We start from the raw sequence: 72,089 nt of genomic DNA, 5'->3' as shown, positions 1-72,089 counted from the left end.
AACAAGAAGTTCCTTCCTGTGACTAAGGAACACTTTTCCTGCTTTGATGTAAATTCAGTTCCTTGTATTGTGAGGTTTTGCTGCAAAAAAAAAACAACTAATACCAATTCCTTTCGTACAAATTTTTCATGCCCTTTGAAACCATAAAAAGATGACTCCTATCTTCACAATCTCCAGACCAGATGAAACCTAGTTCACTCTGTTCTCATTCTCTTTAATCTTTCTTCCTCTGATCCTGTTTAAGAACCAAAACAGGAACAGCTCCAGAATCTTTCTCTATACCTCATTCTTAGGGCTACTTGGAGATGGATACAAACTGAATTGTCCACCCACAAAGTCATTATATCATGCCCACAAATGCACATAGATAATTGCCTGGCTAAACAAAAAGCAGGTAAACAAAGAAATCCTGGAGAGACGTAGGCTGTGCGTGTATATGTGTGTGAGTGTTTATCATTAAGGGTTAGAATTGAAGAGACATGCAAATTTTGTAGCATTAACTCTGAGGTAGTCAATTTCAACAATGAATGAGAAAAAATTAAAAGGCAGCTAATTTAGAGATTTAAAATTTATGTCAAGAAATAAGGTTTTCAAATTCCTAGAGAAAGGCAAATCACTATTAGTCAAAATTCCTACCAGACAGAAAGTTCAATAGTATAATGCAGACGTGGTAGAGTAGAAAAGAGGAAATTAAAGTTCATATTTTGTTGGATGTTGGTTAAGTCTCTTAAATTCTATTATCCTATAGTATAGTAAACACTTCTTGGGATTGTGCCCCAGCTTACAATTTTCCTTTCTCTGAGGATGGCCCTCATACGCAGAGGTGATAGGCCACCAGTGGTCATGTTAATACTATGAGATCCTGATCCCGTGGCCACAGTTATTGATCCAGGGGTGGGCATAGGATCCAAACCAAATAAGTAAAATTCTTTCTTTCAGGAATTTAAAATCTGGAACAGAAAAGCACAGTGCACTGTAAGCAGTTTCATTCTGTCTAGCCCACCTGAAATGAATTCTTTAAGTTTTTCACTTGACATTAATTTCCTTCAGTGCAGGTTCTTTGTCATTTAGCCCTCTATAGAATAACAGACGGGCTTCCCAGGTGGCTCAGAGGTAAAGAACCTGCCTGTCAGTTCAGGAGATGCAAAGAGATGCAGGTTTGATCCCTGGGCTCAAGAAGATCCCTTGGAGGAGGGCACAGCAACCCACTCCAGTATTGTTGTCTGGAGAATCCTGTGGATAGAGGAGTCTGGTGGGTTCCAGTCCACAAGGCCACAGAGAGTCAGACATGAATGAGTGACTAAGCACAAACAGGCGATGTGAAGACGCAGGGAGAAGGTGGTCATGTGCAAGTCATGGAGAGAGGCCCAGAACTGATCCTTCCTTCATGAATCTTAGAAGGAACAAACCATGCCATTACTTTGATCTTGGACTTATCTCCTACAGAGTTCAAAATGATGAGTGTACTGTAACTATTAAAACATAGATATATGTCAACAAACAAAGATGAAAAGCCAATATGCAAAAACAAAATGCACTGACTAGTTATGCAGTGGGTTATGGGTGAGTCCTTTCTTTTGTCAAAGCCCACAATAGCTGCATCTATCTAAGTAAAAAATTTGCTACAGTGATGGCAAATTTTGCTGAAATACTGGTTCTAACAGGCCATGAGTAGTACTAGAATGGACTTCCCAGGTGATTCAGTAGTAAAGAATCTGCCTGCCAGTTCAGGAGACGCAAGAGATGCAGGTTTCATCCCTGAGTTGGGAAGATCCCCTGAAGGAGGAAATGGCAACCCCCTCCAGTATTCTTGCCTGGGAAATCCCATGGTCAAAGGAAGCTGGTGAGCTACAGTCCATGGGGTCACGAAAGAATCGGACACAACTGAGCAACTACGCATACTCATAGCTCACACATGGTACTAGAACATTTCTCTAAAATGGAAGGGGGAAATATATGTCATAGGTTTATTGCTGCAGCATCCTAAAAAAATTGTGGTGGCAGTAGAATCTGTACTATAATTAAATGTGTCCTAATTCTCAGTGTCTCTCTCTCCACATTTCACACAATCTCAACAGCTTTGCATGCTGTGCCTGGCATCCTTGTTGTCGTAACTGCTATAGTCAATTGTGAGTGGTGATCTAGTGAATGACTAAAAAATGGTCAATTAACTTGGTGTGGTCTTTTTCTCCTGAAGAATGAATTTTTCATGACTGGAAACAGTGGAAAATGCATGCTATTAAATGAAGAAACAGACAAAGGATTAATCTCAAAAATATACAAGCAACTCCTGCAGCTCAATTCCAGAAAAATAAATGACCCAATCAAAAAATGGGCAAGAGAACTAAACAGACATTTCTCCAAAGAAGACATACAGATGGCTAACAAACACATGAAAAGATGCTCAACATCACTCATCATCAGAGAAATGCAAATCAAAACCACAATGAGGTACCATTACACACCAGTCAGGATGGCTGCTATCCAAAAGTCTACAAGCAATAAATGCTGGAGAGGGTGTGGAGAAAAGGGAACCCTCTTACACTGTTGGTGGGAATGCAAACTAGTACAGCCACTATGGAAAACAGTGTGGAGATTCCTTAAAAAACTGGAAATAGAACTGCCATATGACCCAGCAATCCCACTTCTGGGCATACACACTGAGGAAACCAGATCTGAAAGAGACACATGCACTCCAATGTTCATCGCAGCACTGTTTATAATAGCCAAGACATGGAAGCAACCTAGATGCCCATCAGCAGACGAATGGATAAGGAAGCTGTGGTACATATACACCATGGAATATTACTCAGCCATTAAAAAGAATTCATTTGAATCAGTCCTAATGAGATGGATGAAACTGGAGCCCCTTATACAGAGTGAAGTAAGCCAGAAAGATAAAGAACATTACAGCATACTAACACATATATATGGAATTTAGAAAGATGGTAACGATAACCCTATATGCAAAACAGAAAAAGAGACACAGAAATACAGAACAGACTTTTGAACTCTGTGGGAGAAGGTGAGGGTGGGATGTTTCAAAAGAACAGCATGTATACTATCTATGGTGAAACAGATCACCAGCCCAGGTGGGATGCATGAGACAAGTGCTCGGGCCTGGTACACTGGGAAGACCCAGAGGAATCGGGTGGAGAGGGAGGTGGGAGGGGGGATCAGGATGGGGAATAAGTGTAAATCTATGGCTGATTCATATCAGTGTATGACAAAACCCACTGAAATGTTGTGAAGTAATTAGCCTCCAACTAATAAAAAAATTAAAAAAAATAAAATAAAATAAAATAAAAATTAAAAAAAAAAAAAGAAAATGCATGCTATTGAACCACAGCTCCACAGGTGGGCCTCTATCTCTGCTTAGCAACAATGTCATCATCTATCCCCACAGATTTCTGACTGGCTGTCAGCTTTTTCAGACCCCATCACCTGGGCCTGCCAGCTTCTGCTCCTATCCACTCAGCCATTGCAAACCAAATCTGACCTCAAGGAGGGGAATATAAACAAGACTGGAACATTTTGACAAGGTATCATACACAAGATTGTGAGTGCACTGTACATATTCTATTGCTTCTGTCTCTTGGAGAACCATGACTAATACATCTATGCACGGACCTAGTGAAGAATCCCCCTACCCCCTTGCTTCTGTGCACCTTGCCTCATTTCCATAAAGTTCACTCTTTCCACATGACAAAATTAATGTTATTTTCAAGGTCCCTCCTCTGGTATACAGCTTGTCTATTTGCACCTCTATTTCTGTGATTACTATGCTCTGTTTAACATCAGAATTAACTGAGGACCTAGCGTCTTACTCGGTGTTAGCATTACATGTTCAATGATTGGCATATAGTAGATGCTCAACAATTAGTTACTGAATTAATAACTGGCCATAAATATAGTGTTCTTTTGCAAAGGTCATGAAATCTTTCTTTGATCAGAAACCTAAAAATGGTTTCTTTTATTCAGCAAAGACTGTACATAGTATATGACATTGATTTCAAAATATTTTGCTTCCCTATGTCGGCTCTTGATGAGATAGTTCAATGCAATCCATCATTTTAATATTTGACAATTCTCAAAGTAAATTAATTAGTTAGTCCCAAGTCTTCATGGTAAACAGGGCAACATGCAGAAATTACAGATACTCTTTCTAATTTGAAAAATAATGCTTTCAGATGTGGTTTTTGTGCTCTTCAAAGGACCAAGATAAAATATTAAGCATCATTTAACTTGTCTCATACCAAAAGGTGCTTTGGGATGAAAGAAAGAGAGAGTGGGAAGGAAGTCAGTTAACATTCTTTCCCTGAGATCCTAACACAACAATCTAGACTTCCAATACAGTCTCTGTGGATGTGATACCAACCCCCATCTTAGAAATGCAAAAAAAGAAAGCATAGGTATATGAGGTGTATTTTTCACTGTCACTTGACTAAGTAGAACAGTGAGTGTGTGTACAAGTGTGTTAAGTTGCTTCACTTGTGTCTTACTGTTTGCGACCCCATGCACTATAGTCTGCCAGGCTCCTCTGTCCATGTGATTCTCCAGGCAGGAATATTGGAGTGGGTTGCCGTGCCCTCCTCTAGGGGATCTTCCCAGCCCAGGAATCAAACCTGCATCTCCTGCATTGGCAGGTAGATTCTTTACCTCTGAGCCACCAGGGGAACCCCAAGTGGAACAGAGAAGACTCAAATCAAATCTGACAGCCACTAAGACTTACAGTAAAGTGATTGCATCACCTGCCTTAGAACTCTTAATCCATTCCCCGTATCAAGCAAAACAATGAAAATATATTTTTTTTCTTTTTTTTTTTTTTTATTAGTTGGAGGCCAATCACTTCACAACATTTCAGTGGGTTTTGTCATACATTGATATGAATCAGCCATAGAGTTACACGTATTCCCCATCCCGATCCCCGCTCCCACCTCCCTCTCCACCCGATTCCTCTGGGTCTTCCCAGTGCACCAGGCCCGAGCACTTGTCTCATGCATCCCACCTGGGCTGGTGATCTGTTTCACCATAGATAGTATACATGCTATTCTTTTGAAATATCCCACCCTCACCTTCTCCCACAGAGTTCAAAAGTCTGTTCTGTATTTCTGTGTCTCTTTTTCTGTTTTGCATATAGGGTTATCATTATCATCTTTCTAAATTCCATATATATGTGTTAGTATGCTGTAATGTTCTTTATCTTTCTGGCTTACTTCACTCTGTATAAGGGGCTCCAGTTTCATCCATCTCATTAGGACTGGTTCAAATGAATTCTTTTTAACGGCTGAGTAATATTCCATGGTGTATATGTACCACAGCTTCCTTATCCATTCGTCTGCTGATGGGCATCTAGGTTGCTTCCATGTCCTGGCTATTATAAACAGTGCTGCGATGAACATTGGAGTGCATGTGTCTCTTTCAGATCTGGTTTCCTCAGTGTGTATGCCCAGGAGTGGGATTGCTGGGTCATATGGCAGTTCTATTTCCAGTTTTTTAAGAAATCTCCACACTGTTTTCCATAGTAGCTGTACTAGCTTGCATTCCCACCAACAGTGTAAGAGGGTTCCCTTTTCTCCACACCCTCTCCAGCATTTATTGCTTGTAGACTTTTGGATAGCAGCCATCCTGACTGGTGTGTAATGGTACCTCATTGTGGTTTTGATTTGCATTTCTCTGATGATGAGTGATGTTGAGCATCTTTTCATGTGTTTGTTAGCCATCTGTATGTCTTCTTTGGAGAAATGTCTGTTTAGTTCTCTTGCCCATTTTTTGATTGGGTCATTTATTTTTCTGGAATTGAGCTGCAGGAGTTGCTTGTATATTTTTGAGATTAATCCTTTGTCAGTTGCTTCATTTGCTATTATTTTCTCCCAATCTGAGGGCTGTCTTTTCACCTTACTTATAGTTTCCTTTGTAGTGCAAAAGCTTTTCAGTTTCATTAGGTCCCATTTGTTTATTTTTGCTTTTATTTCCAATATTCTGGGAGGTGGGTCATAGAGGATCTTGCTGTGATTTATGTCGGAGAGTGTTTTGCCTATGTTCTCCTCTAGGAGTTTTATAGTTTCTGGTCTTACATTTAGATCTTTAATCCATTTTGAGTTTATTTTTAATCCATTCCCCGTATCAAGCAAAACAATGAAAATATATTGTGAGATAAAAATTTTGCAACAGAAAAATTGATATCAGATCTTCTTTCAATTTGTACCATATATTCAATAAATAGGTACTGAGGGGTCTCCATGTATAAGCGATTATGCTGGGAGCCAGGGGTACAGCAGGTTCAGAGGTATCACAGTCCCTGCATTCAAGGAGTATACATTTCAGGGGGGAGAGTTTAAAAAATAATTATAAAGCAACTTTATTATCAGTTTCAGCCAGTGTTACCAGGATGTTCTGGGTCACAGAAAAGTTGACCTGACCTCTGCTGGATATCTGAGATTGTTTCCCTGAGGATGTGACTTTCAGAGGTAAACTTGGGCTCCCCTGGTAGCTCAGATGGTAAAAAAAAAAAAATCCACCTGCAATGCAGGAGGCCCCAGTTCAATTCCTGGGTTGGGAAGACTCCCTGAAGAAGGGTTAGGCTACCCACTCCAGTATTCTCTAGCTTCCCCGGTGGCTCAGAATCTTCCTGCAATGCAGGAGACCTGGGTTGGGAAGATCCCCTGGAGGAGGGCATGGCAACCCACTCTAGTATTCTTGCCTGGAGAATCCTCAAGGACAGAGGAGCCTGGTGGGCTACAGTCCGTGGAGTCGCAAAGAGTCAGACATTACTGAGCAACTAAGCACAGTCCAGCATAACACATGGAGAGTAACAAGACATTGAACAGGCAAAGGATGGATAGAGAGTTAGAGACAGTTGAAATAGCATGTGAGGATTCTCTGAAGCAGGAAAGAGCATAGAATTTTAAAGGAACTGAAAGAAGATAGAAAGGCTGACAAAGTAGGCATAGAATGAAGATTTGCATTCTCAGACTCTGCATTGCTAAGCTCCAAGTCAACACCGGGTCCAGCCAACAAGGTGAAGAATATGCCCACACTCAGTTGCAAAGAAAACAGAGACAGCTGGTGAGATAAGCAACAAAGTGAGTACATCCCAAAGTTAATTTACCCTGGAAAATAATCCAAGATACAAAGAATTCCAGGTCCTTCATCTTTTGAGTCATCAAAACAATCCTGTGTTCCTAGTAAACATTAAATCCCTGCCCTTACATTTTAGATGAAACTACCCAATGTCCTTCTCATCATATCTATATTTTAATCTATTCTAGGTAGCCATCACCTAAACTAAACTCTTCTAGGTCACCCTGTTTAGCTTGAAGCTGAATAAACCATTCTTTAGAAGATTTCTAATCAGTCATAAATGGTGCATTCAATTTCTCAGGGCCACATTTAGTGTAGAAAAGATATAATTCACTGAAGAGCTATATTGTTCTCAGAGTCTCAGTTACCTGAACAATAGGGATGCCAACTCAGTACTTACTGGCTTATGACAATCACAATATAAGCTGAAGCTGTTCTAACCCTCAGGGAAGCCATCAAGAAAGAAAGCATTCAGATAAATTAAATTTGTAAGTCAAGGCCCAACAGTAAAACAAGTTGTGTAGCTTTTCAGGTTAACCAATTCCCAATTTTCATTGTTAAAAAGTAGTGTAAAATAATTACAAATGAAAAACATGACATGAGTAATAATTTTTCTTAAAATCCAAGAGGAAAATTAAGTCAAATATTATTTGAAGTGCACAATTAGCAAAGTTTTGGAATGGCCCCAAGTGACAATTTCAATCTTAGCTCTTCAAATAAAAGCTGATGTGTTTTTAGACAATAAAACTGACTAAGATGTAAGTGGCTCACAGTTAAAGTAATTGCATTTCTGGTGGTGGTAAGTGAATTACAGAAGTGACAAATGCTGTACTTAAATAATTTGAAGCCAACAACATCTCCCGTCTGCGCAGAGCAGATTCAAAAGAGCAGAAGTCAGGAAAACATCTGCCTCATTTATTCTGTTCTTGCCTACATGGCTGAGGACCAGTTCCTAGTTTGAGCTGGAGTTATTCAAGCGCACAATACAGGCAGCAATGCTGTCCAACCAGCATCCTGAAAACAGCAGATATGTCAAGACTCTGATTTCTAGCAGCAGTCAGCTTACTTTTCTTAAAAGTGAAAAAATGATGAAAGTATCTCTAAATGTACAAATGTACATTTAACCTTGACAAAAACCTTTTTTTCCAGTTTCAGTGAGAAAGGACTGCTGTTCAAGGAAGGTGAAGAATACCACTTGGCCTGGAATGCCTGTCATTGCCAACTCTTAGAGTCTGCATCCTTTCTATCCTTCAGTTCAGTTCAGTTCAGTTGCTCAGTTGTGTCCGACTCTTTTTGTGACCCCATGGACCGCAGCACGCCAGGCCTCCCTGTCCATCACCAACTCCTGGAGTTTACCCAAATTCATGTCCATTGAGTCGGTGATGCCATCCAACCATCTCATCCTCTGTCATCCCCTTCTCCTCCTGCCCCCAATCTTTCCCAGCATCAAAGTCTTTTCAAATGAGTCAGCTCTTCGCATCAGGTGGCCAAAGTATTGGAGTTTCAGCTTCAACATCAGTCCTTCCAATGAACACCCAGGACTGATCTCCTTTAAAGTGGACTGTACTTTACAGTGTACTTTACAATGGACTGGTTGGATCTCCTTGCAGTCCAAGGGACTCTCAAGAGTCTTCTCCAACACCACAGTCCAAAAGCATCAATTCTTCAGTGCTCAGCTTTCTTTATAGTCCAACTCTCACATCCATGCGTGACTACTGGAAAATTCTATCCTTCAAGGCACACTCAAATTCTACCTTTTCTTTCAAGTCCTGTCACACCCATCCTCTGGTTTCTATAACTCTGGTTTATATTCTATTGAGTATCATCCTGCATTCTATTTGGTGCTAGTGGTAAAGAACCCACCTGCCCATGCAGGAGACTTAGATGCAGGTTCTATCCCTGGTTTGGGAAGATGGCCTGGAGGAGGCCACAGCAACCCACTCCAGTATTCTTGCCTGGAAAATCCCATGGACAGAGGAGCCACACAGAGACAGACATGACTGAAGAGACTTAGCATGCACTGCACTCTATTAGCTATGCAAACATTCATCTGTCTTCCTAAATAATTTGTTAAAGTTATATATGAGGTCCTGGAAGACAGGTAACACCATCACAATACCACTTTTGATTTCTAAAGTAGTTTTTGGCATATAGTAGTATAATAGAGGCTTGTTGAATTAGATATGCACATGTGCTAAGTCACTTCAGTCATGTCCAACTCTTTGCAATCCTATGAACCATAGTCCACCAGGCCCCTGTGTCCATGGGATTCCCCAGGCATGAATACTGGAGTGGATTGCTATGCCTACCTCCAAGGGATCTTCCTCCACATCTCCTGCACTGACAGGTGGATTCTTTACCACTAGAGCCACCTGGAAAGTCCACTGAATTATATACCAGAAGTTAAAATCTTCTTTAAGCCAATGCCTTGAGATTGTTTAGGTAATACCTTGAAACCTGACTGCATGAACATGTGTAGTGAATAAACTTTTCCTGAACAATTCAACTGACCTTCTTAGTCAGATATCAATCAGCCATGGTCTAAGTATGCAGCAGTGCAAACAAGGAGTCTATATCCCCGAGTCTGTCAATCATGTTCTTCTAGAAGATCCCTAGTTGCTATGTTTGACAAATTCATGGTTGGATAGGTTTGGGGATGGTTCTGCTGTCCATCTGGTAAACAGAGTTTCTGTGTTAAAAGGAGACAATGTTTAATATCTGGAGACTTTCTGGAAGATAGAGGGAGGATTAAATAAAAATTGCAAAAGAAAAATTCTGGTATTTATCTCTTTTTCAATTCACAAATATCTTTGAAAATATCACCCTAAATAGTACTAGCCATCTCTTCACAATAAATTAAGAATATATATTTGCTTAATATATATTTTTTATGATCATAGTCATTGTACTAGTTCCATTAAGATATGCAACCTGATTATTGATTAAATGCTTGCTTATGCATTCAACTGAGCTAATAATTTATGTGGCTTCATCATCCACTCTGCAGCTGGATCTCTGAAATATGAAGTTGGATCAGCATGATATATCTTTTTTGTTAATAAAATATCCAGAAAATGTAGCGAAGTGTATATCCTGACTATTAAACTTGTAGAGTCAATCAGCATAAAAGTGTGCTTATGTAAGCACAGGACAGAATAAATGACATGTGCCACATGAGCCATGCATTTTGCATCATTATTCTCAAATTACATCCTGTTTGTCACTAAGTCTATCTGGCAGCCTGTTTTAAATGAATTAAAAACAGGAAAAGATACCAGTCCATGTGACTTTCATGCATCTTGCAGAAGAGGAAGTTTTTTTTTCAATCTCATTTCTTCCTTCTTGAGATTTTACTTAGAAAAATATAGACACTTAGTGAGATTACCAAAGTTGTATCTAAATATGCACACAATTTAGCTGGAACTAGGCATCAGGTTTTTTTAATTGATTTCATAACATTATCTTTTGTTCCCTGCTTCTTTTTTCATCAACACAGATATTTGTAACTAATATCTCCTTCTTTGCATAAGTAACAATAGAAGGAACTAAAACTACCTTAAACATTTCACTTAACTAACATGTTATTGTTAGTAACAGTTTTATAACAGTGGAAACAGTGTCAGACTTTATTTTGGGGGGGCTCCAAAATCACTGCAGATGGTGATTGCAGCCATGAAATTAAAAGACACTTACTCCTTGGAAGAAAAGTTATGACCAACCTAGACAGCATATTAAAAAGCAGAGACATTGCTTTGCCAACAAAGGTCCATCTAGTCAAGGCTATGGTTTTTCCAGTAGTCATGTATGGACGTGAGAGTTGGACTGTGAAGAAAGCTGAGCGCCGAAGAATTGATGCTTTTGAAATGTGGTGTTGGAGAAGACTCTTGAGAGTCCCTTGGACTGCGAGGAGATCCAACCAGTCCATCCTAAAGGAGATCAGTCCTGGGTGTTCATTGGAAAGATTGATGCTGAAGCTGAAACTCCAATACTTTGGCCACCTAATGGGAAGAGTTGACTCGTTGGAAAAGACCTTGATGCTGGGAGGGATTGGGGGCAGGAGGTGAAGGGGATGACAGAGGATGAGATGGCTGGATGGCATCATCGACTCGATGGACGTAAGTTTGGGTAGACTCTGAGAGTTCGTGATGGCATGCTGCGATTCATGGGGTCGTAAAGGGTCGGACACGACTGAGCAACTGAACTGAACTGAACATGTTATTGTAGACTAATAATTTATTTCATAATATCAATGTTTGAAAGTACCTCTCACATTTAACTATGTTCTTATAATGTTATTTATTTTTCATAACAACTTTCTCATAACACCATTTTTAAATTTTCTTTTTGATCAAGAGATGTAGTAGGAGCTTTTCACCCCTCCACCCACATAAAGAATTTTTTGATGGTTACTCTGTCAGTCAACCAGAAGGCTTTATTCTAAAAAGCTATTCTTAAATATATAATAGATTGTTCTCCTTGAGATTAAGTGATACAGTGGGACCACAGTAACTTAACATACATATTGATCTTATTTACTCATGGGATAAACTTGGGAACAATGAAACAATTCTTTTCCTTTTTCATCAAAGATATAACTTTCTCTTTAACCTCTACCTTGTACATCACTCAGATGAACACACAGTTGGATGGAAAATCATATGTTACCCCAGCCTGAGGAAATTTAGGAGTACAAATGAATTCCAGATATCTAGCACTTTCTCCAGCATGGACCATCATATTATATAACATTCTTATCCCAGGATTCATATACTCCTTTTATTTACTTATATATTTTATAGCTTCATTGAGATATATTTGGCATATTACAGTGTGTAAGTTTAAGATGTAAGACATCTTGATTTGATACACTAATATATTACCATATAGTAATATGTTGTAAATGATTACAACCATAGCATTAACTAATACCTCCATCCTATTATACAATTAGCATTTCTTTTTTTGTGGGGGAAAACATTTAAGATTTACAGTCTTAGCAACTTTCAAGCATATAATACATTAATATTAGCTATAATCTTCATGATGTACATTAGACCCTCAACTTGTCAATCTTACAACTAGAAATTTTCATTCCCCAAGCCCTGGTAACCACCACTCTACTCTCCATTTATATGAATTCAGCATTTTTTGGATTCCACTTTTAAGTTATATCATGCAGCACTTGTTTTTCTCTGCCTGATTTATTTCATTTAGCATAATGCCTTCAAATATTACCCAAGTTGTCACAAATGGCAGTATATGCACTGCCTACACCACCTTCTTTAACCATTCATTCACTTATGGACAAGGTTATTTCCACATCTTGGCTATTGTGAATAGTAAACATTTGTGGCACAGATGTCCTTTTGAGATCCTGTTTTTACTTCCTGTGGATATATAACCAAAAATGGGATTGCTGGATCAAACGTTATTTTATTTTTAATTTTTTGAGGAAAGTCCATACTATATTCCATAGTGACTGCACCAATTTACACTTTCCACATTCTCCTCAACACTTGCTATTCTTGTCTTTTTTGATGATAGCCTTCTAACAGGAGTGAGATGATTATTTCATTGTGATTTTCATTTTCATTTTCATTTTCCTGATGATTAGTGATGTTGAGTATCTTTTCATGTGCCTGTTGGTCATGGATATATATTCTTTGGAAAAGTGTTTATTCCATTCCTCTGCCATTTTTTAAATCGGTTTTTTGTTTTTTGTTTTTTTCTATTGAGTTATATGAGTTTCATATAGATTTTTTTTGTATTTTAATGAGTTATCAGCTATATAATTTGCAAATGTTTTTCTCCTATTTTGTAGGTTACTTTTTCATTTTGTTGTTTCTTTTACTGTGCAAAAGCTTGCTAGTTTGATGTGGTGGTTTAATCACTAAATAGTGTCCCACTCTTTGTGACCCCATGGACTGTAGCTGGCCAGGCTCCACTGTCCACAGGGTTTCCTAGGCAAGAACACTAGGGTGGGTTGCCATTTCCTTCTCCAGGGGTCTCCCTAACCCAGGGATCAAACCCACATCTCCTGCTTGGCAGGCAGATTCTCTACCACTGATCCACCTGGAAAGCCCTAGTGATGTAGTCCCATGTATTTATTTTTGCTCTTGTTATCTGTACTTTTGGTATCATATACAGAAAACCATTTTCAAGATCAAAGTCAAGAAACTCTTCCTTTATAATTTCTTCTAGAAATTTTATTTTCAAGTCTTTAATCCATTTTGAGTTAATTTCTCTCAGTGGTGCAAGCTAGAGTCCAATTTCATTATCCTGCATTTGGTTATCCAGTTTTTCCAACACCCCTTATTGAATAAGAATATCATTTTGGATTGAATATTCCTGAGCTCCATGTCCCGTGTTAGTTGACTGTATATACAGTGGCTTAATTTTGGGTTCTTTGTTCTTTTCCATTGGTCTATGTGCCTGTTTTTATGCCACTATCATTCCTTTTTGATTACTATAGCTTTGTAGTATAGTTTGAAATCAGGAAGTATTTTGTCTCTAGTTTGTTCTTTCTCCAGTTTGCTTTTGCTATTCATGGGTTTTTGTGATCTCATACAAATTTTAGGATTTTTTTCTATTCATATGAAAAATGCTCTTGAGATATTAATGGAGATTTTATTGAATCGATAGATGACTTTAGGTAGTACTGACATTTTAATGATATTATTCTTTTGATCCATGAATACGATATTTATCCACTTGTTTGTCTTATTAAATTGTATCAAAGTCTTTGAGTTTTTAGTGTACAGATCTTTCACCTTCTCAATTAAATTTATTTACAAGTATTTTACTTTTTTGATGCTATTGTGAATTAGATTGTTTCATTCGTTTCTTTTTCAAATGTTTTGTTATTAATGTATATGAATATAACTAATTTTGTGTATGTTGCTTTTGTATCCTGCAACTATACTGAACATAATTATTAATGCTTTTTGGTTGAGTTTTAGAATTTTATATATATGAGAAGCTTCAATACTTTGGCCACCTGATGCGAAGAGCTGACTCATTGGAAAAGACCCTGATGCTGGAAAAGATTGGAGGCAGGAGGAGAAGGGGATGACAGAGGATGAGACGGTTGGATGACAATACCAACTCAGTGAAGATGGGTTTGGGTAAACTACGGGAGTTGGTGATGGACAGGGAGGCCTGGCTTGCTGCAGTCAACCAGGTCGCAAAGAGTCGGACACAACTGAGTGATTGAAGTGACTGACTGAAGATCCGCCTGAAATGCAGGTGACCCTGGTTCTATTTCTGGATCGGGAAGATTGCTGTAGAAGGATAGGCTACCCACTCCAGTATTCTTGGACTTCCCTTGTGGTTCAGCTGGTAAAGAATCCACCTGCAATTCAGGAGACCTGGGTTCGATCCCTGGATTGGGAAGATCCAGTGGAGAAGGAAGGGAAATACTACACACCAAGTATTCTGGCTTGGAGAATTCCATGGACTGTACAGTCCATGGGGTCACAAAGAGTTGGACACAACTGAGCAACTTTCACTTTCAATTTTCACTTTCATATATAAGATAATAAAATCTACAAAGAAAAACAATTTAACTTTTTCCTTTCCTGTTTTTGATGCCTTTTATTTCTAATAATTGCCTAATTGTTCTGGCTAGTATTTCCAGTATTATTTTAAACAGGAGTGGTGAGAGTGGACAGTCTTGTCTTGTTCCTGATCTTAGAGGAAAAGATTTCAACTTTTAACCACTGAGTACAATTTTGGCTGTGGGTTTGTCATATATGGCCTTTATCACACTGAGGTATGTTCCTTCTATACCTAATTTGTTGAGCATTTTTATCATGAAAGGATGTTGCAATTTGTCAAATATTTTTTCTGTAGCTATTGAGACAATCATATGATTTCTATCTTTCATTCTACTAAAGTGGTGCCACATTTATTGATTTGCATATATTGAAGCATCTTTGCTTCATGGATAAGTCTCACTTAATCATGATTTACACTCTTTTTAATGTGCTGCTGAATTCACTTTGCTAACATTTTGTCAAGAATTTTTGCATATACATTCATTAGAAATACTGATCTGTAGTTCTTTTTTTTTTTGGTTTTAGTATTCATATTAGGGTTTGGTATCAGGCTGATGCTCACTTTATGAAATAAGTTTGAGAGTGATCTCTTCTCTTTTGGGGGAAGAATTGTGGAGGATTGGTGTTAGTTATTCTATAACTTTTGGTACTACTCACCAGTGAAACCATCTGGTCCTGGGCTTTTCCATGTTGGGAAGTTTTTGATTACTGATTCAATCACCTCACATTGCTCTGTTCAGATTTTCTACTTCTGCATCATAGAAAAAACTCGTACTGAGTCATATGTTTCTAAGAATTTATCTATTTCTTCATTGGTGTATAATTCTTCATATTGATCTCTTAGAATCCTTTGTAATTCTGTGTATCAGTTGTAATGTCTCCTCTTTTATTTCTGATTTAATTTACTTGAGTTTCTTTTCTTTCTTTTTTTTTTTTTTTTTGGAGTTAATCTAGCTAAAAGTTTGTCAATTTTGTTTATTCTTTCAAAAAATCAGCTCTTAGTTTTGTTGATCTTTTCTATTACTTTTGTGCTCTCTCATTTATTTATGTTCTGATCTTATTTCTTTCCTTCTGTTAACTTTGGATTTAGTTTTTTTTTGTTGTTGTATTTTAGTTTCCTTGAGGTGTAAAGTTGGTTGTTAATTTGAGATCTTTCTTAACATAGGCATTTATTGTTATAAAAATCCCCTCTTAGAATTGCTTATGCAGCATTCCATAGGTTTTTATATGTTGTGCTTTTATTTTAATTTGTTTTAAGATATTTCTTCATTTCCTGTTTGATTTTGTCTTTGGCCCTTTGGTTGTTCAGCTGCGTGTTGTTTAATTTCCACATATTTGTGTATTTTCCAGCTTTCCACCTATTGTTGATTTCTAGTTTAATACCATTGTGGTTAGAAAACATATTTGGTGTGATTTCAATCTTCTTAAACTTGCTAAGTCTTGTTTTATGACTTTTCATTGATCTCTCTGCTGGAGAATGTTCCATGGGCACTAAAAAGAATGTACATTTTGCTGCTGTTGAACACAATGTTCTTTACATATCTGTTCCATTTAGTCTTAAGTATGGTTCATATCCAATGTTTCTTTGTTGACTTTCTTTCTGGATGATCTATTCATTGTTAAAAGTGGGGTGTACTATTACTGTGTTTCTGTCTTTTTCCCCCTTCAGATCTGTTACTATTTCATTTTCTTTAGTATTTAGGTGTTCCAATGTTGGGCATATGCATATTTGCAATTGTTATTTACTACTGATGGATTAAACTAGGTTTTTTCCTCCAAATTGATAATAATTAATGTGTATAGATGTGGTATTCTTCCCTAGCTAAAAAGAATGCTGAATAAAGAGAGGGAATATTCTACTAATCACTTGTTGTCATGAGATGTAGTTGTAAGGAATTAATACATTCCTGCATATAGGAATCTGTACCTATAATGGCAATGTTGCTGTAACATCGTGGGGCAGAACCACAATGAATTCCATTTTGAATTTTTGTGTGTTAGCACTTCATCTATGTTCTGTTATAGTTCAATTTTTTCTCTGGTTATTTTTTTCTTTTTCTCTCCATTGTATTGGATACATGCATTTCTATTGGTATCTGAATAGCACCAGTCTTCTGAAACAGTCTTATATAAAGATTAATTTTAAAATATGTGTACATTTGTTGTTCTAAATTATACTTGGATTTTTCTTTGCCTGGAAAGTTGGCACTCCTTACCTTGCATGTTCAAGAGTCAATCATACCAGTAGTGCTACTGATGAAGGTGATTTCACTTGCCAGGGGTTGGGGAAAGTCAGTAAAAACTGGTACATATGGCATGCTCTTGCATTAACCCAGGCCTGAAGTGGCTTGGCAATCTTTTAAAATATACAAACAAACAAACAAACAAACAAAACAGAACCTTGAATGTAAGGTAGAATTATTTTAATTAGAAATAAAACCTTGTACATTTTTTTCTACCCAGACTGCTTCTTAAAGCTCTGTAGAATGTTACCATGTGAAGTTTACTTAGACTAGCAAATAGTTGGGCCTGGTTCCTGATCTTACATCTATGCCAAGAGAAATCAGGATGCACACTTAACCTAGCATTTTCTATATTGCTCCACATCCCCTATTATCTGGACCCCTGGTTTTGTCATGGGGAACAAAGAAACAAGAGAACAAGGATAAAAGAACAAGAAAATGGCAGTTCCTGGGAGGAATGGCCCTCTAACAGCATTTAGGGAAGGGAACGAAGACTTAAGTCTGCACAGACAAGTTTTATTCATTTTTCAACCATTCCACCTAATGCTCTGTTTATGGGTTGAGAAGTGTCACCTTTGCAAATAGGCCACATTTGAAAAGCTCATCTGGGAATCTGTAGAGTCTTTTCAGAGTCCTCAAATGAACATCTTGACAGGCCATGAGGAGGCAACAGGACAAAGAGTCACACCTCAGCAGCAAACTTAGTCCAGCATGACTAAAAGTCCCTCAGACACAGTCAAATAGCAGAGGCACAGCACTCCAATCAGCAAGACGATCAGCCATCCTGTAGCTGCCTCCTCACACTATGTCCAAAAATGTTCCTAACAGATGGCTGGTTACCATATAGAGATGGGCACACCTGCCTCCCCGAGCTGCACATAGGAACATGTGCTACTGAATATGCAGAACATTTCTAAGCCAGTCAGCTCCAGGGCCCAGCAGTTGCTTGTTGCATGCAAATTTGAAAGGGCGATTCCAAGAAAGAAACCCTTCATTTCATTAGTGCTGATGAAGATTCTCCCTGATGTTTCTGTTTATTAATTTTGTATCCCATGCCCTCACTGAGGTGGAGACTTTGGCACCACTAGTAGAGATAGATCCACTTAGAACACTATTTGAAGACCAAATGCCTCCCTGAGAACTGCTTTGCCCTGACCCTGAGAAGGTGAAATGGATGACTCATTTTTTAATTTAAGAAGATTTTATACACTTTTACCAAGTTCTTTCATGGGTGGCAGTTGGTCTTTGCTTTAATGGTAGATAAGTGGCAAGTCTTTGTGTGGTGAATATCAGCATTTATATTTTGGAATCTTGATACTGAAAAATAGCTTTATCAAACTTCTCTGTCCTGCTACTCAGGGCAGTAGGGGGGCATGGAAAATTGGGAGGCAATGTGAGGGGGGCATGGAAAATTGGGAAAATTATCCCAGTAGTCCCCAGTCTTAGCCAACAAATGCCTTCACTTTGAAGGTTAGTATTTTAAATCTCAGCCTCCAAAGAGATGAAGATTCATGTTGATTTTTCATAACAAAAAACCAGCTATAAAACCTAATTTGATAAAACATACAGCATTCTGCACCTAAGAAAACAAAAGACTTAGCATGGTGCTTCTTCCTTCTCCAATTAAGGGCAAAGGGAAGACCAATTTAGATGCTGTAAAAGGAATTGATACAAGTGAATGAGCAAGAAAAAACATACCACACAGTCTAAACACACACAATTTGCCAAAATCCAGCCCAAGATAACTACAGAAATCTCTTTTCTTCTCTGTATCACTGACTAAGGATAACAGATTAAAGCCAGGCCTCTCATACTTGTATGCCTAGACATGACCTTCAAAGATATACATGGAGCAACCTCTTAGAATATTAAATTAACTTTAAAATTTGAAATGGAAAACATTTCTATATTAACACAAAAATAGGAATATTTTGAGATAGATTTTTTAAATCATACATACACACACACACATATATATATATTTTTGAAATAATGAAAAGTCTTCAAAATGCTTGGGGCTTACACATGCTGCATCAGGCCATATGTAAGTCCAACCAAGGTATACATTCTACTTCCTTTGCGTGGAAAATTTTTCAGATGACTGCAATGAATATAATTCCCCAATCCCTGGGGATTCTCTTATAACTTTAAGCCATAAAAAGTTTTTTTATGATCCAACCTTTATCAGACTACCTTTGGGGAAAAAAGCCTCCAAAATAGGATTCAAACTGGAGAACTTGGAGGGTGAAAACAAAATCCTCCTCAAGCAGGTAGGAGAGTTATTTGCTCACTATTCTAATTTTACAGATGAGAAAACAGAGGCTTAGAGATATAAGATGACTTGCCCAGCTACTAAGCAAAAGAATTGTGACTCAAACCTACATTGTTTCAGGGAAAGTTGTGCCCCTAGCATTCTGCTCCATGGGGAATGTGCTGCTTTGTATCAAGGCCACAGCTATTGAGGAATCCTTTCAAAAACTCTATTTTAATCCTTTCAAATGAAATGATACATCATGATAATGCTTCTGACAACAGACTGAACTGAAGGACACAGAGATTGTCTCTGAGAGAAGTATCTCCTCAAATTTTTATCTTATCCTTGGAGAATCAGTACAAAGATAAAATGGCAAAGAAAATTCATTTGCTTAGTAGCTACAGTTTTATCTTAGTTTCACTCAAAGCTTTTGCCTTTTGTTTCTCATTTTAAAAAATAAACTGTTGACTAAAAAGATACACAACTTGAGAGCTGCAAGTTGTTTTACTAGGGGCAAAATAAGGACTGCAGCCTGGTAGGCAGCATCGCAGATAGTTCTGAGAGACTGCTCCAAAGTGGCAGTGAAGTGAAAGTCGCTCAGTCATGTCCGACTCTTTGCGACCCCATGGGCTATACAGTCCATGGGACTCTCTAGGCCAGAATACTGGAGTGGGTAACCTTTCCCTTCTCCAGGGGATCTTCCCAACCCAGGGATCAAACCCATCTCTCCTGCATTGCAGGCAGATTCTTTACCAGATGAGCCACAAGTGAAGCCCAAGAATACTGGAGTTGGTAGCCTACCCCTTCTCCAGCAGATCTTCCCCACTCAGGAATCAAACTGGGGTCTCCTGCATTGCAGGCAGATTCTATACCAACTGAGCTATCAGGGAAGCCCAAGCAGCAGTGGGGGAAAGCCAATATATAAGGTTTTATGTATATAAGGGGGAGTTCAATATCATTAAGCACTCATTTTACAAAAGATTTTTTGTTAGTCATGAGGATCTGATGTCACCATGAAGGGATTTAGTGCTTCTCTAGATATGAGGAGATGCAAGGATTGAGAACATAAAATCTGTTCCTAAAAACATCCAACTTTAAAGACCTGTCCCACCAGATTCCCTGGAGCAGAGTGCCTCACTCCACCCTGCACTCCCTCAGGGATTGTTGAAGGTCAACAGCTATAGCAGCACAGGGTTCAATCTCTGTAGAGACAGATGGCAAATGCCTTTGTTGTTCAGTCCTTGGCAATGCCCTTGGTAAGTGCCAATTTGCCGTTTTCAAAACAAATCTTCAAAATAACCACAATTGATACTATGACTGCTGCTGCTGCTGCTAAGTCGCTTCAGTCGTGTCCGACTCTGTGCAACCTCATGGACTGCAGCCCACCAGGCTCCCCAGTCCCTGGAATTCTCCAGGCAAGAAAACTGGAGTGGGTTGCCATTTCCTTCTCCAATGCACGAAAGTTAAAATGAAAGTGAAGTCGCTCAGTCACGTCCGATTCTTAGCGACCCCATGAACTACAGCCTACCAGGCTCCTCCGTCCATGAGATTTTCCAGGCAAGAGTACTGGAGTGGGTTGCCATTGCCTTCTCCAGATACTATAACTAGATAATAGTACTTGCCTTTATGTTCTAAATATATGCCACATTTTGTTCTGAGTGCTAACTAAGCCTAGGAAATTCAGGAAAGACTTCCTGGGGGAAGTAATATTAGATTTTTGTGTTAAAGTAAACAAAAAGATTTGACATAGAAAATTGGAAAACACTCTAGACCTATGAAATAGCATATGTGAAGGCCTGGTATACTGGGAGAAGTTCAGTGTTGGAAAGGATAGAAATGTAGGCATAGGCTGGAGTCAGTTTGTAGAATGTCCTGCTCACTGCATAATGACTTTGGGTTTTATCCTGAAGAAAACAGGGAATGATGAGCCTTTTCATGCAGGGTGGTGTCATCTTCAGTTTTGCTATTTCAGAAAAGCATTCCATGAGTGAAATGAAAAATGAAATGGAAGGCTATGAGAACATGGAGACAGAGTAGCAACAGGAGGCAGAGAACCAAACTGAAAGTCACTATAAGTAAAACACTCATAATAATATGGTAATGGTTAGACCAATACTTACTTGAATTCGAGCTATATGCCACTTGCTGTGCTAGGGAAACAGCAATAAGCAAAGCAGGCCTATTGAGTGAAATCTCCAGAACTGAGTTCTTGATAACTAAGATTCTTTTTAAAGTTTCCTGAGTAATTTTTGATCCGCAGCTAAGTTTAAGAAATACTGAATGAGAGCTCTGTCTGCTAAATTTCATCTGTGAGTAGCAGATACTAATTCATGCAATGAATATTTATTGAGTACCTATTATGTACCATTTAGCAGAAATGGATTACAGGAAAAAATTGTTCAAGGAATGTGATAGGGTGTGGGAGGTACTCTAGATGTAGTGACTGGTTACTTCTGAAAGGAGGTACCATTTGATCTAAAAAGAGAGCTGATTATTAGAGAAATGCTAATCAAAACTACAAGGAGATATCACCTCACACTGGTCAGAATGGCCCTCATAAAAAAATCTACAAACAATAAATGCTGGAGAGGGTATGGAGAAAAGGGAACACTCTTACACTATCGGGGGGAATATAAATTGATACAGTCACTATTGAGACCAGTATCAAGGTTCCTTAAAAAACTAGGAATAACACTAACATATCACCCAACAGTCCCACCAGTGGACATATACTCTGAGAAAACCATAATTGAAAAAGACATGTGTGCCCCAGTATTCATTGCAGCACTCTTTACATTAGCCAGGACATGGAAGCAATCTAGATGTCCATTGACAGATGAATGGGTAAAGAAGCTGTGGTACATATATAATGGAATACTACTCAGCAATAAAAAGGAATGCATTTGAGTCAGTTCTAATGAGGTGTATGAACCTAGAGCCTATTATACAGAGTGAAGTAAGCCAAAAAGAGAAAAATATATATTAACACATATATATGGAATCTAGAAAGATGGTACTGATGAACCTATTTGCAGGGCAGCATTGGAGACACAGAGAACAGACTTGTGGACATAGTGGAAGTAGAGGGTGGGATGAATTGAGAGAGTAACATGGAAACATATACACTATGATATATATAATAGATAATCAGTGGGAATTTGTTGTTATGACTCAGCGAGCTCAAACCTGGCACTCTGTGACAACCTAGAGGGGTGGGATGGGGTGGGAGGTGGAAGGGAGATTCAAGAGGAAGAGGACATATGTATACCTATAGCTGATTCACAATGATGTATGGCAGAAACCAACACAATATTGTAAAGCAACTATCCTCCAATTAAAAATAAATACTTTGGCCACCTGATGCAAAGAGCAAAGTCATTGGAAAAGACTCTGATGCTGGGAAAGATGGAGGGCAAGGAGAAGGGAGTGACAGAGGATGAAATGGTTGGATGACATCATTGACTCAATGGACATGAGTTTGAGCAGACTCTGGGAGATAGTGAAAGACACCTGGCATACTGCAGTCCATAGGGTTGTAAAGAGTCTGAATCGACTGAGTGACTGAACAACAATAACTAAAATAAATAAGTTTAAAAAATAAAAAAAAAATTTTTTTAAGAACTGAAGGGGAGGAAGGCATGGTCAGAAAGTTGTCACATTTTTTAGCTCTGTGTAAGCACAACTCCAATACTTTGGCCACCTCATGCAAAGAGTTGACTCATTGGAAAAGACCCTGATGCTGGGAGGGATTGGGGGCAGGAGGAGAAGGGGACGACAGAGGATGAGATGGCTGGATGGCATCACCGACTCGATGGGCATGAGTTTGGGTAAACTCCAGGAATTGGTGGTGGACAGGGAGGCCTGGCGTGCTGCGATTCATGGGGTTGCAGAGAGTCGGACACAACTGAGCGGCTGAACTGAACTAAACTGAAGCACATCTTCATAAAATATTATGCTTTACATGCATGCTTGTTTATTTGCAAGTGGATGCTTCTCCTAAAATCAGACTTAATCTGTGACTATACATGTGGGCATACAGGAGCATGTACACAATTGCACAACCATGCAAGTACATGTATGCACACACACAATCATCTCATACATAAATTTAAGGTAGCTAGAAACATTTCTTATGGAAGTATCATTTTGGAAAAAATTTTATAATTAAAGCTAAATTTTCTAAAGTAGATTGTTTCTACAAGTAGTCTAGAAAGCTAATGCCATTTTTAATTTAGCTTTTGTAGAATAGACTACTAGTTATAAACTTCAAGAAACATATAGTCATGTTATAAAGTTTTAGGGTATTATAAAAGAGCCAGATAATTATAACTGTTACTAGTAGTGAAAAACTTAGAACTATTTGCCCTAATAAAAGATGTAATAATTTCTCCACTTAAATCATACCCGAGTTATGTTAGAAGGTAAAAGTAAGTGAAATTCTATGATTAATGCTGAACCTTCAAAATGAAAACACGTGGGTTACGTTCTTACAAACTTTTATGAAATGTGCTGGTAGGCCATTTTAAAGTACATATATTTGTAGTAAAAGGAGCTGCCACTTTTAAATAAGTAATAGGGCAAAGAATTCCACAAAAATACAGAAAGGCAGATACAGAAAATCATAACTCAGAAGAAACTCAGCCAGAAATCTCTATGGGAACCAGAGCAAGAATAGAAAAACCTAAACTGAGGTTGATAACTTACTAGAGGCTCTAAGTAGATAACTCTGAGAGTTAAAAATTCCAAGGGGCTCCATAATAAGACCCCCACATTTTTGTATGTTTTACATCTAGGAACTCTATCAGGTCCTCACAGTGAATATCAGAGAAAAATCTTCTTTTGCTTCCTGCAGGGACAGGGGGAAAGGAATCATTTTAAAAATGCACCAGAACATTCTGTTCTGTTTTTCTTAACAAAGTTTGTCTTTTTGAGAAACCATTTTAGTAGAACTTAACCTGCTAGGATTTTTCAGAGACTAATCTTCCTAAGAGAAGGGAAACACCCAAAAAGCAGCACTTCTGAAGTCCATCATCCAAACATGAAGGTCCACCAAAAGACTAAGACATAGTCATAGAAATATAGAATGCTTCCCTTCCTCTACGCCTCACCACCACATTACTAAAGGCCTGTTTACATAAGTACAGTTTACCTTGGACATTATGTCTGGCTATCAAGAAAAACCATAAGACATACTAAAAACCAGAAAGAAAAGAGCCAGAGAAAGTATCAGAACCAGAATCAGATATGACAGATAAATAGGAAATATCAGACTAGGAATTTAAAACAATTATGATTGATATGTTAAGTAATATTTAAAGTAAACAGCATACAAAAACATGAGCAATGTAAGCCGGGATACGGAAATTCTAAGAAAAAACAAAAAGAAATGCTAGGGACCAAAAAACACTAACAGAAATTTTAAAAGCCTTAGATAAGATTATTAGAAGACTGAATACAGCTGAGGAAAGAATCTTTGAGCTTGGGGATATAAAAATCTCCAAAACTAAAGAGCAAACAAAACAAAGGGGAAAAAAACAGCAAAATATCCAAGTACTGTGGGGAAAACTATAACAGAGGTAATATATGCATAATAGAAAGGCCATAAGGAGAAGAAAGGAAGGAAGAAAGAAGGAAATTTGAAACAATAATGACTGAGAATTTCCTCCAAGTTAATGTCAAATACCAAACAACAGATCCTGCAAGCTCAGAGATCACCAAGCAATATGATAAATAACAAAAAAACAAAAAACAAAAACAAAAACCTAAATCTAGGCATATCCAAACTTCAGAAAATCAAAGATAAAGCCTTTGTAAGTATCTAAAGGAAAAAGAAACATTACTTATGGAAGAGTAATGATAATACTTACACATGACTTCTCCTCAGAAACAATGCAAGCAAGAAGAGTATGAAACAAATTCTGAGATTTAAAACAAACCTACAATTCGATATCTTGTGAAACTGTCCTTCAAAAGTGAAGGAGAAATAAAGACTTTCTCAGAAAAATGAAAATTGAGGAATTTGTTGCCAGTAGACTGGCCTTGCAAGAAATGTTGAAAGTAGTTCTTCAGAGAGCAGAGTTATTTAAGAAAGAGAGTTGGATTTACATAAGGAAAGGAAGAGAAGGAGACAATGAATAAGCGAAGGCAAAATCACAACTTTTCTTTTTGTTAACTGATCTCAAATAACAGTTTGTTCAAATGATAGAAGCAATGTATTTGAATTTATTTAATATGTGCCCTTATAAATAAGTGAAATGAATGACAACAATGACTCAAGGTAAGGTTAAAGGAGGGAGGAATTAGAATTATTTTGTTACTGTAAGTGACTCACACTACTCACGGAGGCCTGGTGTGCTGCAGTCCATGGGGTCACAAAGAGTAAGACACGACTGAGCGACTGAACTGAACTGAGTCATAAAAGGGTATAGCATTACTTAAAAGTGGACTAGGATTAGTTGTAAATGTATATTTCAAACTCCAAGGCAACTATTAAATTTTTTAAACACGTATAATTGATATTCTAAGAAAGGAGAGAAAATAGAATTATATTAAATGCTTGATTAAAACCACAAAGAGCAGAGAAAGTATGGAAGACAAAAATAGGAGTAATAATAAGGACAACAAACATAAACCAGTAACAAATATGGTACATATTAATCCAACTATATTAGTAATGACTCTAAGCATCAGTGTTTTATATACACAAATTTAAAAAGATTTTCAAAACCAGTCAGAATAGACCAAAAAAAAAAAAAAAAGACTCAGCTAAATATTCTCTACATGAAACCCATTTTAAATATAAAGATACATATGGATTAAATGTAAAGGGGTGATGAAAGATATACCATTTTAACACTAATGAAAAGAAAATAAGAACATCTATATTAATTTCAGGAAGAGCAAACTTCAGAGCAAGGAAAGTATCAGGAACAAAGAAAAGTTTTGCATAATGATAAACTGGTCAGTTCTCCAAGAAGATATAACAATCCTTAAAGGGTTTGTAGGTAATAACAGAGCACCATAATACATCAGGCATAAACAGACAGAGCTATGAGAAATGGATGAATCCACTATTATAGTTGGAGACAGTTTTGCTTCCTGTAAAATAAGAAGAATACTAGTGCCTAGTCAATAGGGTGAGTATAAGGATTCAATGAATTAACACATATAAATCCCTTAGAGAATGTCTGATACACTTTGAGAATATGAAAAAGTAATAGCTATTATTATTACTATTATCATTAGGCTACCTAGAATCATTATTATTTTCTATGTTTGACACACAGTTCATTATACCAATTTGTCACTTTTCCGTCTCTTCTGGAAACATCACCAGTCCAGGTTTGATACATGAGACAGGGATGGGATGGGGAGAGAGATGGGAGGGGGTTTCAGGATGGGGAACACATGTACACCCATGGCTGATTCATGTCAATGTATGGCAAAAACCACTACAATATTGTAAAGTAATTAGGCTCCAATTAAAATGAAGTAATTAATTTAGAAAAAAAAAAAAAACAGGAGAATAGATGAGTATGCTTAACCACTCAGTCACGTCCGACTCCTTGTGACCCCATGAACAGTAACCCACCAGGCTGCTTTGTTCATGGGATTCTCCAGGCAAGAAAACTGGAGTGGGTTGGCATTTCCTCCTCCAATAGAGGTGTATAGAGAAGATGTATTTTTTGAAAATAGATCACAGAGTGAGACCGTTTATTCTTCTACATTATTCTTCTATTCTGAACATGACCCCTGCTAAACTGAAGGGAGAAAGAAATTTGCTGACAGAACAGATCAATAAAAGTTATTCGTTCTCAATTTCATCCCCTAATGTTTGAATTCACCCCTTAGGCTGGGCTTATGACAGGATTTAGAAGGTAGAAGAGATGGGATCATTTCCTAGTCCCTGAATCACATTGTCCTTTGTCCAGCCTAGATAAAAATACTGTGGAATAGAAGGGGAAGTCACACATGAATTGATAGTGGAATTGGAAACAGAGTGAAGATATATTTATTCTGCTCCACTGGAGAAGCATATGGCAAACCACTTCAGTATTCTTGCCTTGAGAACTCCATGAACACCATGAAAAGGCAAAAAATTAGGACACTGAAAGATGAACTCCCCAGGTTGGTAGGTGCCCAATATGCCATGGGAGATCAGTGGAGAAATAACTCTGGAAAGAATGAGGAGACACAGCCAAAGTCTAAACAATACCCAGTTGTGGATGTGACTGGTGATGGAAGTAAAGTCTGATGCTGTAAACAGCAATATTGCATAGGAACCTGGATTGTTAGGTTCATGAATCAAGGCAAATTGAAAGTGGTCAAACAGGAGATGGCAAGAGTGAACATTGACATTTTAAGAATCAGCAAACTAAAATGGACTAGAATAGGTGAATTTAACTCAGATGACCATTATCTACTACTGTGGGCAAGAATTGCTTAGAAGAAATGGAGTAGTCATCATAACAAACAAGAGTCTGAAATGCAGTACTTGGATGCAATCTCGAAAGTGACAGAATGATCTCTGTTCATTTCCAAGACAAACCTTTCAATATCACAATAATCCAATTCTATGCCCCGACGAGTAATGCTGAAGAAGCTGAAGTTGAACGATTTTGTGAAGACCTACAATACATTCTAGAACGAACACCCAAGAAAGATGTCCTTTTCACTATAGGGAACTGGAATGCAAAAGTAGGAAGTCAGGAGATACCTGGAGTAACAGGCAAATTTGGCCTTGGAGTACAAAACGCAGCAGGTCAAAGGCTAACAGAGCTTTGCCAAGAGAATGCAAACACTCTTTTCCAACAACACAAGAGAAGACTATACACATGAACCTTAGCAGATGGTCAATACTAAAATAAGATTGATTATATTCTTTGCAGCCAAAGATAGAGAAGTTCTATACAGTCAGCAAAAACAAGACTGGGAGCTAACTGTGGCTCAGATCATGAACTCCTTATTGTGAAACTCAGACTTAAGTTGAAGAAAGTAGGGAAATCCACTAGGCCATTCAAGTATGACTTAAACCAAATCCCTTACAATTATACAGCAGAAATGACAAATAGATTTAAGATATTAGATCTGATACACAGAGTGCCTAAAGAATTATGGACGGAGGTTCATGACATGGTACAGGAGACGGGGATCAAGACCATTCCCAAGAAAAAGAAATGCAAAAAAGGCAAAATGGTTGTCTGAGGAGGCCTTACAAATAGCTGTGAAAAGAAGGAAGCAAAAAACAAAGGAGAAAAGGAAAGATACACCCATTTGAATGCAGAGTTCCAAAGAATAGCAAGGAGAGATAAGAAAGCCTTCCTCAGTGATCAATGCAAAGAAATAGAGGAAAACAAAAGAATGGGAAAGACTAGAGATCTCTTCAAGAAAATTAGAGGTACCAAGCAAATATTTCATGCAAAGATGGGCACAATAAAGGACATAAGTGGTATGGACTTACAGAAGCAGAAGATATTAAGAACAGGTGGAAAGAATACACAGAACTATACAAAAAAGATCTTCATGACCCAGATAATCATGACGGTGTTATCACTCACCTAGAACCAGATATCCTGGAATGTGAAGTCAAGTGGGCCTTAGGAAGCATCACTATGAGCAAAGCTAGTAGATGTGATAGAATTCCAGTTGAGCTATTTCAAATCCTAAACAATGATGCTGTGAAAGTGCTGCACTCAATAATGCCAGCAAATTTGGAAAACTCAGCAGAGGCCACAGGACTGGAAAAGGTCAGTTTTCATTCCAATCCCAAAGAAAGGCAATGCCAAACAATGTTCAAACTACTACACAATTGCACTCATCTCACAAGCTAGCAAAGTAATGCTCAAAATTCTCCAAGCCAGGCTTCAACAGTACGTGAACTGTGAATTTTCACATGTTCAAGCTGGATTTAGAAAAGGCAGAGGAACTGGAGATCAAATTGCCAACATCCATTGGATCATCAAAAAAGCAAGAGAGTTCCAGAGAAATGTCTACTTCTGCTTTATTGACTATGCTGAAGCCTTTGACTGTGTGGATCACAAAAAAACTGTGGAAAATTCTTAAAGAGATGGGAAAACCAAACGATCTCACCTGCCTCCTGAGAAATCTGTATGCAAATCTGTACACGGAACAATAAACTGCTTCCAAATTAGGAAAGGAGTACGTCAAGGCTGTATACTGTCACCCTGCATATTTAACTTCTATGCAGATTATATCATGCGAAATGCTGGGCTGGGTGAAGCACAAGCTGGAATCAAGACTGCTGGGAGAAATATCAGTGACCTCAGATGTGCAGATGACACCACCCTTATGGCAGAAAATTAAGAAGAACTAAAGAGCCTCTTGATGAAAGTAAAAGAGGAGAGTGAAAAACGTTGGCTTAAAGCTCAACATTCAGAAAACGAAGATCATGGCCCCCGTCCCATCAGTTCAGTTCAGTTCAGCCACTCAGATGTGTTCGACAATTTGTGACCCCATGGACTGCAGCATGCCACACCTCCCTGTCCATCACAACTCCATGGCATGTCCATTGAGTCAGTGATGCCATTCAACAGTCTCATCCTCTGTCGTTGCCTTCTCCTCCTGCCTTCAATCTTTCTCAGATTCAGGGTCTTTCCCAGTGAGTCAGTTCTTTGCATTAGGTGGCCAAAGTATTGGAGTTTCAGCTTCAGTATCAGTCTTTCCAGTGAATATTCAGGACTGATTTCCTTTAAGATTGACTGTTTGGATCTCCTTGCTGTCCAAGGGACTCTCAAGAGTCTTATCCAACACCTCAGTTCAAAAGCATCAATTCTTTGGCACTCAACTTTCTTTATAGTCCAATTCTCACATCCGTACATGACTACAGGAAAAACCATAGCTTTGACTAGAAGGAACTTTGTTGGCAAAGGAATGTCTCTACTTCTTAATATGCTGTCTAGGTTGGTCATAACTTTTCTTCCAAGGAGCAAGCATCTTGTAATTTCATGGCTGCAGTCACCATCTGCAGTGATTTTGGAGCCCCGAAAAATAAAGTCTCACTGTTCCCATTTTTTCCCCCATCTATTTACCATGAAGTGATGGGACCAGTTGCCATGATCTTCGTTTTCTGAATGTTGAGTTTTAAGCCAACTTTTTCACTCTCCTCTTTCACTTTCATCAAGAGGCTCTCTAGTTCTTCTTTGCTTTCTGCCATAAGGGTGGTGTCATTTGCATATATGAGGTTATTGATATTTTTCCCGGAAATCTTGATTCCAGCTTGTGCTTCATCCAGCCCAGCGTTTCTCATGATGTACTCTGCATATAAGTTAAATAAGCAGGGTGACAATATACAGCTTTGGCATACTCTTTTCCAGGTTTGGAATCAGTCTGTTGTTCCATGTCCAGTTCTAACTGTTGCTTCCTGACCTGCATACAGGTTTCTCAAGAGGCAGGTCAGGTGGTCCCGTATTCCCATCTCGTGAAGAATCTTCCACAGTTTGTTGTGATCCACACAGTCAAAGGCTTCAGCATAGTCAATAAAGCGGAAGTAGATGTTTTTCTGGAACTCTCTTACTTTTTCAGTGATCCAACGAATGTTGGCAATTTGATCTCTGGCTCCTCTGCCTTTTCTAAATCCAGCTTGAACATATGGAAGTTCACAGTTCATATACTGTTGAAGCCTGGCTTGGAGAATTTTGAGCATTACTTTGTTAGCTTGTGAGATAGTTTGAGCATTCTTTGGCATTGCCTTTCTTTGGGATTGGAATGAAAACTGACCTTTTCCAGTCCTGTGGCCTCTGCTGAGTTTTCCAAATTTGCTGGCATAGTGAGTGCAGCACTTTCACAGCAGCATTGTTTAGGATTTGAAATAGCTCAACTGGAATTCCATCACTTCCACTAGCTTTGCTCATAGTGATGCTTCCTAAGGCCCGCTTGACTTCGCATTCAGTATCTGGCTCTAGGTGAGTGATCACACCATCATGATTATCTGGGTCATGAAGATCTTTTTTTGTTTAGTTCTTCTGTGTATTCTTTCCACCTGTTCTTAATATCTTCTGCTTCTGTAAGTCCATACCACTTATGTCCTTTATTGTGCCCATCTTTGCATGAAATATTTGCTTGGTACCTCTAATTTTCTTGAAGAGATCTCTAGTCTTTCCCATTCTTTTGTTTTCCTCTATTTCTTTGCATTGATCACTGAGGAAGGCTTTCTTATCTCTCCTTGCTATTCTTTGGAACTCTGCATTCAAATGGGTGTATTTTTCCTTTTCTCCTTTGCCTTTCACTTTTCTTCTTTTTACAGCTATTTTTAAGACCTCCTCAGACAACCATTTTGCCTTTTTGCATTTCTTTTTCTTGGGGATTGTCTTGATCACCACCTCCTGTACAATGTCATGAACCTCTGTCCATAGTTCTTCAGGCACTCTGTTTATCAGATCTAATTCCTTGAATCTATGTCTTACTTCCATTGTATAATTATAAGTCCGGTCCCATCACTTCATGGCAAATAGATGGGGAAACAATGAAAGAAGTGACAGACTTTATTTTCTTGTGCTCCAAAATCACTGCAGATGATGACTGCAGCCTTGAAATTAAAAGATACTTGTTCCTTGGAAGAAAAGCTATGACCAATCTAGATAGCATGTTAAAAAGCAGAGACATTGCTTTTCCAACAAAGGTCCATCTAATCAAAGCTATGGTTTTTCCCATAGTCATAAAGGATATGAGAGTTCAACTATAAAGCATGCTGAGCACCAAAGAATTGATGCTTTTGAACCGTGGTGTTGGAGAAGACTCTTGAGAGTCCCTTGGACAGCAAGGAGATTCAACCAGTCTATCCTAACAGAAATCAGTCCTGAATATTCATTGGAAGGACTGATGCTGAAACTGAAACTCCAGTACTTCGGCCATGTGATTCGAAGAACTGACTCACTAGGAAAGTCCCTGATGCTGGGAAAGATTGATGGTGGGAGGAGAAAGCAACGGTAGAGATGACATCACCAACTCGATGGACATGAGTTTGAGTAAGCTCCAGAGTTGGTGATGGACAGGGAAGCCTGGCATGCTGCAGGTCCATTAGATACCAAAGAGTCAGACACGACTGAGTAACTGAACTGAACTGCACAGAAACATACATTTAGAGCAACAAAATGAAAGGGAAGAGTTGGGAAAAAATCACATATTTACAGTAAGGCAAGTAGGCAGTATCCTTTTGTTGTTCTTGAAAAAAAATATTTGTTACATAACATCTTCTGAAGAATTAGTTTGAAAGAAGCCTGTTTTGCTGTGGTTGTTGTTGTCCTTGTTGATTAGTATGTATGCATATAAATGGTAGTGCTCTTGTTATTAGAAGCATGGGGGGAGCTAAACTTCTTTGAGTAACTACTATGGGAAAGTTGTCTAACTTTAGAAATCCCCTTAGAAAACCAACAATGTAAGTTTTGTCCATTCGAAATGTTAAGTGCAGAGAGGTTTAAGTGAATTCACGTAGCAAGTCAGTTATGTATCTGGATTCAAATCCACACCTGTCTAGTGGTAAATTCTTTCAGATGCTCTCATACTACCCTCATTGTTTTTTTAGAAAAAAAATCACACTCAAAGGGGAATTTAGAGTTCCCCTAGAAAGCCAGTATATTATATAAAATGACTTTTTCGTATGTTTCCAGCCTTAGAATAGAAGTTTTGGTTCCTGGTGCCTGGAAATTTTCATGCTAACCCAAGGTCACCTCCATCCAGAATTCTTCAGGTATGTGAAGTTCCTTCTCTGGCATACAGACTTAGAGCAAAAAGAACTTGACATTGAAAACAGATAGTCCTGAGTTCTGATATTAGTTTCAGAATTTGTCTATAACAATGGGCAAGTATTTTAGGTTCTCCTGAGCCTCAATGCCCTCCTTTAATTTTCTTTTCTACTTCCTTTCTTCCTAAACTCATTTGGAGTAGATTAGAGGTATCTCTCAACTTACCTTTGGTCAATCCCTTGGGTGTATTAAATACTGCCACCGTAATTATGTGTAACAATCATTATCTAAACTTGGTGCCTTAAGGTTATTCCCACAAATCTCCGGGTTGGCTGGGTGTCTCTACTTCAACACTAGAGCTGTTGAAGGTGTTCTGACCCACGTGTTTCCTTCCAGTGCCTACGTTAAAGGGTCAACAGCTATCCTGGGACATTCTCATGGTCATTGCAGACAGAGAGGAAGGCAAGCACAAGCATGTGAGTCCTCTTAAATTATAGGGTCAGAGCAGGCATATTGCTACTTATGTATGTCCCATTCTCTTGGTTAAAACAAGTTACAAGGCCAAACCTGGCCAAGTCAAAAATCAAGGTGTGGCAATGTACCTTTTATGTTCATCAGTGACATTGCAAATGTATGGATGCAGGGGAAGGTGAAGATTTAAGTTGACAAGTCAGTCTGTCACCATCTTTGAAACTATTTGAAATATTCTTCATCCTTCTCAGCATTACTATTCTACTTCATTAGGAAAAAAACTTTCAGTTTCCTGACTTTCTACCTACAAGCTGTTAGTATCCACATTTACCAACCATTTATTTTCTCTTTTCTTCCAGTCTCAGATTAAGATACATCATTCAACCTGTGTTTTGAATTCCATTCCCTTCTCACTCCTCTGGAAACCATTGATTATCTCTTCCTCTCCCACATACTCAACTTAGACTTTTTCTGTTCTCCTTTTAAAATGCCAGTTTTCCACTAAAAAAAAAAAAAAAGCTAAAAACAAATTTTAAAATTCTTTTGACCTAACAGCTTCCATCTAGCAACTCCCTTACCTTTTCTCATTCCTTTCTCAAATAAGCTTTCAGTAAGTATTATTCCATTTTTCTCAGTTCACGTACTCCTCATCATATTGAAATCTAGCTTCTGCTCCCATCACTTTACTTGTAATGTTCCTTTAAATGTCACTATAGATCATTTCCTTCCCTAAATGTTCTTCCTTTGGCTTACATAAAAAAATATTTATTACTCTCTTCCTCTACTCCTCTTATATCACCGCATGCTCTTTCTCAGTCTCTTTCACTGATCCTTTCCTTTGCCTTGTTTTTTAAAATATTTCCTAGATGTTGGACCACAATCTTCATTTCATTCTTCTTCATGAATTGCTTATTTCCCAAGTTTTAACTATATCTTAATTTAAGATCTCTCTTCTAGACTCCGGGTATCTCCAAATGGCTATCACATAGGCAACTGAAACTGAATCTGTTCAATTCTGAATTCACTGCTTCCTAGGTAACACACACTGACTCTTTTTTTTTTTTTCATTTATTTTTATTAGTTGAAAGCTAATTACTTTACAATATTGTAGTGGTTTTTGCCATAGATTGACCCAGAGGGATGGGATGGGAAGGGAGGTGGGAGGGGGGATCGGGATGGGGAACACATGTAAATCCATGGCTGATTCATGTCAATGTATGGCAAAAACCACACTGACTCTTAAAATTCACATAGGGTTAAGGTCGCCAGCTCTTCTCACTCAGTCTTCCAAACCAAACCTTTCACCCACCCTTGTTTCCTCCTTTTCAATCTCTACACGCAACCAGTCACCAAGTTAGATCAAATTGGAATCAGTTGTTTACTACCATTGCCATAATTTAGAAGATTGTAATTTTGTGTGGATTTTTGTTGCTGCTGTTGCTGTTCTTTGTTGACTTGTTGTTTTCGTCAGGGACTATTTCAGTAGCTTCCTAACTGGTCTCTCTCCATCTTGCCTCGAGGGGTAGAATTTTTACCATGAAGCGCCAACCACAATACACGATATGCATTAGGTAATTAGTCTGAGTTAGATCTGTTCCTCTTCCTTATTCTCAAGGCAAATCCATAGGCCTAAACTTAGCCCAAAATGGAATTCACCCTATGACTTAATAACTTGTTGATTCTTCTTTAGAGAAAAGGCTTTTTTTTTTTTTTTAAGTAAACATTAGGCTTGTTTCTGGCATCTCTGATCTCCCATTTACTTTTTAGACTTTGTCTCCTTTATTTGGATCTCAATGTACTTACATTTTTCCACTTCTCTTTTTCTATCTAGTCCTTTCCTCAGGATAATATGTAATTAACACTACCAGGATGATAAAGCTTAAAGAGAATAGACCTTACATGTTTTCACCACACACAAAAAACGGTAAGTATGTGATATGATGGATGTGTTAACTAATCTTATTTTGGTAATTATTCTGCAATACAAACATATATCAAATAATCACCCTGTACACCTTAAACTTACACAAGTTTACATCAGTTATATCTCAGTGAAGCTGGAAAAAATCAGTGCTATGCTTAGCAGAGGAATGAGCTGTTTGTTTTAGTTGTCAGGGAATATCCTCAAGAAAAAGAAATACATTGAAATACCAAATTATAACTTTTTAGAAAACATAAAGCAGCACTTAATTTAGAAGGATTAGTATTTTAAAAGGCTCCAAAATCTTATACTAAAGGAGAAATTCTCTAATAACAGAACTTTAGGACTCAGTAATTGGCTAAGGGAGGTATTTTTGGATGGTGTTGGGGAGGTGCCCTGAAAGCATAGTATCTTCATGGCCTACTCCCATCCTCTTGCTGGCTCTGTACCTTATTAAAGGTTATTGCTATAAACAGTGATTGCTTAATACTTTTCTTTTCTGTTTGGAGATGCAAGGTAGATCGCAATGGTAGCTCAAGCACCTTCTGCCATCAGGTTCAGAGAAAGTCCAGTTTTCCCCAGAGGCTACTAAATTGTCATTTTAATTGGTCAATTGATATTCATATCACTATTGGTGGATTACAACAAACTATCTTGTTGGCTAAATAGTTCTCAAAATAAATTGGAACATGAAGGTGAACTTGATTGTAAACCTAGACTATATTTGAATTAATTTGTAAAATAATAGGATAATGTTTAGTAAAGCAGCATCAATTCTGAATATATAATCATGAAACTCAATGACCTTGAACAGAGAGGATGTTGGGAAAATTAGGTTACATGGAGAAAAAATAATGACTAGTGATGAAATTCATAAGAGATATGTTGCTAATTTGGGTTACTGATTTAAACTTGAAATAGCAGTGAATAACATTATCATCTTCATTTTGTTTCCTTAGATGAAAGAATAATTGGGAAACCAAACTGATTTATAAAACATACTGAAATTATGACTAACAGGCTGCTTGTATTGTTTCTTAAAAATCAAAAGAAAAGATCTCTTCTATCATGATATACTTAAAAATCAATTTGTGCCATCATTCTGTTTTTTTTTTTTTTTCTCCCCATCAAGTTTTCATGAAAGCCTCTTTTCCTTGTTTGATCTTCAGTCCCTTCTTGTTGGCAGGGGTAGAAAAGAAGATCTTTGACTAAGAAAGAAATCTATGTGAAAAAGATTCTGGATATAGTCCTGGAGCAAATGCATCCATAGGTTCTTCCCTTTGTTTCAAATGACTGGAATAATAATTTCAGATTTACTATGTCTGAACTGTCATTAACTGAAGATAAACCATCAAAGTGAAGAGTTGTGAGGAATAATATTCAAATCTTGATGTCTTTGACTATATAGACTTGATGCTGGTATAGTTTTAGGACGGTAAATGTCTCATTATTTTTATATTTTAGCCATTTAGTCAATAACAATACCTGTATGTTTAATTTAATGTACAAAAAAAGCATTTGTGAGAATAGATGTGTATGGAAGTTTTTCTATACTGCCATACATTCTTCTCTAGTCTCTGAAGAGATTCCAAAAAGAAACACAGAAGGATTACAGAAGACAGCTTCCTTCTTCCTAGGACAACCAACTCAGGCCTGAATAAGAGGTCGCCAGCACTTTGACATTCAGTAACTGACCTTTTTCAATCTTGCAAATCATAATTCTGTACTGACAGGAAGCGCTGGGACTGAAACTAAGGCCCTTTAGTGAAGATGGACCAGCAATTATGTGAGGTGCTGCATGTTCTATTTTTGTTTGCTAAATAATGGAATACTCTGGGGTGCTCCCATAATTATATCACAGTCCTTCATTCAGTATACTCCACTAGCTACCAAGCTTCAACATTCTGAGTTGTTTCTTGCCAGGTAAATGAAAATAATGGAAGAAAATAATTACCCTAAATTGTATGAAACCCTTAGGAAAGATTAGTTTTATTAACCTGATGTTTGAGTCCTCATGGGTACTGTTTTTGAAAGATGTCCTGTAATTTGGTTTTATGAAAGTGCCTTCTTTTTGTTGTTTATTAATTAGCAGCAGGGTAACCAATGTTGTATAGCAAAGGGACACTGAATAAAGAGATTTGGGAAAAAGAGTACTTTTATGATTAGGCTTTTATTCTTCCTAATCATCTCTTCTATTAGCAAAACTCCCAAGGATAGCAATGGCACAGTGAAAGCTGAAAGAAAGTGGCAGTGAAAGTTAAAATCAGCTAAAATAGTAGTTTGCTGCATTTAAGATGCAACAGAGGCAGTAGTGCATTGAGGTTAGTGTGAAGGTGAAAAAGGAAAAAACATAGAATACACCTGAAAAATAGATTTCTGTGTGGATACTACCCTGGAATGGGAACAATTACTACCTTGCAAAGAGAATTTTACCTTATCACTCTGTTCACCTTAGGGGACAATGAAGGCAGGATAACGGTCCATGGGGCCTCAGGAAAGCATTTACAGTCATGAGATTGCATTTACTTTTATATAAGGTAGACTTTACCCTGGATTCAGTTATCCTTTACTACAGCTGGGGAAATCTGAAATGTTTCCCTTGTCGTTGTTCTCTTCTTGAACACTATCACAGTCTTCTGTTGGATTTGTACTCCTGTCTGCCTCTCAAGAATAGCTTTACAGTTGCTTTCAGAAGTGGCATGGCATATATTTTATAGCGGACAGACCTCAGTTTGGACGCTAAAGCAATTGTTTTTATGTGCTAATTGTATCCAACAGTAAACCATGTTGGAGAAACACCACCCTTAAAAAGCTGAACTGATGTTGAACCTAAGGGGGGTATGAATGTTGATTCTGATAAAAAGAGTGCTATTATAAATCAAGTGATCAACTATATACCTTGTTGTACAAGCTGGGACACTTTAGGAAATGAGAAGGAGCTACTAATAATTACACCAGGTATGTAGCCATAAATTGGGACTAATCACAAGATGCAGTTGTCTTATTTATAAACCAAAGTAAAAGACAGAAAACCGATTATAACTAATATATATTAGTTCCAGAATAATGAACCAGAATCCAGGAAAACATGTAAATCCATGGCTGATTCATGTCACTGTATGGCAAAAAGTAATTAGCTTCCAACTAATAAAAATAAATGAAAAAAAAAGAAAGAAAAAAAATAATCGGTTGATGTGAGAGAATGAATAATTTTTAAATATTTATTTTTCAACTTATATGAAAATAATGCATATTAATATATAAACTTTTTAAATATAGAAAATATAAAGAAGAGAAAAATACCTGATTACCAAAATAATGTACTAGACACAATTTTTGTGTATTTTTCTTGTGAATATATATATTATTATGTAGTACAAGTTAATAATTAATTAATTAAAAGACAATTAATGTAATTATCTTTTCATTTTGTATTACTTAATCAGCATTTTCCCACTCCATTAAATATTTTCCTCCAACATGACTTTTATTGAGCTGATATTAATTCATTTATTCAATTAATATTTATTATGGAGTCCTCATAATACATTCTATGAAGGAACTATATTTTATTTAATAATACATTATTGTTAGGCATTTCAATTATGGCATTGTTTAGCTGTTATCCATAAAGCTCACACAAATAACTTTACACAAAAATCTTTGGTTTTCTCTCTGGTAGTTTCCTCAGGACATGTTATAGAATTGGAAATCCTGAATCTGATCATATGTGTATTTTTAAGGCTTTAAGTATGCTTTGTCAAGCTAAATTCCAGAAAGACTATATCATTTTTTGTGCATGCAATCCATGAGATGGCTATCTTATTCAACATGTGCCAGCAATATAAATCATCCTTTATAAAATCTTTATCAATTTGAAAGGCAAAAAGATATGTCGTGGTCACTGGTATTGATATGTCTCTTCCATTTGCACTAGTAGAATATTGTTTAAATATTGTTTAAATATTGTCTATTAAAAGTGAATTTTAGTATCTAGTTGAATTCCCAAACCCTTGTTACTTTGCTTTAAAAATTATATATAAGTCTTGGCCATTTATTCTGTCAAATGAAATTTAAAAATATCTGCTTCTTTAAACTTACAAACTAATTTGAAAGGGATTAAGAAGACTTACAATAGTGAGTCTTGCCATCCAGGACCATGTACACATCTCTAATTTTTCACAGTGTCTTTTATTTTCCCTAGACAATGTTTGCAGTTCACCTCACATATATCCTGCACATTCTTGTCTTGTTTATTTGTAGATATTGTATAGTTTTGTTATGGTTGTGAATCAAATACATTTTTTCATTAATTTTCAAACTCACTTGTACTGGCAAGAATATTTATAGAGAGAGACAGAGAAAGCAGACAGACAGAGAAAGAGAGAGCATGCCATGTTTTCTTATTGTCTGTAAGAGTTTCCAAATTATTTTCTAAAACCTTATTAGAATCCTGTAGTAGATAATTTTCAGTAGCATGATAATTTTCCAAGTCTTTATTATTAAGTTTCCTGTCTTCTGTTCTTTAATGGCTTTACATGGGCCTCCTATTTTTTCACTTCATTCATCTCCAAATAAGAAGTGATTCCCTGTAGAATTAGTGTTTCCCAAAACACAGATCAGAAGCTACTTCCTCTTTGTGCATGTCTGTGCTAAGTCACTTCAGTCATGTGCAACTCTGCAACGCTATGGACCGTAGCCCACCAGGCTCCTCTGTCCATGTGATTCTCCAGGCAAGAACACTGGAGTGGGTTGCCATGCCCTTCTCCAGGGGATCTTCTGGCCCCAGGGATTGAACCCACAACTCCTACATTTCCTGCATTGGCAGACAGGTTCTTTACCACTAGTGCTGCCTGGCAAACAATTTGAGTTGCTCTGTTTCAAGGAAGAAGCATGTACAGGTCACTAGTTGGGTTTCTTCATTCAGATTCACTGACCTTGTAATAATTAAGAATTGCACTTTTTAAGAATTGTTTATTTTTACTTTTCCTTTTTTTTTAATGCCTTAGTATTTTAGTAAGAATTTGGCAGAGGTCTTTCAGTGTCCTATCTTTTTGCCTTTTCATATTGTTCATGGGGTTCTCAAGGCAAGAATACTGAAGTGGTTTGCCATTCCCTTCTCCAGTGGACTACATTCTGTCAGACCTCTCCACCATGACCCGTCTGTCTTGGGTGGCCCCACACGGCATGACTTAGTTTCATTGAGTTAGATAAGCTGGGATCCATGTCATCAGATTGGCTAGTTGTCTGTGGTTGTATTTTCAGTCTGTCTGCCCTCTGATGCCCTCTCTCAGCACCTACCATCTTACTTGGGTTTCTCTTTCCTTGGACGTGGGGTATCTCTTCATGGCTGCTCCGGCAAAGCACAGCCGCTGCTCCTTAACTTGGACATGGGATAGCTTAACATTCAGAAAACTAAGATCATGGCATCCAGTCCCATCATTTCATGGCAAATAGATGGAGAAACAGTGGAAACAGTGGCTGACTTTATTTTTTGGGACTCCAAAATCACTGCAGATGGTGATTGCAGCCATGAAATTAAAAGACGCTTACTCCTTGGAAGGAAAGTTATGACCAATCTAGACAGCATATTAAAAAGCAGAGACATACTTTGTCAACAAAGCTCCATCTAGTCAAGGCTATGGTTTTTCCAGTAGTCATGTATGGATGTGAGAGTTGGACTATAAAGAAAGCTAAGCACCAAAGAATTGATGCTTTTGAACTGTGGTGTTGGAGAAGACTCTTGAGAGTCCCTTGGACTGCAAGGAGATCCAACCAGCCCATCTTAAAGGAAATCGGTCCTGGGTGTTCATTGGAAGGACTGATGTTGAACCTGAAACTCCAATATTTTGTCCACCTGATGCAAAAAGCTGACTCATTGGAAAAGACCCTGATGTTGGGAGAGATTGAAGGCAGGAGAAGGGGACGACAGAGGATGAGATGGTTGGATGGCATCACCGACTCAATGGACAAGAATTTGGGTAAACTCCAGGATTTGGTGATGGATAGGGAGGCCTGGTATGCTGTGGTTCATGGGGTCGCAAAGAGTTGGACACGACTGAGCGACTGAACTGAACTAAACTGCACTGGCAGAGATACTTTCAAGAGTTTTATAATAATATAACATTTTGAACAAAAAGTGAGAACTGGAACTGTTAAATGGTTCGCTCCAAATTCTCCCGTGCTTTATACATTAAAATGTGGGACTTCACTTTCCCCTTCTCCAAAGAATTCTGAGAACAAAGAGTGGATACTTTAAAATGTGTGCTGTTGATAAATTTGTAAAAAGGATTAAGAAATACAAAAGAAGTGTCAAATGAGATCATCCCATTATGATTTGCTTCCTATAAGTATATGAAATCAACTCAGTGGCTTTTTCCATTTGCAAATTCATTGGGTTACTTGCAGTGACATTCTGCTTCTCACATTCCATTGTAGCAAGAACAAAGGACAAAATGATGACGGCTGTCACAGCAGTCTCAGCTGGCATACTCATAGTTTATAATTTTTGATTATTTCAATTCAATTCAATTTTGCCCATCTTCTTGCTAGGTAAGTAGAGGGCCTCCTAAACAAACATACTAATTTGAGTTATATCTGCTTTCGTTGAAGAATACATTTAAGGAACCAGCATTTCAGAGTTCAGAGGATTTGGTAGAAAAAATTCAATATGTAACACTAAAAATATAGATATTACAGGTGTGTGGTGGATTGAAAATAGCACTGGGCTTTAGTCCTAGATCTACTCTACTCAGGCTTCCCAGGTGGCTTGTGTGCTTAGTCGCTCAGTAGTGTCCAACTCTTTGTGACCCCATGGAGTGTATCCCACCAGGCTCCTCTGTCCATGGAGATTTTCCAGGCAAGAATACTAGAGTGGGTTGCCATGCCCTCCTCCAGGAGATCTTCCCAACCCAGGGATCAAAACCAGGTGTCCCACATTGCAGGTGGACTCATTACCGTCTGATCCACTAGGGACTTAGTGGCTTAGTGATAAAGAATTTGACTGTCACTGTAGGAGATAGGAGTTCAGTCCTTGGGTAGGGAAGATCCCCTGGAGGATAAAAAGGCAACCCACTCCAGTATTCTTGCCTGGGAAATCCCATGGCAGAGAAGCCTGATGGGCTATAGTCCATAGGGCCACAAAGAATTGGACACAACTGAGCAAACACAAAAACACTCCTCTACTTGAAGTCTTGGCCTTGGGTGAATTGTCTACTCCCTCTGAACTTCAGTTTACTCATCTACAAAGGAAGGTTTGGAGTAGGCAGTCACTAAAAGAAGTGCCTTTGCAATGCTGGCAGCAGATGTTTTTGTGAAAATACTTTATTTTAGTGTGCAAAGATACAGGTAGTTTAGAAACAATTGGATTTTATCCCTGGCTAATTGTACAGTTACATATGATAGAATCTTCAGGAGACTAAGTGACTTTTTCATTTCCATTTTTTCATATTCTTAGGGGAGATTTGGCCCATAGCCCACCAAGACATTAAGAAAATGACCCTATTCATTTTGTCTATGCTACAAACTTTTAAATAATGATTACTTTCCACTGTTTCATTATGTTGCTAGATGATATACATTCAATTGCATATTATTACATGGACATATCTTTCTGTCCATGTAATAATTTTCTCTATAGCTTTCCTGAAACATATTATGTGTACTTATGGAATAATAAAATTTTCATGTATTACTTTTCTCACATAAGTTTTGTAAAGATGCTTCTTTCAATGCAAATTCTTCCACAAAGGTTTTTTAATGAGCTAAATGCAATTCTTATTTTTAAATCTACAAAAGCCATTATATGGAATATATCTAGTTCATCCTCATTACCCAGGGTTTCAAAAGAAAGAGCACCATAATGGGGTAACTCCTGTGGTGTGAGGCACTGGGCAGTGAGAAACAAAAGATAAATTTCTTCCTAATAGACAGAAAATGGAATGCTTTCTATTCTGTGTGACTTTAGAGAGTGTGCTGCATTTTGAAGGTTAAGAGCAAAATCAGTTTCGCAATCCAGTGATAGTTCAATTCATATTTCTGGGCCCTAATTTGATTCATTTCCAAGTTATTCCAATAAGGCAGTTATAAGATAAAATGTGTTCCATCACTCATAGCCCCTCTATGTTAATAACTCAGATTTTTTATCATTTGAGCTAATTTTGTCCTTTAGCAACTGATTTCCAGTAGCCATATACCTATTAGACATCCCTAAAGCATGCCATTTATTCATATTTGTATATCATGTTGTAGTTTTTGTTCAATCACTTAGTCATGTCTGACTTTTTCTACCCCATGGACTGCAGCACTCCAGACTTCCCTGTCCTACACTATCTCCCGGAGCTTGCTCAAACTCATGTCCATTGAATTGGTGATGCCATCTAATCATCCTGTCCCCTGTTGCCCCCTTCTCCTTCTGCCTTCAATCTTTCCCAACATCAGTGTTTTTTTTTTCCAATGAGTCAGCTCTTTGCATCAGGTGGCCAAAGTATTGGAGCTTCAGCTCCAACATCAGCCCTTCCAGTGAATAATAAGGGTTGATTTTCTTTAGGATTGACTGGTTTGATCTGCTTGCAGTCCAAGGAACTCTCAAAGAGTCTTCTCCAACACCACAGCTCGAAAGCATCAATTCTTTGGCACTCAGCCTTCTTTATGGTCCAACTCTCACATCTGTACATGCCTATTGGAAAAACCATAGCTTTGACTCTACAGATCTTTGTCAACAAAGTGATGTCTCCACTTTTTTAATACACTGTCCAGGTTTGTCACACCTTTCCTTCCAAGGAGGAAGTGTCTTTGAATATCATGGCTGCAGTTACCATGCTTAGTGATTTGGGAGCCCAGGAAAATAAAATCTGCCACTGCTTCCACTTTTTCCCTTCTATTCTCCATGAAGTGATGAAACTGGATGCCATGATCTTAGTCTTTTGAATGTTGAGTTTTAAGCCAGCTTTTTCACTCTCCTCTTTCACCTTCATCAAGAGGCTCTTTAGTTCCTCCTCACTTTCTGCCATTAGAGTGGTGTGTGTGTGTGTGTGTGTGTGTGTGTGCACGTGCGTGGTAAGTTGTTTTAGTCGTATCTGACTCCATGTGATGCTATGGACTGCAACCTGCCAGGCTCCTCTGTCCATGGGATTCTCCAGGCAAGAATGATTGAACTCATGTCTCTTAAGTCTAACCTGCATTGTCAGGCAGGTTCTTTACCACTAGCACCACCTGGGAAGTCCCATTAGAGTGGTACCATCTGCCTATCTGAGGTTTTTGATATTTCTCCCTGCAATATTTATTCCAGCTTGTGAGTCTCCCAGCCCGGCATTTTGCATGATATATTCTGCATATAGGTTAAATATGCAGGGTGACAATTTACAGCCTTGATGTACTCCTTTCCCAATTTTGAACCAGTCCATTGTCCCATGTCCGGTTCTAACTGTTGCTTCTTGACCTGCATACAGGTTTCTCAGGAGACAGATGAGGTGGTCTGGTATTCCCATCTCTTTAAGAATTTTCCACAATTTGTTGTGATCCACACAGTCAAAGGCTTTAGCATAGTCGATGAAGCAGAAGTAGATATTTTTCTGGAATTCCTTTGCTTTCTCTACGATCCAACAAATGTTGGTAATTTGATCTCTGGTTCCTCTGCCTTTTCTAAACCCAGCTTGGTCTATGGCCATATACTCTGAATGTGCCTGATCTCATCTAAACACAGCTTGTACATCTGGAATTTCTCAATTCATGTACTGTTGAAGCCTAGTTTATAGGATTTGAGCATTACTTTGCTAGCATGTGAGATGAGCACAATTGTACAGTAGTTGGAGCTTTCTTTGGTATAGCATTTCTTTGGGATTGGAATGAAACTGAAGTATCAGCTGTGGGTTCACACAAATTTAGGCAGGAGTCACAGATCCTCAACTGGTTAGTTGCCTAATTTGGGGATGGGTCATTTGACCTCTGTAAAGCTTCATTTTTTCTCTTCCCAACATGAAGAAAGTATGCATTATTATCTACTGACTTGGACAATATGCAATGATAGAAATGCTGTGCAGAAACAAGGAACACTTTTAAATATATTTAAATTTCATTATATAACAGTGCATATATCTATGAGATATATTATTTGTTCCATTCATAGTTAATACTTGGTATACACATTGATTTTTTGTTCCTTTGCCATCACTTTATGGTCACTTGAGTTCCACAGACCACTTGTTGTCGTAACAAGGACTTCTAATTGGCTTCTAATATCCATTCTCACTTTCTTATCAAATAACTTTTAATCGGCCCACATAACTGCCTGAACAATGATTATATTCCATGGTGTCTCATGCAACTATGAGTGGCCATGCCATAAAGTTATGACTAATGGAATGTAAGCATAAGTAAGATAGGCAACATATGGGAATGCTGATAAAGAGAAAGCCTGCCCTCTTCTTTCTTTATCATCCCTTTTCTGCTGGGTGGAATGCAGAAATTACATCTGAATCTGGATCAGCCATTTGGGTCATAAATTGGAAAACTATGTTGAGAAAGTAGAGCAGTCATCTTGTGATCTTGGACCACTGATTGTTAAGGACCACCCATACTAGGCTGATCCACCAAGCTGGACCTTTATGTGAAAGACATCAGTTTTTAATCCATTGCTACATTTTTCTTTTATAACAGCTGAATTATATTCTAATACAGTTGGAAACCACTGAAATAATGTATGTGAAAGAGCTGATCAATGTTAGTGATGCCTTATAATTCCGTAGGTCACTTCCTCCCTTTCTTGAGCTAACTCCCCTTGAGTTTGTCCTATAACTCTATAATATTGTTGGCTTATGGACTTGTGGGCCTCTGCAAAATTGGAAAAATCTCCCTTCCCCTCAGCAACACATCCCCTGCTATATTAGTTATCTTGACCTTCATGAACAGTTATGCACAGCAGTTCTCTAAGATATCCTCTGAATTCTCCAAAGCTATAATATGCAGTACTTTTTATAAGAGGCACTTTTGATTATTAGCTTCACTGAAAGTAATAGGCAAGCAGATTTGTGGTGCTGTTTCCATGTGTATTCAAGATTGCATTGCCACTTTATAATGCTCCTCGTTACTCACAAGCTGATTAGATAGTTGAAATCAAATGGAAAAATGACACGATTTATTACCTTTACAGAGTGTATTATAAAAATATAAACAATAAAAAGTGTTCAGAATTAATAGAATATAAAGCACTATTTTTTCTCCTAGTGAAATTATAGGTGGAATTGGATCATATCTGGGTAGTAATGAAACATCCTGTTAACTTTCAATTACAGTCTGAACAGCAGCACTCGCTCACGCTCACATGCTCTCTCTTCCTCTCTGATAGATATTGTAATTAGGAGTTTAGACCAGAAGATAATCCAACCGACTGAATACCAAATGCATTGCATGATAATAATTGAATTCTCATATTTTAATACACACATATGATTTAGAAACTCAAAATCATACTGAATCCAGAGAGTTTAATTACTGTAGAAATACACATATTGGTTGGGCTGTAAACAATGAAATATCACCACATCCCCTTACTTTTTTATGTGATATATTGTTCCCTCAACTTTACAATGTTATTTTTGAGATATTTGATGCTGTTAACTGTTGCAATGAGATATTAAGAAGTTTTATTCTTTATTAGGATTGAGGGTATGTGCTTACAACCAAATACTTAAAAAACTCTGTGTTTAATATTCTGCTCCTAACTGCAACAGTGCATCACTATGGCACCTCCATTAGCTTGTTCAATATTCCAGAGACTGCTGTGCTTGGCAATTGGAGAGCATCAGAAGATAAGCTCTATAAAAGCCATCTATTCCTTCAAATATAGAGCACATCTGTTGACATCTTAAATGATAATTAATAAATAAGGGACTCAGGCCTCATTCAAAATTGATACAAGGTGAATAGTTTCTTTTTCCTTTCTCCAAATACAGAACTCAAATAGAAACTAAGGCAGAGTTCTCCCTTTGGTAAACTAATTGTGCTTTAAGTTTGAAGAGAGAGAAAAACAATTCTCAAAGCATAGGTTTACTTTCAGAGAAAGAGAGAGGAACAAGCTTTTAAAAGAGAAAAGTATTTGGCTATCACTGTTTTTAAAAATGCATGAATGAATTTGTAGGTCATGCCAAGAGAAACGTGGATACTTGGAGGGCCACATGGACCCTAGTGCTAATTAGGATACTGTCTGTGAGCCATTTCTTACAGGTTTCAGGGCCTGTACCAACTAATCTTATCAAAGAATTTTAAAATAAGGTCATTATCATGCACATTCTGAAAAAATACATTTATCCTTGAATATCAGCTTGGCTATGGATTATTAAAAAAAAAAAACAACTTTTAAAGGCAGCACTGATAATAACCAGAAAGACTTCTCCACTTAACCTATGTGGTAGAAAATTATTTCATGACAATATATTTTAGTGACATCAGCATATTCCTCTCTTTAGATTTCTGAGGTGGAGAGAATTGCTGTTCTGAAAAGTAGTAATATTGATATGCACTATTACTGGAACAAAGAGCGTGATTAATCTATAGTCTGCAACAGTTCCTCACTAAGCTATATTTAGTATAAAGAGGAAAAAGTCTAAGCCTTCCATCCTCATGCAGTTGTAGGTGCTCGACTGTTATGTTTGGAACTGAACCTATAGGCATACTGATGCATTTGTGATAAAGAAAAGGTAATTATATATTTTATTAAATTATACAATAGTTTGTTCTGATATCTCATTCTGACTCATGCTGTAGTCTTTTTTTTTTTTTCTTTTTTGTATGGAATATTGTAGGGAGGCCTGATTTGTCAGGGATATAGATTTCTGTCTAGTTAAAGGACAGGTGCCGAACGATTGATTTGATTGCTGAGCTGTTAGGTCATTAAGTTGCCTGAAATAACCTTGTTGCAAATGTTCATTGGTGATCCAATCTGAGACTGTGCACTCAGGGTTTGCTTATTAGTATCTGTGAAAAAATACTAAGTTGAATTTGCCTTTGTAATTGCAAAAGAAAAAAAATGTAGTCAGATATATGTATGCCACCAGAGTAGAAGATGGAGAAGGAAATGGAAACCCACTACAGTATTCTTGCCTGCAGAACAGAGGAGCCTGTTGGGCTACAGTCCACGGGGTCCAAAGAGTCAGACACAACTGAAGCGATTTAGCTGCAGCAGAGTAGAAGATTTGTGTATGAAACTACTTGTGACTTGAGGATATACATACATCCTTTCCTTTTCAAGCCTTTTCCTAAGGCCTGATATTCTACTGTTAGGAATTTCTTAATTTTTTTACATTCAAACTGTGGTAACCTTGGAGAGTGAGATGACAAAGTTCTGGAATATGAAGGATCGGACTGCATGAACTGCAGCAGTACTAAGCTTGTGAGCAAAATGAGAACACTGAGCACCTGTATTGAGAGAATGGGCAGAGAGGTCAGCGCCAAGTTTTTCCTTCTTTAAAAATTTGCTAGCAGACTTTTCCAATTCTATTTTGTAGAATCCAAAGAAACTTAAATCTTATAAAAGGAGGAACACTGGACTTAGAGTCCAGGGTACTAGACCAAGCTATGTTCTTTCATTGCATGCCCTAGGATAAGCCTATGGAGAAGAAAATGGCAACCCACTCCAGTATTCTTGCCTAGGAAATCCCATAGACAAAGTCTAAGCCTGGTGGGCTATAGTCCATGAGGTCACAAAGAGTTGAACACAACTTAGCAACTGAGCAGGACAAGCCTCAGATATGCAGATGACACCACCTTTATGGCAGAAAGCAAAGAGGAACTAAAGACCCTCTTGATGAAAGTGAAAGAGGAGAGTGAAAAAGTTGGCTTAAAATTCAACATTCAGAAAACTAAGATCATGGCATCCAGTCCTGTCACTTCATGGCAAATAGAATGGGGAAAACTGGAAACAGTGAGAGACTTTATTTTCTTGGGCTCCAAAATCACTGCAGCCATGGTGACTGCAGCCATGAAATTAAAAGACACTTGCTCCTTGGAAGAAAAGCTATGACAAACCTAGACAACATATTAAAAAGCAGAGACATTACTTTGTCAACAAAGGTCCATATAGTCAAAGCTATGGTTTTTCCAATAGTCATGTATGCATGGGAGAGTTGGACCATAAAATAAGCTGAGCACCGAAGAGCTGATGTTTTGAACTGTGGTGTTGGATAAAACTCTTGCGAGTCCCTTGGACTGCAAGGAGATCAAATCCTAAAGGAAATCAATTCTGAATATTCGTTAGAAGGATTGATGCTGAAGCTGAAGCTCCAAAAGTTTGGTCACCTGATGCGAAGAGCCAGCTCATTAGAAAAGACCCTGAGGCTGGGAAAGATTGAAGGCAGGAGGAGAAGGGGATAACAGAAGATGAGATGGCTGGATGGCATTACCGACTCAATAGACATGAGTTTGAGCAAGCTCTTGGAGATGGTGAAGGAAATGGAAGCCTGGCGTGCTGCAGTCCATGGGGTCACAAAGAGTTGGACATAACTGAGCGACTGAACAACAAGGACAAGCCAGCGAACTCCTATGAAAAAACTCATGTAAAATATGGTAATTTGAGTTGATGCCCTTGGAACCCTAACATTCTGTATTTTATAATTTAGGTACCTAAAATTCTGTTTAATATCTAAGGAAGGTCATATTATCTAGCAAACTGACAAATTATGTTTCCATTTCAACTATAATTGTCCAAATCAGTTGTTTAAACCACAGCTTCTTCCTTGATTGCAACTATTGAGTTATGGTTCTGATTTGCAATTTTGGAAGGGGGGTTATTTTTCTACAAATGTCATAGTGCAAAAGCCATTTCATTTAAAATTTGTCACTGTTTCATGAAATTCCACTTTACTTCTTTCAACTTAGTTTCATTATTTCTTAGGTCTTTTAGGTATTCTATTATATCCTTTTTCAATCACTCCACATATCAGTTCATCATAGATGTATACATTTTAGTTTTTACATTGTTGTTAGAAGAACTAGAATTTAACCATTCTATAAGGCTGTCAGTGTTCTTGCCTGGAGAATCCCAGGGATGGCAGAGCCTGGTGGGCTGCCGTCTGTGGGGTCGCACAGAGTCGGACACGACTGGTGACTTAGCAGCAGCAGCAGTAGCATGGCTGTCATATAATAATGATTTAAAATAATTTTTAATTAATTTAACTTCATTTAACTAACTAACCTAACTTCTTGTAGTCCTTAAACTATTTCTGATGTGGCCATCTTTACTAGCTCCCTAAATTCTGTTCATAAACTACTTATAGAGGTTTTATAACTCCTGAAATGAATGTCAACAGGTTAGTTTAAGTGCCCACATCATAGCTTTCTGGTTATTCTTAGTTATTCCCTGTGAGTCAACCATTTCACGCTGTTCATATGTTTCTATATTCTTCCAACTTACATACACAGAGAATATTATATAGATATAGATATGGATTTATATAAATATATCATCCATTTATATATACTTTAGATACACATATACAGATGTATATAAAAGTAATAAAATTACATGTAGAGATACTTGAAAAACATTGGTCTTAATTTAGATTAATTTAATGCCAATTAACAAATATTTATTGAGCATCTACTGTGTACTTTGATCTCCTTTGAGATGTGATTCTATACGGAACTGCTTGAACAATAACAGTCACAAAGGATGCCAGAGAGTGGCATCATATCTGCATTTTTTCCTTGCAGTGAAGCTCACAGGCTAATATTTCAGTTAACATTTAGAATGGACCAAGGTCTCTCATCTTCCAGTCTTCCGGTTCATTTTTTTTATTGGTATGTGTGCTTCCCTGGTGTCTCAATGGTAAAGAATCAGCCTGCCAATGCAGGAGACATGGGTTCGATCCCTGGATTGGGAAGATCTCCTGGAGGAGAAAATGGCAACCTGCTGTAGTATTCTTGCCTAGGAAATCCCATAGACAAAAGAGCCTGGTGGGCTACATGGTCACAAAAGAGTTGAACATGACTTAGCAACTAAGCAACAACAATGTTTGATGTAACCTGAATCAAATCCAAGTCATTTTGCCTCTTGTCTGTGTAATTAGCTAAAACCATATACTGTCTCTATTTTGTCATTCAAAAGTATAAATGTTGTCCTTAGAATTTATGAAAAGATTTACAAATAGGGAGATTTAGTTTAGACTAGTATCTCAGTTAAGTGTTATAAGCTACCTGTAGATTTCATTACGTTACTCTTAACCAGGGTTTCTAAAAATGTTTTCAAAATTCAAATTTATCATTGATAATGTCCATTTTGGGCACTATGAAATATTTCACAAACATAAAAGTATATACAATGTGTAAGATACAAGGAATCTAATGACCTCTTATGTAGTCACCATCCATCTTAAAGATAATGACTATCTTGAATTATATTTTTTTTAAAAATTGTATATATTAAAGCATATAGCATGATGTTTTGATATAGATACACTTAGTGAAACGGTTTCTGCAGTCAAGCTAATTAATGTACCATCTCCTCACCCTATGTGCATGATTTGATAAATTTATACCATCAAATTTTGCTTGATCTGGAGTTCTGGTATATACTTGCTTGACTTTACCTTTTTTCATTCAATGTTATGTTTAGCAAAAGACTTTGTGTGAGGAATGAGCCTTTCTTGCTTTAAGCCATCAAGATTTTTAAGCTGTATATTATCTAGCATATACTAATAAATATTGTCACTTCCATTTTCTTAAGAGCATAGAAAAAAGGGAGCAAAAGTGAAGAATAATGAATTTAAGGCTGCAATTACATGAATAATTGTCTTTATACATGTTAATTATAGAGATGTAACTCCACCAAGTTTAGCATTAATTCTCATATAAATCCATGGTGTCAGATTCACAAGTGAAACTTCTTTGGCTAATGGAAGGCTGTACCTGTAGCTACTCCAGGAAAAGGGACACTCTACAGCTAAGTTGATACTAAAGTAGACCAATGAAGAAAAATAGCTTTTAACACCATCAACCTGCAATCTTTTAAGGCATTTGGGTGGGATGGCTATCCTGTAAGGCAGATACCACCTAGTGTCCTTTCTGTTTCAGTTGGCTACACTGAATTACTGATCTAAACCATCCTGGAGGACCTGTCATAATGCTAAGTTTCCTGAATTCACAAACCATTTCTTTTATGATATGAGGACTCCAGGGAAATCTGGCAGGCATTCCATTTTGTCTCTGATACTGAAGTTGAACATACTGATGCCATATGGCAGCATCTGGTCTATGAAAAACAAAACAAAAAAATAATAATTTCATTAAAAGTGTCTAAAAATAAGTTTGAGGGGTTTCCAAAAACTGACTACAATAGCAATATTGAGAGCGGTATTCCAAATTTCTTGGAAATGATTTTAATTTGAAAGTGTTTTTTTAAAGCACATACCACAAAAGAAAGAAAATATTCAACAAATTAACAGATTAATGGGTTAATGGGGTTAAGGAAAGAGTAGAGTATGAGGGAAATGAGTGTGGCTCTATCTTTGTGGTGAGAGTCAATTTTTAGTTAGGTTGATAAGGAGTCCAGGGCCCTTGAGTAGAAAGGGGTCTGGGGCTCTCAAGGAGGAGAAAAGGGACAAACGTTTTTTCCTACATTGCTTTGTCTTAGTCACATAGGATGATTTTTTCTTAAATGCCAAATTGTTACAACAAGTCTTTAAGACTAACTTTTTTTAAGCCCAGAGCTAATGATTACACAACAAAACAACTCATCTTGCTCAAGGGTATGTTTTTCCTTAAGCTTGTACTAATGATTGAAAGTGTTAGTTGCTCAGTCATGTCTGACTCCTTGCAACCTCATGAACCCCCATCTTAGGCTGCCAGGCTCCTCTGTCCATGGAATTCTCCAGGCAAGAATACTAGAATGGGTTGCCATTCTCTTCTCCAGGGGATCTTCCCAACCCAGGGATCAAGCTCAGGTCTCCGACATTGCAGGCAGATTCTTTACCGCCTGTGCTATCAGGCAAGCCCTGATGATAATGATTATATAACAACAATGTATCTTGCCCCAGAACATGTTTCTCCTTCTCAACAAGAACCTTCTGACTAATCTTGTTTTATTAAAACATATGTTGTAGGAGTGGGTCTGGTGAAAAGAAAGAAAAGTGAAAGTGAAGTCACTCAGTCATGTTCAACTCTTTGTGACCCCATGGACTGTAGCCTACCAGGCTCCTCCATCCATGGGATTTACCAGGCAAGAGTACTGGAGTGGGTTGCCATTTCCTTCTCCAGGGGATCTTCCCGACCCAGGGATTGAACCCAGGCCTTCTGCATTGCAGGCAGATTCTTTACTGTCTGACCTACCAGGGAAGCCTATCTTTGTGGTAACAGAAATGCTTTGCTATGTGACTTTATTAATGTCATTATTTTGGTTTGTGATAAGTTACTGTGGGACTTCCCTGGTGGCTCAGATGGTAAAGCGCCAGCCTGCAATGCAGGAGACCAGAGTTCGATCCCTGGGTCGGGAAGATCCCCTGGAGAAGGAAATGGCAACCCACTCCTGTACTCTTGCCTGGAAAATCCCATGGACAGAGGGGCCTGGTGGGCTACAGTCCATGGGGTTGCAAAGAGTGGGACATGACTGAGCGACTTCACTTCAAGGTACTATAGTTCTGCAAGATCTTACCATTGAGGTAACAGGTAAGAAGTAAGTGGGATCTCTGTATTAATGTTACAGTTGCCTATAAATCTATAATTATCTGAAAATGAAAAGTTTAAATTAAAAAAGACAAGCAACAGAAAGGGAGGAAATATTTGCAAAACACATACCTGGACTTGTATCTAGAATATATGACAGAATTTTACACATTAGTAATGAATAAACAATCCTATCAACAAATGGGCAAATTATTTGAATAGACATTTTACCAAAGAAGATATATGAATTACTGATAAGCATGTGAAAAGAATACTCAAACATCACTAAATCTTTAGAGGAATGATGATAAAAATCGCACAATAAGACACTCCTTCACACGCACTAGAATGGCTATAATCAAAACAATAGATCAAAAATAAAAAGTGCTCCAGAAATTGGAACTGACATACATTTCTGGTGGGACTGAAAAACTGCACAGTTTATTTGGAAAAAAAGTTGGCAATTACTCAAAAAGTTAAGCACAGTGTTACCATATACCCAGAAATTCCACTCCTATGTATATACCCAATAAAAGTGAAAATATATTGCACACAAAAACTTGTACACAGATGTTCACAGTAAAATTATTCATAGTAACCAAAAGGTGTAAACAACCCAAATGTCCATCAACTTATGAATGACTAAACAAAATATAGTATATCCATCCAATGGAATATTATTTAGCCATTAAAAATTAAGACATGCTACCACACCTCAGAAACTTAGTGAAAGAAGCCAGACAAAAAAAGACCATATATTTTATTATCCCCTTTGTATAAAATATCCTCAAAAAAGCAAAGGTAAAAATAGAAAGGACGTTAGTATTTACCTGGTGTGGTGGTGAAAAAAAATGGGACTAGTCACAGGAACTATGAATGTGCAGAAAGTTTCATATTATGGTGACAAAAGTGTTATAAAATTGATAAATGGTGATGGCTTAAGTAATTTTAACAAACTTGGTAAATTTCCTCCCAAAATCATTGAATTGTACACATGATAAGGGAAAATTATATGATATGCCAGATATGACTCCATAAAATAATTTCAAAACAAGAACACAAAGAATTCTATGTATTATCTCTCACAGGTTACTGTGTAGTGTAGGTTTTACTCTTAAGAATACTGGTTACTTGAATATTTTCTTCCTCATGATTGTTCTCTCTTTAGAAGTCTATTGGGAACTCTAATCAGATGCAGAATTGTTATTGTAATGGGTATCTTGACAGTTGTTAGAAGATGGGCTATTGCTTCCTTTGGTGTAAATGAAGAAAACAAGGTAAGAATGTATCTTTTGTTTTTTTTTTTTTTTTCCATTTCAGTTAAATCACTATGCTGTTTTAATTCCATTCAAAATGACTTGGTAACCTTCTTTCTGAGGTGCATTTATCAGGAACTGTGTTAACACTAATTGAAGACTTTTGCAGGAAGTCTGAGAACATGAGCAAAAACAATTATTTTTATTAGATAATTACAAAGGTTTTATAGATGTGTGTTATATTTAGAGTATTGCTGACATTCACCAAAGATGATATGATTTTCTTGATGTATCCATAAACTGTCATTAAAAAATACGAAGGGAATTCATAGTGACAAAAGTACATTATGCAGATAACATCCAAACATTAGAATATTCATCATTGAATGAAAGATATACATTCCTGCAAAGTCCGCTAAGAACTGATCATGTATCTGTGTGTATGTGTGCCTGTGCATACAAATTGGAAAGAGAGAAATAAAATGGTCCCTGTTCAAAATCAAACTGATTATCTATGTAGAAAAATTCCAAGAAAACTGAAGAAAATAATTTGTACAACAAATAAGTTTAGCACAATTGAATGATATCAGATCAGCAGGCAAATATCAGTCATATTTCTATATGCTGGCAATGAACAACTAGAAACTGAAATTTAAAACAAAATTCAATTTATGATCACCCAAACAAAATAAAATATATATGGATAAATCTAACAATACATAAATATTTTAAGTGATATTTATTTTTAAAGTAATTTTAGATTTAAAGGAAAAATGAGTAGAAAGCAAAGATGTCCCTCCCTACTTATACAGTGTTCACTACTACAGTTGGTTCTCCAGCAATTCCACTCCCAGGTACATATCAGGAAAAAACAAAAATAGTAATTCAAAAAGATACATGACCCCAGTCTTCATAGCATCACTATTTACAATAACTAAGATACAGAATTGACCCAAGTATTCAACAATAGATGAATTGATAAAGAAGACATGCTATGTATGCGTTTGTATATATTTATATACATGTTTATTTATAAATCATGCATGCTAAGTCACTTCAGTAGTGTCAGACTCTGTGTGACCCTATGGAATGTAGCCCACCAGACTCATCTGTCCATGGGATTCTCCAGGCAAGAATATTGGACTGGGGTGCCATATCCTCCTCCAGGGCATCTTCCCAACCCAGGGACTGAGCTCATATCTCTTAAGTCTCTTATGTTAGCAGATCGGTTCTTTACCACTACTGCCACCTGAGAAGCATATATATGAATATATATATTAAATATAATATTGTGTGTATTATTATTATTACATTATATAATATTATATACTTATAATTATAAATATATATAATTATATGAAAATATAATTAGGATTGAAATGAAAACTGACCTTTCCCAGTCCTGTGGCCACTGCTGAGTTTTCCAAATTTGCTGCCATATTGAGTGCAGCACTTTCACAGCATCATACTGTAGAATTTTAGAATACATATGTCATATATTAATAATAATTTAATTATGTTATGATGTATATTGATACACATATTATATATATTACATATAAAATATATGTATTAAAAATAACACATATATTATATATAGTATATATTAAAATATATTAGTGAAGTCACTCAGTCATGTCTGACACTTTGCAACCCCATGGATTGTCACCTGTCAGGCTACTCTATCTGTGAGATTTTCCAGGCAAGAATACTGGAGTGGGTTGCCATTTCCTTCTTTTATATATACAAATATATATGTTATGTGATTATATAATATTATGTTATATTATATTATATGTTTATATAAAATATATTAAATATAATTTTCATTATATAATCTCATATATATTATAACAAAGAAATTCTACTTAACTGAATAATGAAATATATATACATTGCATAATAGGCAATATATATTATGTATTATATAATATTTAGAGCATAAATATGTGCATTATTTGTAATATATATGATATATCTGACAAAATATAACAAACTACACAAAGCATAATATAATATATATTGTATAAAATATATAGCATAATAAATATACCATACAATAAGTGTTACATGTATATAATATATAATATTGTATAAAGTTCACATACAGTACAAAATCTATTATAAATGCAATATAATAAAAGTTTATACATATAAGTTTATGTATAACAAATATTGGATATATATAATATAGAATTTAGTCTACATTGTATATATAAAAATCATATAATATACAATATAATATATACAATATATAATATATTATGTATAATGATATATAATTTTGCTTATTGTATATATTATATATATACATTTTTTTATACAGGTATATATTGTACATGTTATATAACATTGTGTATATTACATATGCAATATATAATATAGCACATATTGCACATACCTTTGTATATACAAATAAATATAGGTATATACATACATACACATATACACATATAAACTATAAGATATATAACATACTATATAACTGTGTGTATATCATAATAATAAAGAGTAAAATGGGGCAGAGGAAAGGTGGCAAAAAGGCAAAATGATTGTCTGGGCAGGGCTTAGAAATAGCTGAGAAAAGAAGAAAAGCGAAAGGCAAAGGAGTAACGGAAAGATATACCCATCTGAATGTAGAGTTCCAAAGAATAGCAAGGAGAAAAAATAAAGGCTTCCTAAGTGAACAATACAAAGAAAGAGAGGAAAACAATAGAATGGGAAAGACTAGAGATCGCTTCAAGAAAATTAGAGATGCCAAGGGAACATTTCACACAAAGATGGTCACAGTAAAGGACAGAAATGGTATGGACCTAACAGAAGCAGGAGACATTAAGAAGAGGAGGCAAGAATACACAGAACTATACAAAAAAGATCTTCATGACCCAGGTAACCATGATAGTGCGATCACTCACCTAGAGCCAGACATCCTGGAATGTGAAGTCAAGTGGGCCTTAGGAAGCATCAATACGAACAAAGCTAGTGGAGGTGATGGAATTCCAGCTGAGCTATTTCAAATTCCAAAAGGCGATGCTGTGAATGTGCAGCACTCAATATACCAGCAAATTTGGAAAACTTAACAGTGGCCACAGGACTGGAAAAGGTCAGTTTTTATTCCAATCCCAAAGAAAGGCAGTGCCAAACAATTTTCAAACCACCACACAATTACACTCATCTCACATGCTAGCAAAGTAATGCTCGAATTCTCCAAGCTGGGCTTCAACAGTATGTGAACCGAGAACTTCCAGATGTTCAAGCTGGATTTAGAAAAGGCAGAGGAACCAGAAATCAAATTGCCAACATCTGTTGGATCATCGGAAAAACAAGAGAGTTCCAAAAAAACATCTACTTCTGCTTTATTGACAATGCCAAAGCCTTTGACTGTGTGGATCACTACAAACTGTGGAAAATTCTTCAAGAGATAGGAATATCAGACCACTTGATATTGTGGTCTGATGTGATATGTCAGGAAGCAACAGTTAGAACCAGACATAGAACAATAAACTGGTTCAAATTTGGCAAAGGAGTACTTCAAGGCTCTATATTGTCACCTTGCTAATTTAACTTACATGCAGGGTGAGTGAAAGTCGCTCAGTCAAGTCTCTCTGTGATCCTGTGGACTATACAGTTCACGGAATTCTCTAGGCCAGAATACTGGAGTGGGTAGCCTTTCTCTTCTCAAGATCTTCCTAACCCAGGGATTGAACCCAGGTCTCCCACATTGCAGGTGGATTCTTTACCAGCTGAGCTACAATACACAGGGTACATCATGCCAAAATGCCACGCTGGATGAAGCACAAGCTGGAATCAAGATTGCTGGGAGAAATATCAATAATCTCAGATATGCAAATTACACCACCCTTATGGTAGAAGGCGAAGACGAACTGAAGGGCCTCTTGATAAAGATGAAAGAGGAGAGTGAAAAAGCTGGCTTAAAACTCAACATTCAGAAAACTAAGATCATGGCATCTGGTCCCATCAATTCATGGCAAATAGATGGGGAAACAGTGGAAACAGTGCCAGACTTTATTTTCTTGGGCTCCAAAATCACTGCAGATGGTAACTGCAGCCTTGAAATTAAAAGATGCTTGCTCCTTGGAAGAAAAGTTATGACCTACCTAGACAGCTTATTAAAAAGCAGAGACATTACTTTGCCAACAAAGGTCCATATAGTCACAGTTATGGTTTGTTCCAGTAGTCATGTATGGATCTGAGAGCTGAACCATAAAGAAGGCTGAGCATCAAAGAATTGATGCTTTTGAACCGTGGTGTTGGAGAAGACTCTTGCGAGTCCCTTGGACTCTAAGGAGATCAAACCAGCCAGTCCTAAAGGAAATCAATCCTGAATATTCATTAGAAGGATTGATGCTGAAGCTGAAGCTCCAATACTTTGGCCACCTGATGTGAAGTGCTGACTCATTAGAAAAGACCCTGATGCTGGGAAAGATTGAAGGCAAGAGGAGAAGGGGATGACAGAGAACAAGATGGTTGGATGGCATCACTGACTCAGTGGATATGACTTTAAGCAAGCTGTGGGCGATCGTAAGGACAGGGAAGCCTGGCGTGCTGCAGTCCATGGGGTCACAAAGAGTTGGATGTGACTGAACAACAGGCTCAATAGTTACAAACTTTCAGAGTAAGGTGACTAAGTTTTGAGCATCTAATATTCAGCATGGCTATTATAATTAATAATAAATATTATATATTTGAAATTTGCTGAGAGTAGATCTTAAGCATTCTCACCACACACAAAAAAAGACTTAACTTTGTGAGGCGATGAGTGCATTAATTAACATGATCATGCTAATTATTTCACAATGTACATTAATTGATTTTTAAATGATGAATGAGCCTTGTACATGTGGAATAAATCTCATTTGGTTGTGGTATATAATTCTCTTATACATTTCTGCATTTTATTTGTGAATCTTATGTTGAAAATTTTGTTGAAAAACGAGACAATATATGTTATGAAAGATACTCATCTGTATTTTTCCTTTCTTGCAATGTCTTTGTCTCGTTCTGGTATTAGGAGTCAACAGGATCCTGATGCTGAAAACTACCAAAAACAGATGAAGAAACTCAAGCACGATCTTAATTAATCATGTGGTTTTGGATCAGAAGACTCAACATAGTAAAATTGTCAATTTTTTCAAAATTTATCTTACAAACAGTGCAATTCTTACCAAAATTTCAGCAGGATTATTTGTTCAGACAATTTTATTTAAAATGTATAAAGAAAGGCAAAGAAACTATACTAGCCAAACTAATTCTGAAAAATAAGGATAAAGTTAGAGGAACTTTAAGACTTTCTATACAGCTACAGTTATCCATATTAATACTGTGTGGAATCATGGCAGCAATGTGAGTCAAAAGGACAGAGTAGACTTTCAAAAGTATGACTGACTGAGAAATGATAAAGATGCAAATATTATTTGAAGGAGAAAAGATACTTTTTCAACAAGTGGTACTGCAATAATTGGACAACCAAATGCAAAAAATGAATCTCAACTTAAACCTCATATCTTATACAAAAATTAACCCAAAATGGATCATGGGCCTAGTTGTAAAACTATAAAAGATTAAAAAAAAAAAAAAAACAGAAGAAATTCTTTGTTTCTGAGGGTGTAATGAAAAGTTCAAATTTGACATCCAAAGCAAGATCCATAGAAAAAAATTATAATGTAGCCTCGTCAAAATTAAAAATATTTGCTCTGTAAAAGACTCCATTAAAAGGAGGAAAATATAAGCATACATATCCAACAAAGGACCTGTATCTAGACTATATAAAAAAATTCTCAAAATGCAATTGTTAAAAATCAAACAACCCAATTAGAAAATGGAAAAAAGACTAGAATACACACTTCACTTGAGGGTAAGTGGATGGCAAATAAGCACATGAAAAGATGTTAAACATTATTTTTCATTAGTGAAAGGCAAATTAAAATCACAATCAGCACACACCTATTAAAGGGATATGATGAAAAATACTATCACATGCTTATAAGCATGAAGAACAAATGTACCTTTCATATATTACTGACAGAAATGCAAATTTTACAATCATTCTGAAAAATAGTTTTGTACTTTCTTTTAAAGTTAAACACATATTTACCATAAAACCTAGGAATTGGACTCCTGGATATTTAACCTAGAGTAAGAAGACTTATTGTATTAGTTTCCTTTGGCTACTGTAAAAACTTACCTCAAACTTAGTGACTCAGTAGAAATATATTCCCTTACAGATGTGGAGACCAGGAATCTGAAATCAATTTCACTGGATTTAAATCAAGATGTTAGCAGGGGAGAATTCCCTCGGGAAGCTCTACAGGAGAATCTGTCCCCTGTTTCTTCTATGTCCTGGTGGTTACTTGTGTTCTTTGGCTTATAGCCACATCATTCCAACATCTGCTTCTGTGATTACATTGCCTTCTCTTCTCTCTGGGACAAATCTCCCTGTGCTTCTCTCTTACAAGGACACTTGTGATTGTATTTAGGACCTGCCAAGACAATCCAAGATAATATTCCCATCTCAAGAAAATTAATCACATTTGCAAAGTATATTTTGCCACCAGGTAATATATTCACAATTTTCAGGGATTAGAAAGTGGACATCTTTGGAGAACTTTACTCAGCCAACCACACATGTGTTCACATAGAGGCTTGTGTATGAAAGTTCTTAGCAACTTTTTTCATAGTGATCTCAAAGTGGAAACAATCCAAATGTCCTTCAATGGATGACTGAATAACTGCAGTATATCTACACAATGGAATTCTTTTCAGCAATAAAAGAAATAAACTATTGATTCACACAATTTGGATTAATCTCAAAGCATTGTGTCAAATAAAAGAAGCTCAGTTTCAAAATGTACACTATTGTATGATTCCAATTACACAGTACTCTTGAAAAGACAAGACTATGTGACAGAGAACAGATCAGTGATTTTTCAGGAGTTAGAGTTTTGCAGAGGATGTGATTCTAAAGAGACAGCTCTAGGAGTTTGGAGTGATGAAACTGTTCTGATTACAGTGGTTGTTACAGGAATCTATACATGAGTTGAAATTCATAGAGCTATACAGCAAATGCAACCAATTTTACCCTAATTTTATTAAAAAATTTGAAGAAGAAATTTCTTCATAGAGATTATGTATACAAAGGTCTGGAGGTAACGGAGCATTGTATTTTGCGTGCATTCGTGCTAGGTCGCTTCAGTCGTGTCTGACTCCTTGTAACTCTATGGACTGTATCCCTCCAGGCTTCTCTGTCCATGGGGATTCTCCAGGCAAGAATACTGGAGTGGGCTGCCATGCTCTCCTCCAGGGGATCTTCCCCACCCAGGGATTGAACCTGCATCTCATGTTCCCTTCATTGCCAAGTGGGTTCTTTATCACTAGTGCCACCTGGGAAGCCCCAGAATTCTTGCACATATGCTTAACTGTAGTAACTGCTTTTAGCATTGTTTGGCAGAGGCTTAGAGCACAGGGATGTGGATGGCCAGAGAGAAAAAAGTGCTGGGACTTCAATGGTTTTTCAATAACCCTGAAATTAAGAACACTGACTTTAAAACTGTCTCTGGAAAATCTAATGCCTGACAATAAAGAATGAGTGTTCTCATCTCATGTGCTGATTTTCTCATATAACTGAAAGGTGATGTCTGTAACAGGGTCAATTTGAATATCAAAATAGTGATGACTGAGTCTAGGAAAAGACTAAAATATTTCTAACAGAATTCAGTTACTAGGATTTTAATTTTAAATCATTCTCTGGATTTGTGAATGGTCTACCTAAGAAAATGAATAGTTCTTCTGCTTCTACCTTCCCAGAATTAACAGAATCACTCCATGTGTCCTCTTCTTGAACTTCCAACACATCTATTGCTTATCTTTTTTTAACAATTCATTATAATTAACTTTATTATCATTTTCCTAGGGCCAACTTTTTTCTTTTCACAGAAGTTTGCATGGATCTTTGAAAAATAAATTCATGATATAACTGTATTAAGCAGAATTATTGACAAATCATGTGAAGTTCTCATGCCTTGCAGTAATAAGGAACACTTTCGTGAAACAGCAAAAAAAAAAAAAGTTCAGGTTGCACATATTCCTTTGATGCCTTGTATTCATAAAACATGGACCAGCTACCATTTGGTTTTAGGGACACAAACCAGTTCTGTCAACCATATTCCACCCGCTGGTTTAAAAAATCTACTTTACTTTTTCATTTTACTTTTAATTATAGACTACTTGCCAACCATAAAGAGTGTTGAGTGCAAAAGATTGAAGGCAGGAGGAGAAGTGGGCAGCAGAGGATGAGATAGTTAGATAGAATCAGGGACTCAATGGTCATGAATTTCAGCAATCTCTGGGAGATAGTGGAGGACAGAGACTGGTGTGCTGCAGTCCATGGGATCGCAAAGAATCCGACATGAGTTAGCAACTAAACAACAACAACAAAGTAGCTAACCTTATACTTATCACAAAAGTTGAAAATATCTTATCCTGTCACAATTAAGAGATATTGTGAAGTTTTTACTGAATACTGTATATGAAAGTGTACAGGGTATCACATCCAAAATATATAAAGTTGATTGAGCACCAGGGCAGTGACTGTACCCAGTTGCAGGGACCTCCAGGTCAGATACGCTTTTACAGTACTTAAAGGAGCCCTGCTACTCTGGAAAGAATATGGGCTTTGGAGTCAGGTCTATTAGGTTTTAAATCATGGCTTGGGCAATTCATGAGTGTAAAACATTGTGCAAGTGAATTAACCTTTCTGATTCTTATTTTCATTATTTTCAATGGGCATATTATTAACCACTTACCTCAGAGAGTTATTGTGAAGATTAAAATAATATTACTATTTAATTTAACACTGGGTACCTAGACAGCATGTTAAAAAGGAGAGACAGACATGACTTTGCTGACAAAGGTCTGTCTAGTCAAAGCTATGGTTTTTCCAGTAGTCATATACGGTTGTGAGAATTGGACTGTAAAAAAGTTGAGTGTCAAAGAATGGATGATTTTGAACTGTGGTGTTGGAGAAGACTCTTGAGAGTCCCTTGGACTGAAAGGAGATCCAACCAGTCCATCCTAAAGGGGATCAGTCTTGAATATTCATTGGAAGGACTGATGCTGAAGCTGAAACTCCAATACTTTGGCCACCTGATGCGAAGAACTGACTCATTAGAAAAGACCCTGAAGCTGGAAAAGTTGGAAGGCAGGAGGAGAAGGGGACAACAGAGAATGAGATGGTTGGATGGCATCACAGACTCGATGGACATGAGTTTGAGCAAGCTTCAGGAGTTGATGATGGGCAGGGAAGCCTGGCATGCTGTAGTCCATGGGGTCTCAAAGAGTCAGACACGACTGGGCAACTGAACTGAACTGAACTGCCCAATATACAACGGAACATAAATTTACTAAAGTGAATCTTCCTCTCAGCTTTATAAAGATCACAGGAAGTTAAACAAAGAAGAGTGAAACCCACATAGTAAAATAGATTATGAAACACTAATGAGTTTATACATATATGTTAGAGTGTATGCTCTATTAGAAACTAATTTGTGGAAAATCTCAAGAATACAAAAGCATAACCACAGTGCCCTTTTGTTGTTAGTCAACAATACCTACTCATTAAAGAAGAGAGTGTATGGAGAGAGTATCCACTTGTCCCTATCCAAATCTCATTGTTAGACCATACTGACAGTGACTGTGGCAGACAGACTGATGGCAGAAGAGAAAATCATGTGTGAAAGGAGCCATTTGATGGTCTTGCTTGTCTATTCCTTGCAAGCACAACTGTATTTCTTGTTTAGTTGCTGAGTCTTGTCTGACTCTTTGAGACCCCATGGAATGTAGCCCACCAGGCTCCTCTGTCCATGGGATTTCCCAGGCAAAAATACTTGGTTGCCATTTATTTCTCCAGGTGATCTTCCTGACCTGGGGATTGAACCTGTGTCTCCTGCATTGGCAGGCAGATTCTTTACCACTGAGCCACCAGGGAAGCCCCAAGCACAGCTGTATTGGATGTATTAATGCTAGAGTTGTCATGGTTTTAATTTGATTGTTATTTATTGAGCAGTCAAAATGTATTAGGCTGCATAAAGAACACAGTGAAAGCATGATGTGGATATTAAGGATTTTACACTCTAAAAAAGGAAATCCATTAACTCAACTACAGAATGTATTTATTTATGTAATCATTTGTGAAATCTTGATGAGGTAACTCATTTAGCTAGTCTTATACTTAGCAGGTATTTTATATCTTTCTATTTAAAAATTGTGTTGCTTCAAATAACCTTTCAAGATACTTTAATGTGATATTGCTCACATGTATGAAATTATTCCTCCCCACTTGTAAGCTAATTAACAAATATGTCATCAAGAGCAAAAACCTCAGCAGATACAGATGAACCAGAACAAACTGAGTCCTCAGAGAATAGCCATGTTCATTTTACATTCGTTTTCAGAAAATGATCATACAAGGAGAACGGATGCCCTCAGAATAACAAAGCAGTTATGGTGGGACAAAGAATTCAAGGTTATACTGCAGCTTGATTCATAGGAATGTGAGATTGTCCATTTCTCACTCCACCAGTCCCTTGTGAGCATTCATAGTGTCCCAAGTCCCTTGCAAAACACTGGAGATATAATGATGAGAACAGATATGGTTTTTGCCTTTTGAGACATTTGCAATCTAGCTGCAGAGATGGGGAAATTATTCATTTGTCCAACAAATATTTATTGAGTGCTTTCTTCAGGCTAGACCATTTTCCTAGAGCTGGGGAGACATAATAAAGAAGAGAGACAGAAATCTCTGTCTTCTTGAGCATATTAAAATTGGGATAAGCTGATGACATGACAGAGATAATAAGGCAGAGAAAGCAGAAAAGTAATAGCAAGAGGAGAAACATAAAGATATAATGTCCTGAGAAAACAGGAGAGAAGAATCTAGCATAAAGAAAAATGAAGAAAAACATCTGGCATGAGGAAAAATAAAGATGTGTGAACAATCTCCAGTCTGTACTTTGGGCATTCATTAGACACCCTGAGGATTGTGACATGATGCAATATACCATCTGTGTGTGTGTGTATGTGTGTAGACATATCGTTCATAGATAGATATAGACATACATAGACCTGTATGTGTATATCTACATATATGTCTATACTCAGATGGTGGTATATGCTGTGGAGAACTATAAATTAGTAGAGAGGGAGAGGGTGTGTTGGGTGATATAGGAAAGGTTTGGGGAAACCTCACTAGTAAGGTGATATATTAGTAGAGATCTCATAAGGTGAGGGAGTAAGACAAGACTTGTAGAAAGGGGGTGGACTGGGAGAGCATTCCAGGCAGAATAGATGGTCAAAGACTTAAAGAAAATGGGTGCTTAATAGAGTATGCAGGTATAGCAAAGAGTCAGTGGATCTGACTGGAGCATTCTGAAGCATGGTTAATATTTACAGATGCAAAAACTTCTGAATCATATAGCTCCAACCACTTTTCATCCTTACTCATTAATCCAGTGTCTTTTTCCTTCATCTGTATCCTCCCTATCCTCCTCTGTCACTTCAGCACCTGGACGTGTGATTTAGCCTCTCCTGGCTTGTGGCCTTGACTTTCTCCTGGTCCCCTCTGGAATGTCCTCCTTGACTTGGTGTGCTTCCAGAGGATATTTGGCTTTATGAACCTTCGTGGCCTCCTGCCCCTCTGTACCTATCCACAGCCTTCATGGAGGGTCTCAGTATATGTCTCATGAGTTCATTGTGAGGGCCAAAGAGATAAGTATGAGTAAGCATCATGTAAACTTTTAAGTGTTTTATACTTGTAATGAAATCTTTAGTTCTAAGGCCATGAGATCCCAAATGAAAAGATGATACCAACAGTAAAATCATCTTGCAATACCAAATCTAGGCAAAGCAGGCAACCGGGAAAAGAACAGCTAGGCAGGAAGCGTATCTCTGTCAGGATAAGATGAATCACCAGCAAGAAATAGAGTGGCCTTTGGAAGAGTCAGGGCAGCTGGGTTGACTTGTCCCCATCAGTCTAGCAGAGAGTACTGCATAACTCAGCTTCCTTTCTGCCCCTCTATTCCAAACAATTTATAGATGCATCTTTATTTTTCCTCATGCCAGATGTTTTTCTTCATTTTTCTTTATGCTAGATTCTCCTCTCCTGTTTTCTCAGGACATTATATCTTTATGTTTCTCCTCTTGTTATTACTTTTCTGCTTTCTCTGCCTTATCTTATAGTTCTTGCTCCTTCACCTTGAAAGGGTTTTGATATGGTCCCTGGGGAAGTGGCTTTACAGTTTGCAGTACATGTGATATCAGGAGTCAACCTGGCCACTTTGTCTTTCTGAGAAGACTGTTGCTACACTGAAGTGATTCCTGGAGAGAGGGAAGCAGCATGGTAGCATGGTGAAGAGAATGAAGCATAAGGAATCAGTAAGTCTAGATTGTACCACTAACATGCTGGGTTAACTTTGGCAAGTCTCTAGGTTAATGTAGGTCTCAGTTTACCTAATATAAACATTAAAGTTGCTGAACTAAGTAATCGCTAGGAGTTCTGGATTCCGAAAATGCTATGTTAATGTGAAACACAGAAAGAATTGTTTGGTTTTGGCAATAGAGGATAGTAGGACCAGAGCTGGTGACTGAACTGTTGGAATAACAGCTCTTGCTTTCTGGTATATTGCATCATGTCACAATCCTCAGGGTGTATAATGAATGCCCAGAGTACAGACTGGAGACCCTGCCTCCCCAATAAAACTTTACACTGTGCTCTGCATGTAGTGTCTGCTTACTGAAAATAACTGAATATATTATGGGGTGACATATTTTGGGGAAAAAAAAAACCCTCTTTATTTCCAAAAGATGGCATTGACAGATTGTTCAGGATGTGACAAAAGAGGGTAAAGCAACACTGGAGGAAGCCCCTAGAGAGAGTTTTTACAGAAGGGAAGTGATGAGGTGAACAAAGCTTCCAGGTTGCTTCACTAAATGGTCTTGGAGCTCTACAGTCCACTAAACCCTTGACTGGTCAGGATCAAACAACATTGATTCTACCTTCAACTTCACCAAGAATTAAGGGAGTTATGCCTCTGAAGCAAACAAATTTTTAGCTTCTACACTAAAAATAAAATTCAGAGAATTTGGAATTGCTTTTGAGAAATTAGGACAAGTCATCTTTCTGACTTGATTCCCCTAGTACCTTCCTTGATTAACCCATGTCTGGAAGGTTATGAAGAATAAACAGTGTGAGAGTATAGGCAGCAATGGGATGATTAGTACGGAGTTATAACCATGAAGGTCAAGTACAGAGAATGCTTGAATTTGTAGAAATGATTACAATTATCTTCCATACCCCTAAATCCATTTTCTTGGTGCAGCTAAATCACAAATTTTGACCTCTTTCCAAACCTAAACCCCCACCAGCACTGCGTCTGTATCCACCTCATCTATACCCTTCTCACCTTCTTGAGGTCATCACTCCAGCAATGACTGTTCCCCTCTCTCTCCTATAGCAAACATTAAAAAATTATTTAAAATCTCTAGTGTCTCTTATGTTAAAAACAAAAATAAACATTTTTCTTACCCTACATCACTTTCTGGGCTTCCTGCGTGGCTCAGACAGTAAAGAATCCGTCTGTAATGTGGGAGACCTGGGTTCAATCCCTGGGTTGGGAAGATCCCCTGGAGGATGACATGGCAACCCACTCCAGTATTCTTGCCTGGAGAATCCCCATGGACAGAGGAACCTGGCGGGCTACAGTCCATGGGGTCGCAAAGAGTTGGACACAACTGAGCGACTAAGCACAGTACATCATCTTCTAGCTACAGCCCCATTTCTCTGTCCGTTTTCTTAAAAAGCAGTACTTCTTAGAAGATGTATCTTTTCATCCTTAAATCTTTCAACCCCCTTTTAGAAGGTTTATTTCATTTTTAAAAACGTTTTTCTTTCTCTTTGCTTCCAAGATGACACATTCTCCTGTTTATTTCCTATAATATGAGGCATTCTGTCTCAGTCACCTTTGATTATCGTACTTGCTTCTTCTCTGCATGAGCTAAAAATACTGGAGTATTTGCAATATTTCCACTATTCTTCTACCCACCTACATTCTTCCCTGAGCAATTTCAAATCTGTCTATGACTCTACATAGTACCCCAAGCACTGACCTCTACTTTCAATTTTGTACTACCTAATCGTCCTCTCTACTTAGACATTTAATAGGAACCTCAAACCTAAAATGCTGCAAACAGGACACTTGATCTATGGCTGCTCCGCAATCAACCTGATCTTTCACAGTCTTTTCCTTTATAGTACCATCCATTCAGCTCCCTGGATCAAACAACCAGAAGTCACCCTTCCTCTTTTCTGTCTTCCTCATTCCCCACAGCCAATTCATCAGCAAGCCCAATAGACTCTAAAATATATCCAGAATTCAACTACTTCTTTCTGTGGTATACTATTAAAACAAACCTAGTTCAAACCACCATCATTGGCTGTCTCCTGTACTCTTATAATAGCCTCTGAATCGATCTCCCTGCTCCTCTCCTTTCTCCTTTTCAGCTTATTTGCCACCCAGGAGACAAAATAATCCTTTCAGAAGTTGGTCAGACTGTGTCATTCTTCTGTGCAAAATGCTCCCGTGACTTTCCATTAACCTTAAGATAAAATCTAGACTCCTTCCATACAAGACTGTAAGACCTGGCCTCTGGCAACCTGTTTTACCTCATCTTCCATCCCATGCCTGCTGTTGTTTGGCCACTGCATATTTTTTTCTCAAATATACCAAACTTATTGCCATCCTAGGAAGTTTGCACTGGCTGTTTATTTTTATATTTGACATCTATTTTTATCAGTCTTAGCCCCAGTACATGCATGGGTAGAGCTATAATTTACACATGATATTTAATGAGATCAAAATATAGACATTGCAGTTGCAGTACAAAAGATGCACATAGTGAGACTTGGAAAGAAAATCAGATACATTAAATTGCAAATTCACTCATAAATAATCCAATACTCTCCTAGTAGTCTTTTGTTGAAGAGAAGCTTCTTGAATTATATGTTACTCTTAGTTTTCTATCATACTGTTATTTTAGGGAAGAATTGTACTATAATTTAAAGCATGGTAAAAGTTATAATGTTTGTAAAAAATAGTTTCCTTGCCATTATGATACTTATGCTGACTTTTATTCAACAGAACTGATATAACTAATGTTTTATTTGACTCAAATAAAATGAAAAAAGATATCAGATAAGAAAGGAAAAGCAATAAGGAAGTTATTTTCCCATAATTTGGGGAATACTTCATTTTATAAAACTTTTTGTTTACTATTCCTGGGTTATAATTGATAGTCACGAAAACTGATTTACTTGCTTCACAAAAATCTATTTACCAAGAATAACCAATTTTTTTCTTTTTTTTTTTCTTTTCTTTTCTATCAGAATCAATCGAATTGAGCCCGTTCATTTGAGATGACACTATTAAGCAAGGAATGAGCCCATCTGTGTGACTAAATTGAGACCACTGCAATCAATACATTCAGTGACCTTTCTTAATTCTTTTACTTGGAACGATTGTCTCAATAGAATTTATAGCAAGAACTTAAAATCTCAAGATCAATTGTTTTTAAAGTATCCTTTAAGAAAGCTCAAATATCAGTTGACATTGGGTTCTCCAGTATGATAATGCAGTAATAAGTCAAATATCTTAAAATTAGATTTATCCAGGAGATTTTAGGGAACTATATTTAGGATCTGAAATAAAAGTTGATTCATAATCATATGGGTCATACATTATTGATTTTTATTTAGAAAAAATCAACAGTTGTAAAATTAGTTTATTCAAATATTCTAAATATAATTTTCTTTTTTGGGAAGAAAGGAAATTTCCCAGAACATTTACATACCTCTTGTCCTTTACAAATGCAGTTCACACACTGAGGCAAACCATCTGTTACCCCTTTAGTTTTGCCATGATGAAAACTATTATAATGAGATTAACTTTTTAAAACATATATTTTATGTATATGAAGATAAATGTGCACAGTGAGATAAACTTTTAGAAATTTGTTTCTAACGTTTGAGGTTGATGTGAATATCCTGAAAAACAGGCCTTTTTCTACTGATTATCATCAAGGTGTAGGTTTGGTAGGTTTCAGTCTTGCTAATAGCTGGGTTTCAGTCCCTGTTATCAAAAAAAAAAATGCTGAACTTTGTGTTGTGAAGTTGAGGTTGAAATGGAAGGAACACAAAAATCTCAGGAAAATATGTGCATATTTTTAGCCTTACTACTCTTGCAACAAGAATTGATGAGTGAGTGAGTCTTGAGAGAGCCAGAATAGAATGAAAATAAGTCAAATAGAGTGTGAGTTTAAAGAAAAACTAAAACCATACCATAGTGTACCAAATGCAAAAAATCTTATGGGAACAAGGAACATATTCTTGTAAGTGCAGCTGCCTTAAACAGTATTTTAAAAACTGAATCTTGGTTTTAATTAAAACTTTCTCTAAGTTATGTGATCATTGGGCAAAAAAAAAGTCTGAAACGAATTTATTTTTATAAATCACGCAAGAAACGAGGAGCACCAAAACAACAATTATACTTGATTACTATTTTTAAACTTTTAACTATTTGCTCTTTCTTCCTTCTTGTTCCCACTCTGTCAAAATCTATCCCTTACATATAAAAATAACACTAAAATAACAATATCTGGCTGGTTTCCCCTTCGTTTTATCTTCACTCGTGTTGACAGCTATAAGACTAAGGTATTTACAGTACATACTTTAAGTGACTGTGTGAAATTGAAACCAAATCCAGGTTCAAATCCTATCTTTATAACATTGGGTAACTTACCTAACCTCTTTGAATTTTCTTTTCTTTTCACCAAAGGAAAGAGACCATAAGTTCTACCTGATAGGAATGATGAGTTGAATGAGAAAATG

Source organism: Cervus elaphus, chromosome X (genome assembly GCF_910594005.1).
Source record: "Cervus elaphus chromosome X, mCerEla1.1, whole genome shotgun sequence".
Lineage (NCBI taxonomy): Eukaryota > Metazoa > Chordata > Mammalia > Artiodactyla > Cervidae > Cervus > Cervus elaphus.
Note: the sequence above shows the minus strand (reverse complement) of the source record.